Below are 72,089 nucleotides of genomic sequence, written 5' to 3' on the forward strand. Positions count from 1 at the left end.
CAATTATTTTAATAAAAACTTATGTCCACAGTGTTTAAGTCAATAAATATTTTTAGTCTAAATTTCGTAGTCTAAACCAGACCTTTCAAAAGCTTTTGATTTTGTTGACCCATGGCTCCCTTGATCTCTTGGTTTTATTGAATCATAATTCACCTAAAAAAATTGACCAATTCATCTCTATGATAATCAAGACACAGAATATTTCCATAACTCCAAAAAGTTCACTTGTAAACCTTTGCAGTAAATCTTCTCCCCTCCTTTATCCTCCCTGGCCTTGAGCCCCAGAGAAGCATTAAGTGCTTTATTTCATTATTATTTTATCTTTCTCTAGAATATCTCATAGATGGAATAATTCATTGTTTTGTCTCTGCCTTCTTTCATTTAGTACTATGCTTTTGATTTTTACCTATGTTGTTTCATATGTCATTAATACGTCACTTTTTTGCTGAGTGGTATTTTATAATGTGCTTAACTGTTCTCTAGATATTTGGGTGGTTTCTAGATTTTTGGGTAAAACACTGATATGAACATTTTTATACAAGTACTTGCTTAGGCACATGCCTTCTTTTTCTTGGCCAGTTTCTTTTCAAATACTCGTTTTCTTTGCCTTTCATGGCATTACTTTCTGATTTTATTTTTCTCTATTTGCTTTGCTTTCTAATTTCAATGTTTTCTCCTCAGACATTATGTACTAAAAGTCATCATATTTCAACCTTAGTTCTCTTCCTCCTTTCACATTAATTCAATTTTATCTGCATCATGGGTTTAATTATCTCTTATATGCAGTTAACACAAAATATATCCTCAGCCTAGAATTCCTAAGCACAGGTTTATTTTTCTGTCTAACTATGTGACTTCACCCACTGACGTTCTCTGAGGCATCTTCAAATCAATGTGTCCAGAAATTTTAAGATTCTTCATCCCATTAAACCCATTTCTTTCTAATATTTTCCTTAGTTGTACAATTTAGATAACAATAAAGATCTTCACACCATCGTCCTGTGTTTGTTAGAGAGATTGTGCTTTCCCAGTAGTATCTGAAGTCATCTCCCCATTTCCACTGCTTCCTTCCAGTCTTTTATTTTCCGTGCAGCTGAGTAATCTTCAATCAGAGATTCACTGATTGTGTCAATTTCTTATTCTCCATCTTCTGCTTAAAGTAGATTATTGGTTTCAAATAGCTTATATACTAATAACCAGGCTCTTTATTTTGTCTTATAAGGTTTGACATGGAAAAGTCCCTCCTAAAATTATCCAGATTAGTTTTGAAATAGTTTCCAGTCTCATTCTCCACACTGCCATCTATCATTATCTCAAACCTAACACCCACCCCTGGCCACAGAGCCTTTGCATCAGGAATAACATGTGTGATTTATGACACATTTCAAACCTCTCTTTATCTGCTTAAGGCCTATTATTTTTAAAATGTTTAATTGAAAAACAATAATTATATGTATTTATGGAGTTCAACGTGATTTTTTTTTTTTTGAGACAGAGTCTCGCTTTGTTGTCCAGGCTGGAATGCAGTGGTGACTCTGCCTCCCAGGTTCAAGTGATTCTCCTGCCTCAGCCTCCCAAGTAGTTGGGATTACAAGTATGCACCATCATGCCTGGCTAATGTTTGCATTTTTAGTAGGGACGGGGTTTCATCATATTGCCTAAGCTGGTCTTGAACTCCTGATCTCAAGCAGTCCTCCCACCTGGGCCTCCCAAAGTGCTGGGATTACGAGCATGAGCCACTGTGCCCAGTCATGTGATGTTTTAATCCAGGTATACATTGTGGAATAATTCAATAATTTTCTTTAAATTTAAGTATAAGGTACCACTTCATAAGCAGAGTTTCATTATATGCACTAGATGCACAAAAAATTCTCCTTCATATACCTGTTGTATTACTGAACTTTTTCTGTTAGACTATTTGATTAATACTGGTCTCTCAAACTAGTCCATAAGATCTATGTTGTCAGGAATTATGTAGATTTAAGTTATCCTTCCATCTCACCATATATCAAAGTCGATGCCATGTGGTAAGGACTTAATAAGTATTGTCTGAATGAGTACATTTAATTGATTGAATAGGATTTGATGAGTGTATAAACATGGCAAGCCGATCTTGACGAATGTTTCAAGTTTTATGGTTTGAGAAAGAATAAGGAGCCACAAATGGTGACAAGTTATAGAGGACAAATAATAGGTTCAGAGAATTAGAAAATGAATGACATTCCCTTGTATTATATCTTAAATGCTACAATATTATTTGAAATAATGTTTTCTATAAAATAATATTAGGGGGAACTTATATGAATAAATTTTTTTATATAGCAAAGGTGTGTGGGGTGTACTTCCTAAAAGTAGCTTAAAACTGTTCTTATATCTTTTTTCCATTCACTTTTTCCTGTCTCTACTAGTCTTTCTATGATATTAAAAATATATACAACTAGCACAGGAAACTCCTCAAAAGGTCACCGTTAAATGAAGACATAATTAACACATGGGATAAATAACTGACAAGTAAGTCACTGGGGATAAGTGAGACGTCAAAGACAAGACAGTGTTTAAAGACCTATTGAGAAGCCAGTAAACAGTATCAATCATATTGTTGTCAAGAGGGAGGTGATCAGCTGAGACCAATTTTGCAGAAATACAGGAGACCTGTTGCTGAAAAGTCTAAGTGTCTTATGTACGCTTTGAAACATTTAAGGCAGTAGTTCCCAGTGGAGGTTTTCCCTTGCTCAGGTGCAATACAGTTTGAAGAGTTTGTGCTGCTTGTTGAAGCATCACAAATGGCATGCTTTGACAGCTGGGGTACCTGTTGAATAACTTCTGTCAAATATTCAAAATAAAATGGCACAGATGTTAAGGTGCATGCATATGCAGCAAAAATATCCTCCTGAAGGACAACAAAAAGCTCTTTAGAAGTTTGAAAAGATAGAATGCTCTGTTACTTCTCTATAGTCATTTTAATTTTTACCCTTTATTTTTAAATTTCTATTAAAATTGAAAGTCCTGGTGATGTTATAATTTTCAATGAAGAAATAAAATTGGAAGCTTTGCTATATCTTTATTTCTACCTCAAATTCAACAAATACCTTCCTTTGATCGGCTTTCAAAGTGCTGTTTATGTGAATGTAGCAAACCTGCATATGTACTCCCTGAATGTACAATAAAAATGAAAATTATAAAGTGAATAAAATAAAATATATATTCCAAGGGTAGCTATCAAAAAGAAGAAAGACAGGTGCAGGAAATTTCAATTCGGGGTTATAATAACTATGATGGGGTAAAAACTTCTCACTTGGTAGTACAGAAGTGGAACACTCCCTAGACCCGCAAGAGTCCGGGAAAGTATTGATTTACACATGATGTAATACTAAAAATAAACCCTGAGGGAAAATTAGGAGGTTAAAAATAATATTGGCGAAAGAAGTGAAGAAGGGCAGAGAATGTATTATGTAAAGGCCTGAATGTTAAGAAACCAAAACACTAGAAGATCTTTAAATTGTGAAGCATTGTTTAATATAAGAAAATAAACGGAGAGTTGCCTCAAAAAAGGAGGCCTGAGAACAAAGCAGAGTCCAGGTTAAAAAGTGTCCAGTTTGCCACATTAAAACGTTTGGTTCTAGGGTGTGGTGGCTTGTGCCTGTAATTCCAGCTACTCTGGAGGCTGAGGCAAGAGAATCACTTGAACCCGGGAGGTGGAGTTTGCAGTGAGGTGAGATGGCGCCACTGCACTCCGGCCTGGGTAACAGAGTGAGACTCCATCTTAAAAAAATAAAAATAAAAATAAAATAAACTATTTGGCTCTAATCTTACACTAATTAGATGCCTCTTAGAAGTTCTAAAAAGAAGAATGATATGATCAAATTATTTTGGCTTATAACATGTTAAATGAAATTGAATGAATGTAATAATTACTATTTAGTATAGCTATGTGTAAGAGACAAGACCACACTGGCCTAAACCTATGCAAAGGTCTTTTATTGAACAAAAAGCAAATATATTAAATATCTGTTATTTACTATGTATCAGATGTATGATGTATATCATATACAAATATATATTTTCATTTTAAATACTATATGTAAATAATATAATGTATAATTATATAAATGTATATTATATATTTACATTAAAATATGTATTTTAAAATATCTATATATCATTTGAACGTTTGTGTTGCAAAGTTTTTATAGGAATTTTATTAAGAGAGTGAGTTCTAGTCCTGTACATCTCTTCAGTCTAGCATGCTACAAACATGGTTCTTGATGTCCTGATTCAAGACGGTGTTGTAATTCTAGCCACAATATCATCCTTTAAAGAATCAGGGAAGGCCAGGCACGGTGGCTTACGCCTGTAATCCCACCACTTTGGGAGGCCAAGGCAGGCAGATCACTCAGTCAGGAGTTCGAGACCAGCCTGGCCGACATGGTGAAACCCTGTCTGTACTAAAAATACAAAAATTAGCTGGGCATGGTGGCACACACCTGTAGTCCCAGCTACTCGGGAGGCTGAGGCAGGAGAATCGCTTGAACCTGGGAGGTGGAGGCTGCAGTGAGCCAAGATTGAACCACTGTACTCTAGCCTGGGTGACAGAGCGAGACTCTGTCTGAAAAAAAAAAAAAGGAATCACGGGAGAAGAAAAGGACTGAACCACTTATCACCACTTATCAGTAAGAGACTTCCTAGAAGTCTCATACAATGTTTCTTACTTCATATTGGCCAGAAATTTGTTACATGATGTCTCAAGCTTCGTGGGTGAGCAAACAAATTATCATCCTGAGAAAAGGCGAGCTTTTGAAATAAAAGGGGAAGGAGGGGTGGATTTGGGATAGGCACCTGTCCCCTTCTTACAAATTCCTTGGAAGAAGGATTGTCCTTGGTCTATCCTGAAAGACAGAAGATTAACTAAAGGGCTTTTTAATTTTTTTGGTAATGTGGACTGGAGAACATTAATTAGTACAGAGTGAAACATTGGAAAGGAATTGAAAGACACTTAGGAGGTATGATAATGATGGTTTAGTAATTACTTGAGCGTAGGGAAGAAGTGAAAAAGAAGGAAGATGCCAGAATAATTCCTAGGTTTCCATTTTGAATATTTAAGTTAAGGAGTCCATTTTGAATATTTAAGTTAAGGAGTTTCTGGAGGAGCTACTCTGATAAAGATGATTAATTCAGTTTCAATGAGATTTCGTCTGAGGTACCTTGGAACGAATTGCAGATGTTTAACACATGATTACAAATATAGCCATTCCTCAGTGTTTGTAAGGGGGTTGGTTACAGAATCCCTGTGGATATCAAAGTCTGCAAGTGCTCAAGACTCTTTTTTTTTTTTTTTTTGAGACGGAGTCTCGCTCTGTCACCCAGGCTGGAGTGCAGTGGCGTGATCTCGGCTCACTGCAAGCTCCGCCTCCTGGGTTCTCGCCATTCTCCTGCCTCAGCCTCTCCGAGTAGCTGGGACTACAGGCGCCCGCCACCACGCCTGGCTAATTTTTTTTTTTTATATTTTTAGTAGAGATGGGGTTTCACCGTGGTCTCGATCTCCTGACCTCGTGATCCGCCCGCCTCGGCTCAAGACTCTTATATAAAATGATATAATATTTGCACACAACCTATGCATATTCCCTCTCATACTTTAGATCATCTCTAGATTACTACAATATCTAATAATGTAATGTAATGCTATGTAAATACTATAATGTAAATGCTATGTAAATAGTTGTCATATTGTATTGTTTAGGGAATGAGAAGGAAAAAGTCTATACGTGTTCAATATAGATGCAACTGTTGTAGGCCTAACTATATTTTCAGTCACTTGAATATACAGATGTGAAATCTTCAGATATGGAAGGCTGACTGTACAGGTTTAGAAGGGTAATTGGGAGGTCAGGGAATGATACCACAAGTACAGATGTTATGTTTAAAAATTTGAATGCTATTGGTGAAAATAATATAGAACATATCTGGAGGGGAAGCAAGATTTAAATAACTTCCTTATTCTTATATGTCAAATATGTAGTGGTAGGGAGTGGAGAATAATTGAAGACCTGTAAATGTTGACATCACCAACAGAGAGGAAGATACTAAAAATAAAATGAATAATTAGGAGAAGCAGTCTTAAGAAACTGAAAGGTATGTATTTCGTAGCATAATAATTGGACTGTATGAGAGAAACTTCTCTCTTTGTAATGGTAAAGGGCAGAGGCGAGAGAGTAAAAAACATGTGTTTGTAGTTGTAAGAACAGAGAGCACAGAGTTCATTATTATTGGCTTCTATTTTCTCAGTGAAGTATAATTTTCTCAGTGAAGTATAATTACTTGCTGGCAATGATCAGAGAGAGTTTTGGAATATCAGATGTTCTATTTTTGATTATTATTGTTACCCCAAATGGTATAAAATTGAATTCTTTGTACCTAAAGTTAGGAATGAGGCAAGGAAGCCTACTCTTACCACCTTTATTTAATACTATATGAGAAATCCTAGCCATTGCAATCAGGCAAGAAAAATAAGCAAAGAGCATAAAGGTGAGAAAGGAAGAAATAAGTGTCCTCATTTACAAAAGGCATACTTGTTTAATAAAAAATACTGAAATCTTAAAATCAAACTCTAAGACATCAAGTCAGAAAACATAAACTACTCATTTTTAATTGTAGCAGTAATTTAAAAATAATTTTAAAATTTAAACACATGTAAATAAAATTTAATAAAAACTCTATGGCATTTTAAAAAACAAACACTTAGAAATACATTTCATAAAACTCATGTAAAACCTCTACACAGAAAACTATAAAACCTTGCTCAGAAAACTTAATGATTTATAATGAAGACCTTTATCATGTTTATGAATTGGGAGACTTGGTATTTCAATGTAAATTGTTTCCTAGTTGTTTTATGAATTTAATACCATGCAAACTGTAGTCACAGAAGGCTTATCTTTTAATAGAAATTGACAAATTTAAAGTGACTTATAAATGTGTATAATAATGCAAGAGACCAAAGAGTGCCAAAGTAATTTTGAAAAAGAAGACCAACATGGGAAGCCTTACATTACTTGAGTTTAAGAATCACTACAAATAAACAATATTAAAGATATTGTAATATTGGCATAAGAATAAAGAATATCAGTGTAACAGAAAAGATAACTCAGAAATAGCATCACCTTTATGTAGTCATTTGAAATCTGAAAAATGCTGTAGAGCAACCTAATGAGGAAAGCCAAGTGCTTTCAGCAAATGATTTTGGAATAGCTAGTATCCTCATAGTGAAAAGATAAACTTTGATACATACTTCATACCAAACAGAAATGTTAACTTTGGATCATGCATCTAAATATTAATTACAACCACAGTATTAAGAGGTAAACATAAAAATACTTGAAGACTTAAGTGTATGCAAAGAAAGATTTCTCAAATTGGACAGAGGAAAAACCATAGATAAAAGTTTAGACTTGAACCAATTTAAGCACTTCTACTCACCAAAAGACATTGGATTAGTCAGAGGTTTCCAGGAAACAAAATCAATAGGATATCTACATATCAAATACATACATATACATACATATGTGCATGTGCGTATGTATATATACACAGAGGCATACATGTATATGTGGGGGAAAGAGAGATTTATTACAAGGAATTAGCTTACCTGATTATTGGCATTTAAAAATGACAAGTTCAAAATGTGCAGAGCTTATATCCTAGTTGGAGTCCGAAGGCCCACGGCCAGAATTCGCTTTTACTTTGGAAAGGATCAGCCTTTTTATTCTGTTCAGGCCTTCAGCTGATTGGACGAGGTCCAACCATATTAGGAAGGGCCACCTACTTTACTCAGTCTGCTTAATTAATTAAATCAAATTAATTACAATGAATTTGATTAATCAATGAAATTAATAAATTGATTAAATAATATTGAATTATTGATGGCCTGATCAATAGACTGATTGATTTAATTAATAAATTAATTGGGTTAGTTAATTAAATTAATCTTCTTTACTCAGTCTACTTACACTTTATTCAGTCTACTTAGAATCTCATCAGAAAATACCCTCAAAGAAACACTCAAAATAACATTCAACATATGTACATACTATTTTGGAAATAAACACACATGCAACAACAATGATGTATCTCATAGATGCACGCTGACTTAGAGAAGGTAGATTTTAACAGAAAGTTAATGCAATTAACCTAATATAATCTGTACAAAACTAATCTGTGTTGAAAAAACATCAGAACACTGGTTAACTCTGTACAAAAGGAATTAAATGCGAAGGGACATGAGGAAACTTTCTGGTATAAAGTAACCATTCTGTGTATTGAGATGGATGTGCATTGTATGAGTATTTATTCATCAAAATTGAACTGTTAAGATCTGTGCCTTTCAATTTATAGAAATTTCACTTAAAGAAATGAGAATCGGGAAACTACTGCATGTGCAGAGTTTAAATAAAACAAATGGCCGATGCTCAATATTTGTTAAGGGGGATGATAGATACACTGGAGTTCATTATGGTATTTGGGTTACTTTATACACGTTTTGAAATACTCCAGGATGTGAGTTTAAAATAATGTTTAGGAAAATGAGAGTGCAAAATGCCAACGGAACTTGGCAGTTACCATGGAAGCTCAGAGAGGTTGGTTGCCCTGTTTGTAGAATTTCTCTGATCTGCCTAAATGGAGGGTTCATGAAAAGTGACTAGGAAATTCAATCGAACCTCAAAGTTTCTGTTCAGTGATTAGAGAATATGGGATCATGGAATATAGTCTGGAGAAAGAGGAAAATTAGCCTCCCTCAGGCTGATTGATGGAGAGAAAATCCTAAGGTATTTTGGTCTTTGAGGCTAAACCATCCATTTGTGGAGCAAAGCTTGGTGAGACAGCTGGAATGAAATGATATGGTGGTCAGAAAGTGAGAGAATAAATTGTATTATTTCAGATGAAGAGGGTAATCAAGGGTGAGAAAATAAGGTATACATTTAACTCCAAATATAAAACTGTTTTCTAAATTCATACCCAAGTTTTGAAAAAATTGTTTTATTTTTCAAGCACTCTATCCTTTAACATCAACATAAATAAAAAGTCATTAAATAGACTTTAAAACAAAACATAAGAAAAAAATTCCCTTGAGATAAATGCTATAAAAAATTCCAGGGACATATAGCTGTAAAGAAACACTTTTATGGATGATAAGGTATTGGCAGGCCATAAATCATCTACAAATGCTGCTGCCAGTCTGTGAAAAGTTTAACTTATTCTGCTTTTCAGAGTTAAGCTTCAATGCATATCAGATGGCAGAATTTGGCCCCCAGTACCACTCAGAGTCTTTTTCTGTGTGGTCAATAATTCAGATTGTCACAAAGAAAGTGCCCTTGGCAGAGACGGTAAATCACATGAGTATGTAAAATATAAACCAGGCACAAGAATGCTGCTTGATTTGCATTTGTTTAGGAACCATAGGAGATGAAATGGCAAAATTTTAACCAGCACTAATTAATTTCAGTGTAGAGAAGAAAGATTACCAATCCTTATGAAGTGGCTGTGCACAGAAATATCATATATACTTTCTCATTTTACCCTTAAAATAGATTTATTAGGTTGTCTTTATCATCCTTACTTTGATGATGTGTGTTCAATGACTCAGAAAACTTAAGTGATTTTATAAAGGTTAAATTATTAGTAAGATAACAGAAATATAAATCCAAGTTTTTTAGATTCCGAAATCTGTGCACAACATTCCCTTGGAGGGAGGATTAAAATGGAGGTCCTAAATATCTTTGGTGAGAGCAAATCTGTGTACACAGCTAAAAATGAGAAGAGTTCATGTGGAAATTTAAAACTTTATTTGAATTTTATATATTTTACCTTCTTCCACCTGGATATATTTATAATTCTAGTTCCGTGTATTTTTAAACTCTCATTCAAAACAATTCAGTAGTCTCTTCTATCTTCAAATATTTTTTTCAGACCTCTCTTGGTATAAAGGTATGATTAGCAAGTTAAAACTGGGAAGATTCACCTTGACCCAACCTGCTTCATAGTTTAATCAGAAAATGGTAGGCAGACAATTATTTGGGGATTTTGCTGATTATGGCTGATTTAGCAAACAGCATGGAAGAGTTTCAGAGCACAGGCTAGAAATATGAAAAAGTCCTGCAGCTATAAGAAGCATGGAGTTGCCAGTTCCTTCAGCATCATATAGATATGTTTACTTGGCTGAGAATGTAATTGATATATCATGGATTACACTGCAAAAGAGCGACCTCACTCTCTGCCATTCTTTTTATATGTGGGTTTTTTATGTGTTAATAAAACAGTCTTGCAAACTGGAGCAGAAATTCAAGTAGTAATGTCGCTTAGTAAAGACACATTCCCATTTTTGGTATGTCAACTGAAACTATGTAGGTAACTGTGGAAAGGTGAGACCACAGAAACCCTTTGCCTATGGTGGAGAGAAATATTTGATTCCTATTAGTTCACTGCTGGGCAGCCAGGGAGCCACTGAAGCAATTCAGTGGACTATTCTATTTGTCTTTGCAAAAATGATTTGTATAATTCGGTATTCAACTTATGTATGATGCTTGGATGCTGGGTGTTGTGAAGAATACCTATGAATATAATCAACTTTATTTGTGCCAAAAATTGGAGAGCACTTCAGTTCATCTATAAATTTGCAAGAATAATGCATGAATACCAAGTGGCCACTAGAAGAATAAAAGAAAGCAGCAGATGATACAAAAAAAAAAAAAAGAGAGAAAAATCAGTCTTTCTTTTTTTCTTTTTTACCCTCTCATTAAAAAGAACTCTGTTCCTGTTCCTGATAAAAAGATGTAATTGAGAATTGGATAGATTAGAATTTGTTAGACATATGGTCTTATATACAGAGTGGCTTCACTTAGCTTAACTTTTTATGAATGATTACTTCTTTAAGCTGGATTTGGTGCTTTATATTATAGCCTACCATAATGCTGCCCAAAAATGTATCACAAGGTTAAAAGTTTCCTAGATAGCTAGTTGTCTGTATATCTTTATTACAGTCAGTTGTGGAACCAGACAAATTATACCAAGAAAGAATAAACCATGGTTAACATTTTTTTATAGCTAAATTTAGTTACCAGCAAGTCTGGTAATAATTTTGTTTGGGAGACAAACTGACATATTCATGTAGTGTAGTTATAAGTAAGGTTGCTTCTATCAAGCAGAATCTAACTGTATTTTTACTGACTGATTATATAAAGTATGCTTACTGTCTGAATTCCAAGTGTTAACCTGGTATTTGGCTATGGAAGTAAAAATTGCATGGACAAGACAAAGGACTTCTAATAAGAGTGATAATTTGAGACACTTTGAAGTAATTAAGCACAGGAGCATTATACTGAAAATAAATAAACCAGTGAAAGAATAATAGAAAAATAAAGTTTATTTATGATACGTTTTAATTTTTGTTAGACTTAGATTTCACTTTTCTTGTTACTTTACTTTCACAAATCATTTAGTAAAGCAAATAAAAATGTACAGAAATAAAAAAAAAAACAACAGTCCTATTAGTAACTTGTTCTTCCTACATTGAGTGAATAACAAATAAGCACTGAATTCCATTAAATCAATATACTGCTGATGTTCTCTCTGATACATTGTATGGCTCTGAATGACTGTATTCATTTTCTATACCAGTGGAATTAGAATAAGAAAACATTCTCTTTTGTGGTTAAACTGTCTAGAACAATAGAAAGTTAACATAGAAACTATGGTTTTAAGAGTATTATTAATTTAGAAGGAATATATTTTGATTACTTGACTGAAAAAAACAAAGAAATCTTTGCAGTCCTAAATAATGTAAAGATCAATGTCATATTGTTAAATTTTCTCAGGTATCATACTGGCTAGTAGGATTAATGAGATGAATAATGCCTCTAAATTTGATGAGGGCTGAAGATGTAGTGTTGTACTTTGAAAAATATATACCTCTAACACACACATACATGAAATACATCTTAAATATATTTAGTGTATTGTATTAATATACGATAAAAATACTACACCTATTCATCAAAAAGTAAAAATTAAATAGGAAAATGAGTTTAAAATCATTGAGTAATATTTTATGTATTGCTTATGGAACCTTAGATGTTCGTTGTTATTTAAAATATTAAAAATCCTTGTGCTTCAGAATAACTGAATGCATCTATATTTTGATTTGATATTAAGAATATAATAAGAAATAGATGTGATTGATAAGCCTATACACATTTGGTGGTGTAGACATAAAAATACTTTTTAAAACATACGTCTAATCCAGTGAGCCAGAATAAACATAGTCAAAGACATTTTGACCAGCACACCATGCCAGGAGGACACTATTATGAGTTTATCATATGTCTTTAAATTCCTTTATGTTTATATTTCTACTTGCATTAACATAATAAATTCACTAGTATAATAAACATTACTTGTGTCTTTTAAAATGTTGAATTTTTCATATGTCTTGGTAAATTATATTTCTATATTCTGTTTAAAGAATTTTCTGAAACTATATTCTGTTTAAACATAATGTTTCTATATTCTCTTAGAGATATACATATACCTAAATAATTACTTTAAACTATGATGTAGTTTCCTATCCTCCGTTTTGTAATTTACCATTCCACTAGACCTTTGTATTTGCTCCTAAAGAGGATTGTAGTAAACATTTTTGTAAAATGTCTCCTTTTTCACATGTGGAATATCCTCTAGCACACATGCATATGCAGAATTGCTTAGTCTGGTATTTATGCATGGATATGAATTTTACTAGCTGCTAATGTACAGTTGCTCTAACAACTTATACTATAGCAATGGTAGTATTTGAGAGGTCTCACTTGTCCAAATTCTTGCCAACACTTGATATTGCAAGACTATAGTTTAGTACAAATTTGACATTTATGAATTAAAATCTTATTTTTAGTTTAATAGATATTTATTTGAATATATATTAATAATATGTTAATAGATATTTTATGTTTGCAATATTTTTAATGAAAAATCAGAATTCGGAATGGTGCATTGATGAAGCGATTTTGTTCTTTACTCTCAAATGCTTGTAAAACATCCAGGTATGGTTCCTTTTTCCCTATCCCTGGATAAACATAAAACATGCCTTGACCTAGGGCAAGTCCCTTAACTTTCATATAATAATTGTACCTTTGTCTCTTCTAGTTTCGAAAAACTCTTATTTAGGCTGGGCATGATGGCTCACACCTATAATTCCAGCACTTTGGTAGGCCGAAGTGAGTGGATCACCTGAGTTCAGGAGTTTGAGACCAGCCTGGCCAACATGGCTAAACTCCATCTCTACTAAAAAATGCAAACATTAGCCACTGCACTCCAGCCTGGGCAACAGAGTGAGATACCATCACACTGTCTCAAAACATAAACACACAAACACACACACACACACACACTCCTCATTTCAGTAATTAAGGTTTACAGTGGTGGAAAGAAAATAAGAAACAGGAATGGTTGATTTAAATAAAACTTCGTGGATTTGGTAGTTGTCTAGATCAGACTTTCATGGGGACCTCCTGATTTTCTGGAAGGTCTGCTGCTGTTGCTGAGGATCTCTCATCTTCAGTTAATACTGATAATGTTTCCTTTAATCAGCAGCCTATGCCCTAACTTTCAACTCTTCATTTGTGTGGCACTTTTAGCACCAGCTCTTGATGGGTGTCCAGTGCTCCTCTCAGTGACCATTTGTAAACACTGACAAAATTTGGACATGCAGGTTTGCCCCAAAGCAGTCTCCTTTTCTGCATCTGCAATCAGAGCAGCTAGCTAGCTACAGTTGTTCTCTAGCTAGTATTTGTCTGGTTCCATTTAGCTTTGGTACTCTTGAACTATGAAATTGCTCTGAAAGTTTGTATTCCATAGCAAGCAGCATGTTCAGCAAATCAATACTTCTACTAATTTTCACTACCCTTTTATTTTCAATATGAGATACAACTTTGTTGTAAATAATATACTGTCACAAATACAGACTTTCCTTCCCCCTATTTTTAAAATCTGCTTTAGAGTGTCAAATTTGCACATATAGCTTGAGAACCTCGGACAAACTACATAAAAAAAAAAGTTCATTATAAAATTCTGTTAGAGAATTTGAGTTTATTTTTCTGTGAGCTGTCTTTCTTTCAGGATATATATCTCCTATATATATACGATTTCAAATGAATATGTAAAATCTTTACTTATTCTGGAAACAAATGATACTTCTATTATATTTATTGCAAATAGATTCTCCTAGTTTGCAGATTAAATGTTGTTGTTTTTTTGTATCACAAGTTATTTTATCTAGCCAAATCTATCACATTTTTAAAATTTGTATTTTCTCAAGATATCAAATCCTTTCTTACTTTGTTATATGAAAGAAGCACTTATTTCAGAGGCAATCAAAACATTTCAATAAAATGTTTTCAGTATCAATTATAATTATTACTCATAAAAATATTTGTACCTATTACTAAGAGAGTAAATTTCAAATGTTCTCACCACCAAAAAGGATAATTTTTAGGTGATGGATACATTAATTGGTTTGATTTCATTACTGGACATTATGTTTTTAAATTACAACATCACATTGTACCACATAAATATATTCAACTATAATTCTTCAATTTAGAATTTAAAAGTCAGAAAATTATATTATCTGAAAATATATTATCTGAAAAATGAGAAAAAAACATATTATCTTAGTTTCCGCCAAAAGTTTAAAGAAAGAGATATGCTTATCAGGCAAGTAGAACTGATTAGTTAAAATTTTTAAGGATCTACTAAACACACGATTGATTGCTGTGAAGTGTTTTACACTGGAAACCATGCTAATATATTTGTAATATGTTTTATCAAATTATAATATCGTGAGACATATTTTCAATGAGGCAAAAGGCTTAAAAATATAGAAAATCATTCATTTATCACATTGATCTTATAAATTTTACTGAGAAATTTCCAGCATTTCAAAAGCCAAATCACTGTCTAAATATTGACTTCACTAAAGTGAGGATGGTTGTTGAAGAAACGTCCATATATCTTAGTAAAATATAATTTTCTTATTTTTAAACTCTAAATTGAAGAATTATAGTTGAATATATTTATGTGGTACGATGTGATGTTGTAATTTAGAAACACAATGTCCAGTAATGAAATCAAACCAATTAATGTATCCATCACCTAAAAATTATCCTTTTTGGTGGTGAGAACACTTGAAATTTACTCTCTTAGTGATTTGGAGATGTCCAATAGACTATCATTTACTAGGTTCACCATGCTATGCAATATCTTTCAAAGAAAAAATACTTCTTCCTCCTGTCTGAGACTCTTTATCTATTGACCATCATCTACCCATCCCCCCATGACCTCAGCCTCTGGTAATCACCATCTTTGCTCCTTTGAATTTTATCATTTTAGTTTTCACATATAAATGAGAACATACAGTATTTTGTTTTCTGTGCCTGACTTATCTCATTTAGCATAATGTTCTCCAATTCCATCCGTGTTGTTGCAAATGACATTTCTTTCTTTTTTAATGCTAAATATTATCCCATTGTGTATATATGCCTTATTGTCTTTATCTATACATCCAGTAATGGATACTTAGATTGATTCCATAACTTGACAATGGTAAACAGTTCTGCAATAAGCATGGGAAAACAGACATCTCTTCAACATACTGATTTCTGATCTTTGGGGCAGATACCCAGAAGTGGCATTGCTGGATCATAGAGTAATTTAATTTTCAGTTTTTTGAGAAACCTCTGTAAAGTTTTTGTAATGACTGTTCTAATTTACATTCCCAGGAAATTGTGCGAGGGTTCCCTTTTTGCCACATCCTCTTCAGCACTTATCTTTTGTGTTTTTTATAGCAGCCAAACAAGTGTGATATAATAGCTCATTGTGGTTTTGTTTGGCATTTTCTTAATGATCAGTGGCATTGAGGATTTTTTTCACATACCTGTGGCCATTTGTATGTTTTCTTTTAAGAAATATTGATTCATGTCCCTTACCCATTTTTAGCTGAATTATTTGTTTCATTTGTATAGAGTAGTTTAAGTTACTTATATATATACTTTGGATATTAACCCCTTATCAGAAGGATGGCTTGAAAATATTTTCTCCCAATCTGTAGTTTCTTTATTAATTGCTTTGTTTTTGTAGAAGCTTTTTAAAAACTGTAATCCCATTTTTCTATTTTTGCTCTTGTTGCCTGAACTTTTGGGGTCAAATCTAAAAAAACTTTAGCCCAGACCAATGTCTCGTAGTTTTATCTTTATGTTTTCTTTTAATATATTTAGAGTTTCAGATCATATGTGTTAATCTTTAATCTATTTTGAGTTGATTTTTATAACTGATTTGAGATAGGGGTCCAATTTTATTATTCTGCATATGGATATACAGTTATGCAGTATAATTTATTAAAGTGACTGTCCTTTTCCCAGCATGTATACTTGGCACCTCTGTGGAAAATCAATTGATTACATATGTTAGGGTTGAATTCTGGGCTCTGTATTCTATTACATTTATCGATGAGTCTGTTTTTATGACAATATCATGCAATTTAAATTAGCACCACTTTGTAGTATAGTTTGAAATTATGTGGTGTAATGCTTTAAGCTTTGTTCATTTTCCTCATGATGTGCCTTAGCTATTTGGGTTTTATTACAGTTCTATATAATTTTTAGAATCTTTTCTGTTTTTATAAAAAAAAGTGTTGGATCTACAGATTGAATGCAATTCTTATGAACATTCCAATGTCATTTTTCATAGGAATTCATTAAATCTGTGGATTGCTTTGGGTATTACTGACATTTTAACAATATTAATTCTTCCAATTCATGAACATAGAATATCTTCCCATTTATTTATTCTTCTTCAATTTCTTTCAATAAGGTTTTAAAGTTTTTAGTGTACAAGTCTTTCATCTAGTTGGTTAAATTTATCCATAAGTATTTTTTGAAACCATTGTAAATTGTTTTCCTGATTTCCATTTCAGATTGTTTGCTGTTTATGTATAGAAATGCTATTGATTTTTGTGTGCTGATTTTGTATTCTAGCATTTTGATGAATATTTTCATTAGTCCTAACACTTTTATGGCAGGGTCTTCAGGATTTTCTATGTATAAGATCATATCATCTGCAATGACCATTAATTTCACTTCTTTTTTAATTTGGATGTCTTTTTTGTTTCTTTTTCTTTCCCAATTAATCTGGCAAGAACTTCTAATACTATGTTGAATAGAAGTGGTAAGAGTGTGCATACTTGTCTTGTTCCAGATAGTAAAGGAAAGAGTTTCAATTTTTCACCATTGAGTATAATGCTAGCTGTGGATTTATATTATATGGCCTTTATTATGTTGAGCTACATTCTTTTCCTACCTAATGTGTTGAGAGTTTTTATCATAAAAGGATGTTGAATTTTGTAAAATTCATTTTCTTCAGCTTGTGAAATGATTACACAGTTTTTGTCATTCATTCTGTTAATGTGATATATAACACTTGCTGATTTGTGTATGTTGAAACATCCTTGTATCCCAGGGACAAATCACACTTGTTTATGGTGAATTATCCTTGTAATGTGTTGTTGAATTTGATTTGCTAATATTTTGTTGAAGACTTTTGAAACTATGTTCATTGGGAATATTAGACCATAATTTTATTTTTTGTTGTGTCCTTTTCTGTTTTTGCTGTCAGGGTAATGCTGGCTTCATAGAATGAGTTTGGAAATATTCTCTCCTCTTCAATTTTTCTGGAGAGTTTGAAAAGAGTTGCTATTACTTCTTCTTTAAATGTTTAATAGAATTCAGCAGTGGAGCCATTATGTCCCAGATTTTCCTTTGATGGAAGACTTTTTATTACTGATGCAATCTTATTCATTATTAGTCTCTTGAGATTTTCTATTTCTTCATGATTCAGAATTGCTAGGTTTTATGTTTCCAGGAATTTATTCATTTTTTGTATATTATCACATTTATTGGCATTAGTTATTCATTATAGTCTTTATAATCCCTTATATTTCTGTGATATTACTTGCAATGCCTCCTTTTCTACCTCTGATGTTATATCTTTGAGTCTTCGTTTTTAAAATATCTAGCTAAAAGTTTATCTATTTTGTCTATCTTTCAAAACACTCACTTATTTTAATCTTTTATATTGCTTTACCAGTCTATATTTCATTTATTTCTGGTCTAATATTTATTTCTTATTTTCTCTGCTGACCTTCGGATGGGTTTGCTCTTCTTTTACTATTTCTTGAGGTGTAAAATTATTTGTTTATTTTAAACCTTTCTTCTTCTTGGATGAAGGCATTTATTGCCATAAACTTTTCTCTTAAAACTGCTTTTGCTATATCCATAAATTTTGGTATGTTTTGTTTCCATTTTTATTTGTCTCAATTTTTTTTCCTTTTAAATTATTCATTAATCCATGGGTTGTTCAAGAGCTTGTTGTTTACCTTTCACATATTTGTGATTATTCTGGAACTCTTCCTGTTACTTACTTCTGTTTCATACAATTATTGGCAGAAGAGGTATTTTATACCATTTTAGTCTTCTTAAATTTTCTAAGACTTATTTTGTTGCCTCACATATGACCTATCCTAGAAAAGGCTCCATATGTGCTTAAGAAGAATTTGTATTCTGTTGTTGGACAGAATGTTCTCCATTCTGTTACATCCATTTGGTCTAAAGTGTTGTTCAGGTCCAATATTTTCTTACTAACTTTCTATCTGGACGATCTTTCCATTACTGTGGGATAGTGAAGTCATCTATTATTATATTACATTCTAAGTCTCCCTTAGGATCCTTTAATATTTGCTTCATATATTTTGGTGTTCTGAGATTGGGTGCTTACATATTTACAATTATTATAACTCTTAATGAATTGACACTTTCACCATTATAAGATATTCTTCGTCTCTTTCTACAATTTTTTACAGTTTTACAAAACTTAAACTGTGTTGTTTTCTGATATAGCTATCCCTGCTCTCTTATGGTTTCCGTTTACCTGGAATGTATTTTACATTCCTCCACTTTCAGTCAATGTGTGTCTTTAAAAGGAAGGTGAATCTCTTGTATGAAGCACATAGTAAGACCTTGCATTTTAAAAAATCCATTCAGTTATTCTACAACTTTTTATTGGAAAACTTCATTAATTTAAATTTAAAAAAATGTAGAATCAATATTGAGAAAATGGCCATCTGCCCAAGGTAATTTATAGATTCAATGCCATCCCTATCAAGCTACCAATGACTTTCTTCACAGAATTGGAAAAAACTACTTTAAAGTTCATATGGAACCAAAAAAGAGCCCGCATTGCCAAGTCAATCCTAAGCCAAAAGAACAAAGCTGGAGGCATCACGCTACCTGACTTCAAACTATACTACAAGGCTACAGTAACCAAAACAGCATGGTACTGGTACCACAACAGAGACATAGATCAATGGAACAGAACAGAGCCCTCAGAAATGATGCTGCATATCTACAACTATCTGATCTTTGACAAACCTGACAGAAACAAGAAATGGGGAAAGGATTCCCTATTTAATAAATGGTGCTGGGAAAACTGGCTAGCCATATGGAGAAAGCTGAAACTGGATCCTTTCCTTACACTTTATACAAAAATTAATTCAAGATGGATTAAAGACTTACATGTTAGACCTAAAACCATAAAAACCCTAGAAGAAAACCTAGGCAATACCATTCAGGACATAGGCATGGGCAAGGACTTCATGTCTAAAACACCAAAAGCAATGGCAACAAAAGCCAAAATTGACAAATGGGATCTAATTAAACTAAAGAGCTTCTGCACAGCAAAAGAAACTACCATCAGAGTGAACAGGCAACCTACAGAATGGGAGAAAATTTTTGCAACCTACTCATTTGACAAAGGGCTGATATCCAGAATCTACAATGAACTCAAACAAATTTACAAGAAAAGAACAAACGACCCCATCAAAAAGTGGGCGAAGGACATGAACAGACAATTCTCAAAAGAAGACATTTATGCAGCCAAAAAAAATATGAAAAAATGCTTATCATCACTGGCCATCAGAGAAATGCAAATCAAAACTACAATGAGTTACCATCTCACACCAGTTAGAATGGCCATCATTAAAAAGTCAGGAAACAACAGGTGCTGGAGAAGATGTGGAGAAACAGGAACACTTTTACACTGTTGGTGGGACTGTAAACTAGTTCAACCATTGTGGAAGTCAGTGTGGCTATTCCTCAGGGATCTCGAACTAGAAATACCATTTGACCCAGCCATCCCATTACTGGGTATATACCCAAAGGACTATAAATCATGCTGCTATAAAGACACATGCACACGTATGTTTATTGTGGCACTATTCACAATAGAAAAGACTTGGAACCAACCCAAATATCCAACAATGATAGACTGGATAAAGAAAATGTGGCACATATACACCATGGAATACTATGCAGCCATAAAAATGATGAGTTCATGTCCTTTGTAGGGACATGGATGAAACTGGAAACCATCATTCTCAGTAAACTATCACAAGGACAAAAAAGCAAACACCGCATGTTTTCACTCATAGGTGGGAATTGAACAATGAGAACTCATGGACACAGGAAGGGGAACATCACACTCTGGGGACTGTTGTGGGGTGGGGTAGGGGGGAGGGACGGCATTAGGAGATATACCTAATGCTAAATGACGAGTTAATGGGTGTAGCAAACCAACATGGCACATGGATACATATGTAACAAACCTGCACATTGTGCACATGTACCCTAAAACCTAAAGTATAAAAATAAAATAAAATAATTTTTTAAATAATTATTGATAGGTAAGGACTTACTACTGTCAATTTGTTAATTGTTTTCTGGTGCTTTTGCAAATTTTTAAGTTATTTCATCTTATCTTGCTGTCTTTATTTGTGTTTTGATGTTTTTCTTAAAAGTGGTATCTTTTAATCTTTTCTATTTCTACTTTTGGTGAATGTGTCTACTATAGAATTTTGCAGTTACCATGAGACTTACATAAAATTTCTTATACTTATGACATTCTATTTTAAGTTGATAACAACTTAGCTTTGATTACATATCACTCTACACTTTTATCTGCCACACACATTTTGTTTTTGGTGTTGGAACTTACATTACTTTTTAATATATGTCCATTGACAACTTATTTTAACTATAATTGTTACTAATAGTTCATTCTTTTAACTCTCATTATAAGGAAAAAATTGCACCACCATTATAGACCTAGGGCCTTCTGAATATGACTCTATTACTTATGCCATCAAGAGATCAAGCCTGTGAATAACCTATTAAAGAAGGAAAAGAAAGAGAAAATGGCTAGAATATTGAAATAAATAATGGCTGTAAACTTCCCTAATGTGAAGTCAACATACAGGTACAGGAAGTGCAGAGGTCTCCAATCAAATGCAACTCAAAGAGAAGTTGACTAACACACGTAATAATCAAACTATCAAAAATCAAAGGCAAAAAAAATTCTGAGAGCAGCAAAAATAACAAACACAGCACAAAGGGGCCACAATATGCAGGTCAGTGGATTTCTTTGAAAAAAATCTTGCAGACCAGAAGAGTGGAAATATATATTCAAAGTGAAGAAAAAAAAAAAAAACACCTTAAACCAACTGTTAACTAAGAATACTTTACTGAGCAATGCTGTCTTTCAAAAATGAGGGAGAAAAAAAACTTTCCCAGCCAAACAGAAGCTAGGAAATTCACCATTACCAGGCCTGCAATAGAGAAATTGCTAAAGGAACCATTTAAACTAAATCAAAAAGCTGATGATTAATAGTATAAAACATTCAAAGGTATAAGAAATTAAAATTGTTTCTAGAAATACTATATAATATACTCTGTGTATTAATTTTACTTTATTAATTACATGCAATCAAGAATAATAAAGAAATGATAGTAGACCCTTTACATATTGTTTTCTGTGTGTGAAATTATATAAAAGTAAAGATTCAGTGAAAATATGGGATTATAGTGTTAAATGATTAATAACAAAGGTGTATACAAAAGGGATAGGTTGTCACATACTGAGGAAAATAATATTACAAAAGGACCACAAAAGATAAATTTGACTTTTTGAGATATTTGGCTAAGGTAAATGTATATCCCAAGGTAGTGACATTAACACTGAATTAATATTAAAGATTGCTTTCTCTCTCTCTCTCTCTTCACTTGAAATATTGTATGATTACACTTTTAAAGTTGACTAAAATCCTAGATAAAGTATGCACCTGGGGAGATTCTAAGCAAAGCTAGAGAAAGGAGAGGGACAGTAAAACTCATCCTTGTTACTTGTTCTAACTAAGACAAATAATAAACAAGATACTGAAGTCATAGTGGCATAGTATTAACCAGTGGTTCTTTGAGGGGAAAGAAGATGTAAGGCAGGGTAACTCTACCTTTTAAAGATTGCTCTATATTGCTTAAAATAAATGTCAGTCTTTCAAATAGTATTGTGTGTGTATTTATTTTTTGGTGAAACAGTCATGTTTATTTTGTTAGTTTCATATTTTTTCATTGTCATTAGAAGTAATATACAAATATATAATTTCTTTTTTTATTAAATCATTTGTGGTTTAATTCATAATAAATCTAGAACACATGGGTAGAATTTAAACTCAGCTAGCTGAACGCTCTGAGAAGTAATTGTCAGAATTCTACTAGTGTTAATTAAAACACTAGAGCTAATGTATCATACATCAAAATTAGATTAGACTTCATGGTATAAAACTCTGGTGAGATAAACATAAGGTGTTTCTTAAAATTTTGAGATAATATTTGTGAGAGATTATACTTGACGGGAAAATGATATCTATATGGTGAATAATAAAATTATTTACTACCTGAATTCTTGAAAGCTGAATGCCAGGAAAATGCCTCCAACCTCTGGTAAATTTAGGTTTACAATCATCAGAACGGCATGTGAAAAAAAAATTCTATTCAAGGCTGCATATAATCAGTAATTAGTTTTTATATGTAAACACAGCACTTTAAATTCACAAAACTAATTAGCCACTCTATGATTCAATAATATTTTTGTGTTTATTAAGCCCATAGGATTCTCTTTTGATTAGAAATGAATTGCTATTAAAATAGTGCCTAGTCAATGGTTACTACTTTCAGAATAAATTCTATGTACAGATTCATTTTATGGCATATACTAAATCCAAAAGTAAAGTTAATATATCCAAAATATTTTTGCATAAAAATCCAAATGCTTTTTATAGCCCCATTATCTGAAATTTCTGGAGCTTGCAATATGAAAACAATCCTTGTATATCTAATATGCAGAGCAGCTTAACAATCAATGCATTGAGTCAACTGTGCTCCAATTGGGAGTCAGTAGTACTCAATCTCAATCTTCCTGTGGTCAAAGTGAGTGCAGAATTGAGTAAAGACTGAATGAGCATGCATGCATACACAAGGTTAATTTATGTGGTGTGTGTGCGTGAGAAAAAGAGACAGAAAAAGAAGAAAAGAAGAAGACAGAAAGTAAAAAAAAAAAGGAGAATATAATAGTATAGAGTGAAAGAGAGAAGACTTGGTGGTTTGGAAAAAAATTACGTAATATTTTTCAGTTTTCTTCAAGTAGGTGTATTAGTGTTTTCTTGCACTGCTATTAAAAAATACCTGAAACTAGGTAATTTATAAGAAAAGAGGTTTAATTGGCTCACAGTTCTGCAGGCTATACAGCAAGCATAACAGCTTCTGGGGAGGCCTTGGGAAACTTACTAACATGGCTGAAAGTGAAGGGATACTGAGCACTTCACATGACTGAAGTGAGAGGAAGAAAGAGGGCAAGTGCTACATGCTTTTAAAGCGACCAGATCTCACGATAACTCATTTTCATCATAACAACACCAAGGGGGGTGGTGTTAAATCATGAGAAATCCCCCCTATGATGCAAACATCTCCCACCAAGCCCCACTTCCAACACTGGAGATTACAATTCCACATGAGATCCAAACCATATCTGTAGGCTTGGCTAACCATCTCTAATATTCCTGAATCAGTTAGGATGCTTTCAAGTACAATAACAGAACACTCCACTAAAAAGGTTAAATCCGTAGTTTATTTTATCATAACTAGAAACACAAAGAAAAGATTATGGCATGGATAATTTGATGACATAATGATATTGTCAAGGGCTATCTTTTGATATCTTCCATCTTTTGAGTGTTATTTTCTTAGTGTGAATTTCATCCTTATTCAATATAATGCAACATTTCCAGGCATCACCACCTCACACAGTCCCTTTCAGAGTTAGAAAACAGAAGTTCTCCTCATGTTTCTGACTGAATATCTAAAACACTCTTTTTCAGAAGTTCTTCAGTAATCTTTCCTTCGACATTCATTCGCCAAAATTATATCTCACATGTATCCAAACTATAAAATATGTGGAGAACAGAGTTGCCAGAATGGCTTACACTAGTTAACATCCAACCACTTGGTAAAGAAACAGATGACTACGTGGTCAGATAGGAATTATAAAATTATAGTATCTCCCTGGAGATTATGTTGTCATGAGTGACAAGATCTGAACATACGCTTAGTGATGTTTTTTGGCAATACGGGCAACATAATGAAAATAGAGAAAACTACCTTTTGTAGGACAGTAAGTTATAGGTTTGTATACTGTTTAACCATATACAGTTTATATTTAAGTGGTGATTAAGAAAATCACCAGTTCTCTATTGCCCTGTTATTAAGTGACATGCCTATGTATCTTCCCTTTGTATCTGGTAAAACTGTAGTGATTTATTTGTAACCAAAATAATTCAGAAGAATTTATGTTTCATAGCTTCCCAAATTAAGATATAAAAGCTGATGCAGCTTCAGTTTTCTGCTTGGATTGTTTGCACTTGGAGCCTCGAGCCACCAAATATAAAGTCCAAAAACTCTGATGCTGTCACACTATGAGGAGCCTCAGGCTACCTAGAGTGGCCACATGTAGGTGCTCCAGTAAATGGCCCCAACTAAAATTCTAGCTAAGGTTTAGAGTCAACTGCCAGATATGTGAATAAGCCAAAGCAGCTACTACCTGGGAATCAGCCTAGGGCCACAAACTAGAACACCTATATGTGGCCTGTTGTAGTATGCTATAAGATTAATAATAGCCATAATGCCCACTCAAACATCTCACTGGGCCTATACTATATGTCACTTAGCATTATGAAGTAACCTCACCTGGGGACTTCCAGTCCTGGCTGAGAGATTGCTGGGTCTCTATACAACAAACGGGACCTGGAAACCCTGGTTGCCCTAGAGACAAGGCCACCTCAACACAGATGCAACTTACATAAACCTTAAAAGGAAGCTTTACCCTTACAAACATGGCTTAAACTCTTTTTATAAAAGCAACACCTGGTAACCCACCCTAACTGAATACATGTGTTAGAAAGGGGAAAGAGTCTATCAAATGCTGAGAATGTTCTTTCAACCGTGACCTTTGATATGGTTTGGCTGTGTCCCCACCCAAATCTTACCTTGAATTGTAATAATCCCCATATGTCAAGGGCAGGGCCAGGTGGAGATAATTGAATCATGGAGGTGATTTCCCCCATACCTTTCTCATGGTAGTGAATAAGTCTCATGAGATCTGATGGTTTTACAAATAGGAGATCCCCTGCAACAAGCTCTCTTGCCTGCTGCCATGTAAGATGTGCTTTTGCTTCTCCCTTGCCTTCTGCCATGATTGTGAGGCCTCCCCAGCCATGTGGAACTGTGAGTGCATTAAACCTCTTTCCTGTATAAATCACCCAGTCTTGGGTATGTCTTTATTAGCAGCATGAGAACAGACTACTACAATCGTCTTGGTCAAGTGGTCATTTGGCCCCTGACCATATCTGGCCCAGGCCACTAGCCTGCTCCTGCTGCTCATCCTGAAAGAATGCTACCAGAATAAGCTGCTTGAATATTGAATGGTGCCTCAGATTCATCTTTGATGTGAATAGGAGGAAAAGGGAAAAGTTGTCCCTGGGGAAGTGGCTCAATAAGGACCACCCAAGATGCCCAGACACAACACCTGTCTGTGTGGCCTGAGTTTCTTCATAGCATGGTGGCCTCAGGATAGCCAAACTTTTTACATGAAGCTTCAGGACTCCAAAAGAGTGTTCCAGCAATCAAGGTTGCTGAAGAACACTTCAATGATTACAGTCCAGCTGCCAGGTGACTTCACCCACATGAGACATCTCCAAGCAAAAACTTGGAACTTCTCTCAAGAAGACCCTTCCATAACTATCTCCTAACCCACAGAATCCATAGCATAATAAAATAGTTGTTTATGCTAGCAAGTTTCATGGTAGTTTGTTACTCAGCAATGGAAACTAGAATATGAACACTCTCAAATTCATTACCTTGTTTCATTCTAAAAATAAATTTCACAATTAGACATTTAGCAGGCATTTTTAACTATATCTTACAGGTGATAAAGTGAGGATTAGACAGTTCAAGCAGGTTTTCATAGGTCGTGGGCCAAAAATGTGGCCATGCACTAAAAGCCAGAACTTTTAGCATAGCTACATGTTCATATTATGTTGTATCTTATTGTTTCTCTGTGTGTGGAAACAGATCCACAGGTGTTTCAAGCAGCAGTCTTCTATGCAGCAAATATGCCAAGCAATGTGACAGGTATTGCCAAAATAAAATGAAATAAATTGATTATTTTTCCTGAAGGCATTTACAGTCAAGTAGGAAGGGAGAACTTTAATCCAACAAATATAGCACAACTTAATAGGTCTTATAATATTGTTTTGCATAAGGTACAAGATGATTGTGGAAAAATCATAAAGACTGGATTTAAAAGCAAGATAAATGTGTCAGGCTGTAAGGAAAGGTGTTAACTAGAGTCACAGAGAACAGAAAAGAATAGCACATGAAAAAAATCCATTTGAGGCTGCATATAATCAGTAATTAGTTTTCATGTGTAAACACAGCACTTTAAATTCACAAAACTACTTAGCCACACTATGATTCAATAATATTTATGTGTTTATTAAGCCCATAGGATTCTCTTTCTCTCTTTTTTTTTTTTTCTTTTTTTTGAGACAGGGTCTTGTTCTGTCACCCAGGCTGGAGTGCAGTGCAACTTCCACCTCCCAGTTCAAGTGATCCTCTCACCTCAGCCTCCCAACAAGCTGGGACCACAGGTGCATCGCACCATGCCCAGTTAATTTTTGTATTTTTTACTACAGAAAGCATTTTCCTATGTTGGCCAGGCTGGTCTGGAGCTCCTGAGCTCCAGTGATCTGCCTGCCTCCGCGTCCCAAAGTGTTGGGATTACAGGCATGAGCCACTGTGCTAGGCTTTGCCAAGATAATTTAATTAAAGTATCTGAATTAGGACATTGGAAATGGAGGTGGCAAGAAGTTGAGATACATAGGTTTTGTTTACTGTAGTTAGGTAACTGGGTACTGGTGCATAATATCAGTTTCCACATAAGGAAAAGCATAAGAACAACTGAGTTAAAGAATAATAATCTAAAGATAGAAATATTATTTTTGGAAAAATTGAAAGGAATGCACATTTATTAAACACCACGCACTTAACAGATACTAGCTTATGAACATCAGAAATGTTATAGTTCAATTCTAATAACAACCTCAAACAGTCATTCTAGTCTTGCTTTATTTGAAGATAATTAAGGTAAAGCTCAAAAATATAGTTTTAAATGCTAAGATAAAAAGGCAGAGAGGAAGTGGATGAAAATTGTATGTGGGACATAAAGCAAGAGAAAAGACACAGAGGAGGGACTCAGTGAAAACAAAAACAAAAACAAAAACAAAAAAACAGTAGGACGTGGATGTTTAGCTACACATGTTGGGCATGGCCCAGGGATGGGAGGCCTTGAAGATGAATATGAGAACTTGGAAACTTGGATTTGATTTTGCAGAAACAGGGAACCACTATAGACTCTTGGGTCAAGATGTGTGCAAAAGGATGCTTTAGGGTGATGGATATGAGTGGGATGAAATGAGGCTGGGAGAAGCCATGAATCAAGGAAAGAAGCCAAGAGACGCCAAGACATATTAGATCTGAGATAAAATAATAACTAGCTTCTTTCCTAACATCCCTTTCTCACTGACGATAGTGAAAATATTTTGGGTATTTTCACAAGTTCCCATGTTAATCGTTCAAACATGATTTTTCTCTCTTTTCTATCTGTACTTAAGAGTGAACTAAGTAGGCACAAGAAAATGGGAGAAAAAAATTAATTTCAAATCTGTAATTATATGACATTGGCAATACTGAAAATCAAATCCCTTTGTTAATTACAGAAGGTAAGCATCTCAGACCATAGAATCAAGTATCTCAGAAATATACAGTTCCTTAATTTTATTTAAATTAGTTTAATTTGGACCACATACTGCCATCTTGGCTGGCTGATGAGAAGGTACACAAATTTTACAGACTTGCTTGGTGCTTGGAAATGGGTAATGATGTTTAATCTTTGGACCACCGTGGTCAACCACCACTGTCATTTTTAATGTCAAGATTCTAGCGTCCCTTGATCCTGATTCCAAATCACAAGTGCAACCTGAAACTTGTGCTGAAGCTGAAATCTACACTAAGATCCATCCCTACAACACAAAGCCATCTCGACTGAGGTCTCCACATCCTCTATGCAGTCACCCACCATCTACTCATCTTAGTAATCTTCCTTTCTGTTCAGTATCTCTTTCCTTCCTTCTCTCTCTCTCTCCCCTCTCTGTCACCCTCACCATTCTTCTCCCCTTCTTCTCAAAAGCATTATCTCTTCTCTTTCTATAACATCTTGCACAATAACATGAGTAGTTCAAGCTTTAGGAAGAAAAAGCCAAGAGATTTAATTTGTGGGTTCATCCTTCTTGGGGTTCTATAACAAAGTTCTCTCTGAAGGCAATGGGGTATTGCAGCTTTTTGCGAAATTTCTGAAATTAAAGAGAAAAAAATGCATGGGGAAAAAAACACTAAAATTATCATATCTCAATTAAGGAAGAAGATTGTGGATATTTCTTTTGGCAATATGGAAAACGCTTTTTAAATTTAATATACAAGCTTTAAACAGTCAGTGACACAAGCTAATTTTTTCTTGGACTTACACATGTTCCACTGGAAATAAAGATATTCCAGAAGTACATGTGCTTGCGTAAGCATTGTGAGCAACAGGGATAGATTTTCCTTACACTGACTTAATCATGCTCTCTGACAACATTGCCCTAGTTTTCATATTTGGAAAGGTGGTGTGAGTGTTATTTTTTCCGCAAGTATTTGGTTCCCCCTCTGTGTGCAGGGGTCATATTCCCTGTCTCACTGACACAATTCTTGGCTGTGTGACTTCCCTTGGTCAATTGATATGACAGACATAACAAATAAGACTTTGGAAGGGAAGCTTTAATAACCATTTCATGATTTCACTATTGCTCTTTTCCTCCTACCATAGCCCAGTAATACACTGGTAACGCAAAAATGTGACTCATAAAAATAACATTATTTTAATATTAAACAAATGTATCATTCTCAAAGATCTATGAATAAGTTTCTTTATTGGTGCTTGGAAAATAAAATACTAGACCTTCATTATCTCCTTTTCATTTTTTCTCACTCTTATTGAGGCTTGATGGATCCAAAGGATGGTGACGAGATAGGCTGGTTATAGGACTCTCTGACATATGGTGCTGGAGTCATTCTATTAAAAAATGTCAGGCAGCTAGAGAACTGAAGGAGGATTTATTTTTGAGTGGTGTCTTTATAGTGAGCTTTGCCAGAGAGATGCCTCCTCACTAAGGTGAGACAGTAGAAGATGGAGGGTGGAAGGGCAAGATGATCAAATGCCATGGGCAACGTACAGTGGTTAGTGTCTGTGGCCATGTTCTGTTTCTTTTCATTCCTGATTAAGATCAGTCAGTCAAGACACCAGAAGATATTTTATCACCTGGAAGATAAAAATCAATAAAACGAACATTCCCTAAACTGTCTGCTTGGATGGAATGTCACTTACTCACTTACACTATTTCTTTCATTTTTTATTTTTCTTTTCATTTAGGATTGACAAACTTGGAAAGGGAGCCAAGGGTTATTGAGCATGTTCCTTATACTAGTACAGGATGATAGTTAAGGTTATAGGTGATGGAGATATGCTGTTTACATTTAAGTCCGAACTCTGCCACTAAATAGTTGTTCAATACTGGGATACTTGTGCTACTATTTGTCCAATAAGAATAATACTAACTTTCAGAAGATTATCTTAAAGGTTAATATTAAATGAGTCAATATATAGAAAGTGCTTAGAATTGTTCCTGACACACAGTAGGCACATAGTGTTATATATTCATTTTTCATTAAAATCTCTTAAAATTCCAGGTGTTGGTAAGTAGTTTTAGGGAGAAAACTTAAGCACAGAATGGTTAATCAATATTCTCAAGATCATTTAGTTAACAAATTGTTAATTTTAAGATATAAATGTGTCAATCTTACAATGCTTACCTGCATATTAAGTCGGATGGGCAACGGGTGGCTTAAGTAAATGAAAGGGAGAGTGGCGCATTGGCCACTGGTATAATGAACTGTGCTAAATTAAATTGTGGGAAAGAAAATATTTAAGATGATGATTTCAAATAACCAAGTAAAGTAAATTGTGGGAAAAAAAGAGTGATTCAAGCAAAAGAATAACTTTCTTTTGTTTAGTTCCCAATAGATTTTTGTATTATTATTTTGTAACACAAAATGAGAGGTGCATAAGGAATTATCAAAAAATTCACCAAACTGTACTCCTATTCTGGTCCCTCCCATGAGCAACATTGGAGCTACTGCCCTTTAGAAGTCACTAATATTCATATCAAGTGTAGACATCTGGCCTTCTCTATTTGATTTGGCCTAGAAGGCTAATAAGGATTCTGTTTAATTTTAAATGTCTTGCACATTTATTATAAGGGGATTTAGAGAGTACAAAACCATTATCCCCCAAGACTCCATAAGTGACCAGGCATTTCCAGGGATAATCCAGGCTGAACCTGTGAAATGTGCTCAACCTGTACCTGGAGACAATAAAGAAAAATATCATAGCCACTCTAATACATTGAGAATAAAATGGCTGTTATCATAACAGGTAATGCTGTGTTATAATCAGTTCAGGTGTACAGTTGAAATGAAAGAAAGATTATTTAGATGGTTATCTCCTGCTTTTTTACAATAACTCATTGTCTCATACATCTGAGAAAACAATGTTTTGGGGGTTTTACTTGTAAAGACCTAGTATTTTATTCTTGCTAAGAAGCCAGCTAGCAATGTGCTTAAAGATTCAAAAGGACTTAGAGAGCCATTCTTTCTTTCTTGTTCACATTTATCATTTTTTGCTTTTTTAAAAAAATATAGATGGGAATCTCTCTGTCACCCAGGCTCAGGTGCAGTGGTGCAATCATAGCTCACTGAAGCTTCAAAGTCCTGTCTTCAAGTAATCCACCCACCACAGCCTCCCAAAGTGCTGGGATTACAGGCATGAACCACTGCACCTGTGGGATTACAGGCATGAGCCACCACAGCCAGACATATTAATTCTTTATATGCTGGATTTTTATTAAAGCTCCAGTGTGGCAATCAGAATTCTTTCTAGCAGAGTCTTCTATACAATTAAGTACCCAGTAGGTGAAATTTCATTAATAAGAACAACGTCAAGGAAAGATTGTATTTGATGCATCTCAATGTCCTCTCACTCCAGAACCACATCGGACATTTATCCTGGCAGCTATCTAACAATTTTCACACCAGGGTTTGTGGCAATGCTAAAAATCTTATTTATGTTCATACTGAGGGATGTCTTGCATCCCAGCATTTTGTAATTATTCTACTTTACCTCCTGCTTCCTGCAGTCATTTTTGCTGTCCCAGTCTGCTCAGGGCCTTGAATATTGCAAATCTGATGTACTCCATACTATAGACCCCTTGGAATCTAAGTGGATGAGTGATAACTAAAATCTCAGCTTCCAAAAGCTAAGACTGAAGAGGCTAGGTGAGTTAGAACAGTCTGGAGAGCAGAGACCAGATTTTTCCTCTGCTCTTGTTCTGTGGAATGACAGGGGTCATTTGGACAAATCGCACTATGTTGCAGTTTCTTCCTCTATGAAGAAGGTTAGTAAATGTGCCCTCTCTCACTCTCTCTCTCTAAAAAAAAAATAAAATTTTTTACTGGTAGTAATCAATTAGATAATGATTCTGAAGCTTATGAAGCTCTTTATGCTGCCCAGAGAAATTCTTGATGCAAGTAAAAGGCATACGAGAAGTCTGTTCTCTTTACAACTATTAGAAAACTAACATTCATGTGCTATTTCAAGGGAGAATGCCTTCCCAAGGCACTAAAATGCACACTATGTAAGGTGTCAAACTTTTGTGTGACTAAAAGGAAACTTATTAAAATCATGACATAGCAAATTTTGGGGAGGTGTAATATAAAATTATAGTTGAAGGATCAATAACTTTATTTTTTATTATATTTATTATTGTTTTTTGAGACTGAGTCTCACTCTGTCGTCCAGACTGAAGTACAGTGGTGCGATTTCAGCTCACTGCAACCTCTGCCTCCTGAGTTTAAGTGATTCTCTTGCCTCAGCCTCTCGAGTTGCTGGGCACACACCACCATGCCTGGCTAATTTTTTCTGTATTTTTAGTACAGACGGGGTTTCACCATGTTGGCCAGGCTGGTCTTGAACTCTTGACCTCAGTGATCCACTCACCTTGGCCTCCCAAAGTACTGGGATTACAGGTGTGAGCATACCTTTAATTTATAAAAAATTATTTACAGACCAGTAAGAAAACCTCCAAAATATTACAGAAAAATCAGCTTGGAATGTAAATTCATACAAAAAATGAAAAACAAAAAGGGGCCAAACATATGGAAAATATATTTAGACACACTAGTGGCAAGTATCTGAGTCACTGGCAACAAATCTGTATGGGTCTACAGCAACCTCAATTCTTGCCTTCTCAGAAGAAAGAATTGGACTGAGGGGCATAAGGGAGAAAAAGAGACCGAGGGAAGTTTCAGAGCAGAAGTGGACGTTTATTAAAAAGCTTTAGAGCAGAAAAGAAAGGAAAGTATGTTTGGAAGAGCTCTAAATAGGCAACCTGAAGAACAAGTGCTATGTTTAACCTTGATCCTCGGACTTCATAGGCTGGCCCACCTCCACTGTCTTGTGTCCCTTTCCCATGATCCTTCCTTTAGGGTGGACTGCCCACCTGTGCAGTGCCCTGCTTACCCTTGGGAAGTGAGCACACGCAGTGTGTTTAGGAAGTTGAACGCATGCCCATCTGAGGCTTTCTTCCCTTTTCCAGTGGTGTGCCCCCAGTAGGTCATCCTCCGCCATTTAATCTCTTAATGCACATGCTTGGGAGGCTGTATCTCCCTGGCATCTGCATTTAATCTACACTTTAGTTCAACACTTGTGGACCATGAGGAAACGGCTTCTCCCAGCACTGGCCGTGAGTTTATCCGTTCTAGAGAGGCAATGTAGTAATTGCCAGACCATCACCTGACATTCCTAGTGGGTGGGGGAAGAGCCCTCTCCTGCCCCACTCATGCCTGTCTAACTACCAGTAAAATGCCTCTCTCAAGAGCTCAAGACCCTAAATCTCTGGGGGAAAATGGACAAAGGTCAGTCTTCTGTAACTGCTTCCTGCTGACAAAGGGAAACTGGTGGTTCTGTTTGTTGGTCTTGGCCTCTTTCTAGCTGTCAGGGCAGGAGGGTGACTCCACGGGTTGGTGAAAGTGGTATGCAGCCAGGTCCAATAGAGACAGGGGCAGGGTTTTGCCTCTTTCCCGTTTCACTGTTGGGCAGTCTAGGGGTCCCTTGTAGAAGGTACCTCTTGAATATTGAAAGGATGGTACCCCTTACTGGGGATCATCTGGAGTTTGATGGCCTGAAGGTGAGAGGAGACAAATTGGGTTATCAGAATATGAGGAATGTTAATTCAAAATAAGGGGGAGAGGACAGCTCCAAAAATTCTGAGGCTGCCAACACGCCCAGGTAACTGGTAGCTGTAGTCATGCCTGCAAAGACTTGGGTTCAGAGGCTGCCAGCCATTTCCAATATGTGCCCAGAATTAGAATATGGATATTTGCCACCCGAACATTAGTAATAAAATAAATATAACAAAAAGTGATAATCTGATGTTCTTTTCCCCATCTTTCCACTTAATAAAACTTAAAAGGGCTAGTAGTAAATATGTTTTGTGGCTGTATGCAATATGCTAAAAATTTTTGTCATTAGATATCCAAAACTCTTTTTAAAAGCTTTTACTAGAATTTTATTTTTGATTTTTATTGTAAGAAAAAATCAGATAAATTCACCAAAATATTTGTAACAGATGTATATTGCGTCATTTTTATTATATAAGTGTCTTTTGATAGGGATTTACTTATAGTATGATGAACACCTACAAAAAGTTAGTGGGCAACTTCTAAATGGAAATAGCTGAATAAGTAGATAAATAAATATGTAGAGAAATACAGAGGACATTCATGTTAAACTACTTTTTACATATACATACATATACATGCACACAAACACACACTAATTTATCTGTAAACAAAATATACTTCATATTAAGGCATACAAGAGAACAAAAAGACTATGGTTGTCGATAAATGAATATAAGTAAATATTAACATTAAAAATCATGAGCAATACAAATTATATGTTAGTGATTATGATTTTAAGAGTTCGAGCAAAGATTTAGGCAATTTGTTTCTTTTTTGCCCTCTCTTGAATCAAAGCTAAAAGGAACCTTCTAAAACCTGGGAGATAGCCTATAATATAATCAATAACTGATCTTGCCAAATGGATAGGGAAGATATTGATGCATATTCACATACACATTTTGGTATGTGAGGGCAGTTTTAATGCCAAATTGCAAAGCAGCTAACTCCACCTTGCCAGTTACAAACCTTTATTCTCACATCGGTTATACATTGTAACTGAAAAACTGTTCTTAAGAAAAGCTCTAAAATCCATCTGCAGGAAAATATCCATTGTAACCTCACCCAAGAATATTTGTACTTCATCTTTAGGATTATCTACACCAATGTTTTCAGATTTAGGGAGCGTTGGGAGAGGTATTTGGAAATCTCCCTCTTTGCCAAAACACACTGGGTTAATGGTGTCTTCCTCTACCTCCACACCCCACAGGGGCCCTGGCATAAAATGGTATCTACGGAAGTGGCTAGAGGGCTTACAGACCTTGAGCAGAGGCAATTCAAATGATCCTATCAGTCTGGGGGCAATAGGGATGAATTCAGCTTACCTTCCCTCTCTAGAGTGACTGGGGGATTCTGTGACAGAGGGCTATTTTGTAAAACAGCATTAACCAGTCTGGCTTTCAAATTTGCTAGAATCTTTAGGGGTTTCAGATGTAGATAAGATGTCCTGTGCTCTACTCACTCTGTTCCAGTTTACGCTGCATAATAATGCCAGCTAACATCTATGAAGATACTCTGTTCTCTCCACTCTTCTAAATGCTTTGTATATGTTAATTTATTTAAACCTTACAACAACCCTATGAGGCTGAAATTACCACTTTCATCTCCATTTTATGTATATTAAAAAATTATATAAAAAAAAAACTAAGGAAGAGAGAGGAAAATGCTTCTGTAGCTTTTATACAGAAAAAAAACAGAATGTCTATCCAAGCAGTTTGACCCTAGAGTTTGTGATATGGAAACGGGGCAGAGAAGTGCTGGGTGGGGAAGGACGGGATCCCCGGTGAGGGCTCCACCCCTAGGCTTGTGCTCAGGGGCCTAAGTGAGGACAAGCATTTCTGTTTTTGCACCCAAATGTTACATTTTCCAAGACCACTCTGGCCCGCAATGTCCCGCTTCCTGTGCCTATAAAAACCCCGAGACCCTAGAAGGCACACACACAGGCAGCTGGACATCGAGAGTAACACACGGGGAGAAGAACACACTGACAGACGTCGGTAGGCCGTCGATGGCGGAATGACGCAGATGCCAAGGGGAATTCAGCTGAGAGCCCGGCGGCTGAGCAGCCCAACTCCAGAGGAAGGCCACCTTCCCACTCCATCCCCCTGCTGGCTCCCTATCCATCTGCTGAGAGCTACTTCCACCCTTCAATAAAACCTTGCACTTATTCTCAAAGCCCATGTGGCGATCTGATTTTTCCTGTACGCTATTTAAGTGATCTGATTAACACAAGCAGCCTCCAGACGGCTAAGCTGAAAGAGCACACTGTAAAACATGCCCACTAGGGCATTGGGAGCTGTAAACACTCAACCTAGAATCTGTTGCGGTCCTGGGGTCGGAGCCCAAGCTCCCTACGACCTGCCCATCTGCATGCTCCACCTAGGAGTTTGAGCTGCTGGGCACAGAAGAAGCAAGCCACACCCCTGTCACATGCCCTGCCAACCGGGATAAGGGAAAACTCCTCCCGTTTCATCTGCACTCTCAACCATTATACCACTTGTCTTTCCGACTCACAGCTGATGAGACTGCAAACATCTTAGATTCCCAAGATTTGTAATAAGGAAAACCTCATTACAAATAAAAAGAAAATGTTCAGAATGCATAAAGAAAAATGATAACTGCTTTCTTTCTACCCCCATCCTACTGTCCTGATGTAAACATTAACAAATGCCTGCCATGTTATGCTTGCACATTTTTCTTAAGTTCATACACAGATTGATTCATTTATTTAAACTTATTTTGAATTACCAGAATATTATAATTGTGGTTTTTTAAAAATTGGATCATTCGATACATAATATTCTATTATTTATACTTTCTGTATTTTTCACTGATTATATATATATATATATTTACATGTGTATATATACACATAATAGTTGATGGATATCTCTGTTGCTAGAGAATAAGTCCTATCGTTTCTGCATTTGTAACATCATAAGCTAATGATTTTCTCCTTCTGCAATTTTCTGCCTTCATGTCTGATCTCTTTACTTAATGTTTCACTAATCTTTCATTCTTAACCATGAAGTCATTATGTGTTGATTATATCTTCATTAACAAGCATTTGCTAAGCCCCTTATATTGGCTAGGTGCTGAAAGTAGAGAAAAGTATGCAGATATGTATCTACTGTCTTGGAATTTACATTCTTGTTATTGTCAGACCATACTTCCACTTGATCTTTCAGAACATCAATTCAGAGTTTAACAGTGGCATTCTATTTTTCAGTTCATTTAATCTGTTCATCTAAAATGCAGGTTTTTATTTTCTTTTCAATTCAGGAAACATTTTTGCACTGTAATTTTATGTCACTGAAATTTTTTATTACATTTTTAATAAGTTTTTTTTTTCTATTCTTTCCACTGGTTATAATTTAATAGGAACAACTGATTTCATATTTTTAGCTGCATCTTCCTACCTCCATTTACTCATCCTCCTTCAATGAATTGATTCAATAAAATTTTTCTTTAATTATACTTTATCTTGTATACTTTCAACAGCTGTTAGGACAGGTTATGGGATCATTTGGGTAATATCAAACCAGTAGCTAATGGGTGCTGTGGCAGTATCTGCCTGAGGTAAAAACCAGTTGGTAAAGTGTTACCCAGTAGCAGAGATACAGAGAGAAGCTCACTCATCTTCCTTGGGCTTCAGGGTAGGGAATGTGGCCTTCTCCTCCGCTACAATGTCCCGAGCTCTTACCTAATGCCAGCAGATGAATTCCTTCACTTGCACTCTCCTCTGGAGCTCTTGATTAAAATCATGGCCATGAAGCATAGTCTAAGAGTATGCTTCAGTTTTGTTTTTGTTTTTAACTTAGAAAGACAGGGTGAAGTGACAGTATTTCAGGAACGCGAGTTCACTATCTTGCCATATTCCATTTATTGCACCTTTCTTCCCCTGACCCGCAATACTGTTCTTTCTTTCCTGTACATAGAATAAAACATTAAGGCAAAGTGATATGAGCTAGCAAAATAATATGAACATTTTTAAAACCACAGTGCTCTAAAATAAGTGATTTGATTGATATAAATAATTTTCATCAAATGTATCCACTAATTGTGGTTTAGTGTTTTCCCCTGTTGTATATAATTTAAGACTTTTACTTTAAATATTTATTTTAAAAAAAGCATCGAAGAGCAAAGTCAGGAAGCCTAGCTTATTCCCAGGAGCCACATCTTTAATAATATAATTTGTGAAAGCGTATCTCTGCATATTTGTGAGAGCAGCCTTGCATGTGTACAGCTTAAGGCGAGATGCCAACTGATACTTCAATGTATTATTTTCACATTAGCACAGATCACAGCTGGCAGAAATGTATTGGCTTTTTAGACTTTTTTTTGAGGTCTTCGTACCAGTTAGATAATAAAATGTGCAGATTTAAAGAACCAGGTTGGGTTATAAAAACTGAAAGCAAAATGTCATTTCATGATGAATGAGAAAATTCGGCTGAAACTTTCTTCCTTTAGGGGTTTGTTCTAGTAAAAACTGAGCACAACTAAGTGATGGTTGTTGCTCAAAGGAATATTTTCATATACAATAGACAACATCATCCTCCCTGCTTATGTTCTCAATAACCATTGCATTTTATATGACCTAAATATTAAAATATGCTAAAATTTGCTCTAACCTTCAGAGAACAAAATTTCCTATTTTCTGTTTTTAACTTTTGTATCTGTGTGAGCTGCAAGCTATAGGCCCTTTACTCAGAGAAGAAACCTCCTTCCATCAAGAGAATAATGGTAAAATTTTATAATTTAATTCTTATCATCAATTTTAAATAAAGTTCATAACTTATTATATGCACATAAAACATATTTTACACCCTAGTGTGAGTTTGTTCTACATGGAAATAGAAGGCCAGAGACTAATTTATGATTTTAAGGGCAAGAAACAATAGAACTTTTAAACAGTAAACATGCACACTAAGCAATATAACCTACACAATGAGAACATGAGATAAACAGTTAATATTTTGCTTCTAACCTGAGTGTATAGGCAAATCAAAAGAGGAAGTCTGGAGAAAAGTACCAAATGATTGATTCATTCTCCAGTATGTACCTGGAAGAACTTATATTACCTGTAGATGTTTACTTAACATTTGCAACTTGTAGTGATAATAGGCTTGCTACACAGTTTTCGGCAATGCCCACTCTCAATGTATTAAATCGCAAGCAATTAGTAATAGCTGCTGGGTCTTAATTTTATATGAAATAATATTAGTATATTATTTTGAATGGTTATTGTTTAGTTTATAACGTTATTATGATTGTTTACTGTTTAATTCTCTTTTTAAAATCACTTTATTGATATATGATTGACATATAAAACCTGTACATATTTTATGTATACAACTTGATGTGTTTAGAGAAAAGTATACACCCATGAAGCCATCACGATCTGCACCATAAAACTGTTTATTACCGCTAAAACTTTTATATTTACATTTGTTTTTATCTTGTTTTTGTATACTTATATTTATATTTTAGATTTGATTGAATATTCAAATAAACAAAAAAATTAGACACTTCATCCTGAGAGTATAATGAATTACACATTCACATACAAGTACACACACACGCACACAAACATCACAGCAAAATAAACTAAAAATATTAAAAATAACTTTGAAATGTAAATCCCACTTTTCTTCCCATTATTTTCTCATACTCTTTTTGAACTTTTTGATTCATCTAACAAATGGAAAATTATTTACTTCCTCCACATGCTGTAAAAAATACAAAATATTTCACACACCATAAAATACATTTGTAACAAATGCTTTTCACACCCTCTTGAGAGACTACCTGCCTTTAATGGTAGTAATTGAATTACACTGGACTGAACTAATTTTATTGGGGCAGGTGGGAATGATCAGACCAGCCTAAAGCTACAATTGAATAACAAATCTTTCCTAACATTTTAACTTCTGATTTAAAAACTGTGCTGTATCAGTACCATTAGTTTTTCTTCATTTTAGAAACCATGTAATCATTTGAGTTTATGACTGCAACTGTTCCCAGCTGTGTTGTAGAAATACATTAGCTGAGAATGTGAAATGTAAAAACAAATCTCATCTTATTCAGTGCTATCCAATAAACTAATACTAGAATGAAACTGTATCACCGTCAAACATGTGGAAAACAAAGGCTGTGAAAGTGAAAAAATTCAGTCCAAATCTGGACTACCATAATTTCTTTCTTTCTTTCTTTTTTTTTTTTTTTTTAATACAGAGTCTCGCTCTGTTGCCCAGGCTGGAGTGCAATGGCACGATCCCGGCTCACTACAACCTCTGCTTCCCGGGTTCAAGCAATTCTCCTGCCTCAGCCTCCTGAGTAGCTGGGACTACAGGCGCACACTGCCACGCCTGGATAATTTTTTGTATTTTAGTAGACATGGGGTTTCACCATGTTGCCCAGGCTGGTTGTGAACTCCTGAGCTCAGGAAATCCGCCTGCCTCGGCCTCCCAAAATGCTGGGAGTACAGGCGTGAGCCACTGCGCATGGCCCAGGACTACCATAATTTCTATTATTTCACTTAAAATGGGAAGCCAAAGCGGGTGGATTACCTGAGGTAAGGAGTTCGAGGCCAGCCTGACCAACATGGTGAAACCCCCGTCTCTACTAAAAATACAACAAAATTAGCCGGGCGTAGTGGTGGGCGCATGTAATTCCAGCTACTTGGAGGCTAAGACAGGATAATCGCCTGAACCCGGGAGGCAGAGGTTGCAGTGGGCTGAGATCACTCCACTGCACTCCAGTCTGGGTGACAGAGCAAGACAGTGTCTCAAAAATAAATAAATAAATAAATAAGCAAATAAATAAATAAATAAAGTGATAGATTATAGTAGACAACACATTATCTCCTTGCATTAAGAAACTAAATTTTACCTTCATGTTTAGTAGAAATGCAGAAAGATTCTATAGATATATAAAATACGTTTTAATATAATGTAACACCATACATGATCTAGTGTAGTATTATAAAAATGATTAATTTCAATGGAGAAAATAAGATTTCTTTAAGATAACAAGGAGAAAAGATGAATCTATCGATAATTAGTTATTTGTACTAAGCACTTTTCTACAGACACCCAAGTGCAAGACACATGTCTTAAGTGTCTTATTGTTGGAGGGATCAGCAAAGTAGTATAACTCTCATAATGATTGAAATAACTGAGAAAAACAGTTTGGGGCTAGGTTAATAGGCAAAGCATTGACTCGACATAAAGACTTATATTTAAAATTATGTATAGTAGAAAATGTACATTCAATGCAATACTTATATGATCAACTTATTTTGACATGCTTCAACTGCAAATCCTATATTTCCATCCATTAAATTATATGAATAACTAAATATGTGGTTTATTTAAAAAAATCAGGGCCGGGTGCGGTGGCTCACGCCTGTAATCCCAGCACTTTGAGAGGCCAACGTGGGCAGATCACGAAGTCAAGAGATCGAGACCATCCTGGCCAACATGGTGAAACCTTGTCTCTACTGAAAATACAAAATTTTGCTGGGTGTGGTAGTGTGCGCCTTTAGTCCCAGCTACTCGGGAGGCTGAGGCAAGAGAATCACTTGAATCTGGGGGGTGGAGGTTGCAGTGAGTATTATTACTGCTCTTTTGGCTCAGTTGCCAATAAAGAATTTGGGTTTCATCTCTTCTGTGTGTTTTTCATACTTCCTCTGTTCCGTAATACACAGCTAAAAGTGTTCCTTGTATCCTCCCAATCTTGCCTGCTTGCTTCTCCTTGGCTCACATGCTCCTAGTTTGTATTCTCTTTCAGTTTCATAATTTGCCTCTTTCAGATCTCTTTCAGGTCTCTTGGAAATTTTCTCCAGATTTAGTTACTTTCTGCAACTTCCACCCCACATACAACTATTAATCTTGTGCACTTTAAATAAGATTGAAAAAAAATCCAATGCACCATTCATCAGGACATGGCCCTCATCACAGTAAACATAGGTAAAAAGCACAAACTGTCAGAACCTAGGCACTTTGGGCAACCTATATAGCATGTAACATTGATACTTAACCTTCTTAACAGAAAAACTTGGTTTAGATGAATCCTCTGATAGGACATTACAATTTGTCTCAGGCTAATCAATTTGTATAAGGCTGATTAACTGAAGAAAAAAAAACCATCAAATTTCCAGAAGTTCAAAAAGGAAATGCTAAACTATTTGCATTTTAAGAGGTCTCAAAAATATTCAATAGCTCTTCCCCAATCAGCAACATTAAATCTATGTTTATAAAGAGACAGGAAGTTGATCTGAAAAAGCAAGTGAGAATTTCCTTGAAGATAATTGTCTGATTGGTTTATGTATCCCCAGCACTCTTTGGGGAAAGGTAAATCATGCCCTTCAATGGAGTAACCCCTCTTGAAGTGTGAAGATATCTACTAGGAGTGCAGAATAACATCTCAACCCTTGAAGAGATGATTACTGATCTGTAAAATAGCTCAATCCACCATGCATTGCTACAAGAATGAAATGGTTAAAAAAGTTTTCAAACTAAATTGTTCTAGATCTCCTGGACTTAGAAGGCACAAAGTCACCATTTTCGGAATCTTGTTGGAAAAACCAAAGAACCAGAATTGGCTGAAGCCATTTGTGACAGCAGAGAAAAGTAAGAGATACAGTGAGAGCACCTTGCACTGCTAGAATTGGGACAAAGATGTAAGTGTAGGAAATAGATCTATTGGAAATACCCGTTCCAAAGAGAACCACCCATTGGGGTAAAGAGGCTCCAGAAATAGATAGCCTTGTATTCTGCCTATGGCTGAAGGAATCCCATACATTTACTAATCTATTTACGCTTGATCCCTTCAATACAGTGAGTTGTAGGAACCTTAAAGAATCTCACAGGTAAATCCAAATTTTAGTAACAAAAAGCAAAATCAATGGTAAAAAAAATTCCACAAATTAATGGAAAATGTTTAAAGCTTAAAATAATTTGAGATATTATGATATTCATTTCCATTAATAAAAAGTGTGTTTTAAAAAGTGATATGTGCTATACTTGGATCAGAATCATGGGCAGTGGTGGAGGCAAGATATGGATGAAAGGGCCTCTTAAATACATAGGTACCAATGTCACACCACAGGCTTTGAATCAGAATCTCTGTGTGCTGAGCTCAGCAGTTTCACATGTTGCTTAAATGGTGCTTATCCACAAAAATATTAAGAGTCACTGGACCAAATAATAAGGGATAAAAAAATAACATAAAGGGAAAAAAATCAACTTGAGACAAATAAAAGACACATACTGTTCCTCTGAAGTATCTTTACCTAGGTCCTTACGTCTTTTAAATATCTTTCCTTGTATTCATATACTCTGGACAACAGTACCATAATAATTTTCATACTAAAAGGGAACACAGAGGCAAATGTTCGGGATATCTGAAATGATTTTCTGTTTTCAAATTGAGAATTTTGTTTTACTTAATCACTAAAACAGCAGTAGTTTAATTTGCTATTCTTAATTGCATTAAATATTAATAATTTAATTATAAAACAAATGAACTGAAAGTTAGTTTGGCTATTTGAAAAACCACAAAATATGGTAATGCCACAGTTCAGTAATTTTGGCTTTATGTAATTGAATTATATGTCCTATTCTATTTGAAATTAAACACTGTATAAAAACTTAACAGATTTTCCTTGTGTTACAGGTTGAATTAGATCCCCCCTGAGATGGAAGATTTCTCTTGATCCCTTTGTGGGACTTGCTACAGAGGTATAGCTTGCTTACTCTGCCACTGCTTTCAAACCCTTTGTGGGATGGGGAGCATGCAGGCAAGTGAGTGCCGGGGCCAGGGTGAGCACTTTTGGGCTCCAGCCCCAAGGCAGCATCTAGGAGTGTGTTACAATGAATGCTCTTTTAGCAGTTGCTGTCCACGGACGGCTAGGTGTTAACCAGCTCAGTGAAGAATCAGCGTGATGACAGCCTTTTATACCCTACCCTCTTGGTACCCGGCTTCTTGTTTGACATCCAGGAAGAATCAGGTCTTACGAACTGTTTGAAAGGTGATGAATGCAGAGGATTTTATTAAGTGGTGGAAGTAGCTCTCAGTATAAGGAGCTGGAGAGGGGATGGTACTGGAAGAATGTGACCTTTCCCTGAAGCCCAGCAGGACAGGGCTGAGCTCCTCTCTGAAGTTGTGCTATCTGAGGTTAAGCCACGTCTATCCGTGGTCTCCAATGCTCAGTTGCTTCTTCTCCTCTTAATATTCAGGTGCTTCATCTCTTCTCTCCTTCTCTGCTGCAGTGCTCTGCTCCTCTGCCAGGAGCTTGGGGTTTTTTGGGGTATAGGATAGGAGGCGCGGCAGGCCAAAAGGCAACATTCTAGCGGGAAAACAGGAATGTGAAGTTTTCATTCAGGGCCACGGGTTCAGGGGTTCAGGCTTGAGGGTGGAACCCTTGTCAGGGACTCCACCCTCTTCTACCCAGTATTTCCCTGCCTCCTGTTTGTATCACCCCCAAAGATGTTGAAATCCTAACCCCTAGGATTTTCATATTTTGAAATAATATGACCTGATGTGAAAATAGGATTGTTACAGATGTAATTAGTTAAGATGGATCATACTGGAGTAAGATGGACCCTTAATACAAAATGACCAGTGTCCCCTATAAGAAGACAAGAAACACAGACATGGAGATCCAAAGAGAAAATAAGTCCATATGACCATGAGGATGGAGATTAGAATGATGCATCTCCAAAACAAGCAACTCCAAGGATTGCCAGAGAAAAACCAAACAAACAAACCAACAAACAAAAACAGAATCTTGAAGAGGAAGGGAAGCATTCTCTCCCACAGATTTCGGAGAGAACATGGCCTTGCTGTCATCTTGATTTTGAACTTCTAGTCTACAGCACTGTCAGAAGGGAAATTTCTGCTGTTTTATATCACCAGTTTGTAGTACTTTGTTATGGCAGCTCTAAAAAATAAATTCACTTTGTATAATTATATATGGTAATAACTAAAATAAATGAAATATTTTGTTCAAATGGAAACTTACAAATTTATTTTCATAGGAGGAAAAGATGCTAATATTTTAATTTGCATAAATGTTTAACTACTGTAGATATATTAGCACAATCAGTAACAGAGAACTCTATATTGAAAATTTTGGTAAGTTTATTAAATATAACTTTGACCTTCCATAAGTATGCTCAGGATGGTTATATTAGAAAAATAATATATTTTTTCATATTGAAAAGAAGATTTATGGATACAGTTATCAAAGGTAGTTGACAGAAGATACCTTAGAGATTGAAGTGACTTGTCTCAATAGAAATATGTCTGATATGTTCATTGTTTTCTTAAGTTACTCAGGTATTGAGTGTTTTTATTTTCTTTTTGCACATTTTGAAATATTGACTTGAGGAGGGACTTACTTTGATCCCTGAATACAATTTCATAAAAATAACTGTTCAGAAAAAGAAATTCAAAGCAGCATTCATTCTGACTCCTAAGAAAGAATATATTTAGTGTCCCTCAGGGGGCCATAGTTTTCATGAAATTGCTAAGTAAATGATATAGGAATATGGAACGAAGCTGAAGAGGAACAAAATCTTTAGATTTTAAACCACACATATTATGGTACAATTAATGAGAGAAGGCCAAAGGGGGGAAAAACTCTATGATCTACAGAAGAAAAGACTATGCAGTCTACTGTCATGAGAACAGATATAAGAAACTATAACATTTTAAGGTCTGGGAAAACAATGGTGCTGAAACATTAATCCTATATCCAAAAAAAGGTGTCAATCATAAGATAGGACAGTTAAAATAATTTTATATATGGGATATCTTACATTATTTCCTAATCCTGCATTCTGATATAACAACTCTTCACACTTACAAAATTATCTGAGCTATAGAAACAAACAAAATAAGAAAGAAAGAAATGGATTTCGCAGGAAGAACTAACCTGAGAATGTAATAATAAGAAACTAAAGGATTAAGGTGGACATATGACCCAAAAAGCTATCTATCAAAATTAGAACTATAATCAAAGAGCTTCTAAAGCAAATGAATCTACACATAGACAAAAGGAAATTCCAGTCAACAAATATTTGGTTAAGGCCCTAAATGCTTTTGTAATATTATTAAAAATATTTTGAAACAGTTACTATAAATCCCAAGAAAAATATCAATCAAAACAAAAAAGTCACAGTTTAAAAATTTGACACAATTTTGAAAATGTCTTAGGTTGTAAGAATAAAGTCAATTTGATTTTAATGTTTGGGCCATTCTCTCTTTAACATCACACATTTTAGGATCATTAGTATTGACATAATCCAACCACATCATTTTATATTTTACAGTGAGTAACAGTTATGTAATTGAACTTGAAAGCCTCCTAAGAGCTCCCAATGCAGTTGGGACATTATAGGCCAAAGTCCTAATGTAAGAGAGGACAATTACTGTGATTGGCCCAGTATTTTAAGCTGCTTTTCTGTTTACCGGTTTACAAGGAAAATACGGCACATAACTAAAGAGCCAAGAAGAAAATTGCAGAGAATAGGCGTTAAGAAAGATTTTGGTAATTTTATGGGACTGAGAAAATAATTTAGAGTTCTGAGATGGCAAAGTCATCATGACTTGGAGAATAAGAGACCCTAAAATATATGAAGCCCAGAGAAGTAAGCCTTGTACTGTGCTTCTGTCATTGAGCCATTTGCACATACATGACCGATGCTGGGGGAGAGGATCAAAAGACCTGCAGAAACCTTCATGTGCAGAATAGGGAAGTGTCATGTTCCTAGGAATAAAAAATATTTGAATTTAGGACCTTTGGAGGATATAGAGATCTTGTCAACATTCCAGACCCTAACCTGGTCTAGGGATATAACCTAGGATTAAGAGGCTGTGATGAAAATACAGCCTTAATCAGTTTAATTTATGATTGGATTTAAGGCAATCTGCATCAAAATTTATTGACAACCATAACCTGTTATTTCAGATTATGACTAAAATAAAATAATATTTCATCATGATTCCCAGATATAAATAAGATTATTTAAAACCTTTTTAAATTTTTCAAATCAAATATTTGGTATTCAATGAAAAATCACCATACATAAAAATCACCATGCATCAAAATTCTGTTGATTCTGCAGAATAAACAAAAATAAGTTAAAAATAGTCATCCAAATACAAAGTTTAAAAAAGAGCTGTAATTATTATGTTCGGCAAAATATGTGATTCTGGGAAACTAGAGTTCCAGAGAACTAAAATCTGTAAAAAGTGCAATGGCAATTCTGGTGCTGAACAATACAGTAGTTGAAATAAAGAGCTCAGTAGAAGAATTTAACACTAGAGAGGACAGAATTGAAAAAGATAAATAGTAAATTGAAAGACGGGTTACTAGAAAATATGTTTACAGTTGAGTGAATAATTGCAAACCTACTGAAAACATTATCTTCTATGAGAAACACTAAGGCTTACTGTTGACTTTCAAAAGAAAGAAAGAAAGCCAAAAGAAAACATAATGACATATTTATAGGTTGGAAAGAAAATAATCATTAACCCTGAAATTTAAATCTGGTAAATATATGCTTCAAAAATAAACAAAATATATTTTTAGATAGTCAAAAACTGAGAAAATATGTCACCAAAATGGCTTTTGTGTAGGAATAGACAGATCAATGGAAGACAATAGAAAACCTAGAAAGATAATTGCATATCTGTTGACTTGGTTTGTGACAAAGATTAAACTGCAGTGCAGTAAAGAAGAAAAATAAATGATAATGGCTGAAGTAAATATTTATCTTAAAAAATATATATTAATACTATGAAGCCATAAAAATGAAGATCATGTCCTTTGCAAGGACATGGATGGAGCTGAAGGTCATTATCCTTAGCAAACTAATGCAGGAACAGAAAACCAAATACCACATGTTCTTACTTATAAGTGGGAGCTAAATGATGAGAATACATGAATACATAGAGGGGAACAACAAACACTGGGGCATATCAGAGGATGGAGGGTGGGATGAGGGAGAGAAATGGGAAAAATAACTAATGAGTACCAGGCTTAATACTTGGGTGATGAAATAATCTGTCCTGCAAACCCCATGACACAAGTTTACCTACGTAACAAAACTGAACATATATCTCTGAACTTATAAGTTAAAAAGATTCAAGATGCCAAAACTTCTGATAATAAAGTAAACTTGAATTAAAAAGGAAAAAGAAAATCTCATCCCATAATTCATGAAATTAAAAATTCTAAATTCTAAATGCTGGAAAAACTACTTTTAGAAAATAATGCGGAACAACTTCTTGACCTTTTGATAGGCAGAACATTTCTTAAAGAGGATATACAGAGCGTTAACCATAAACGAAACATAATAAATAGGAATATGTTAAATAGTTCTGCTAATTAAAGGACAATATTAAAAAGTTTAATAGAAGGTGAAATATGGATAAAGTATGCTATACATGTAGATTAAAATATGGTATATATTAAGAATTCTTATAAGTCAACAAGAAAAAGATGAAATAATTAAAACACAGTTAAAGCTGTTGAGCCAGGATGTTATATAATGGAAGTGTAATTGGGCCAAAAGAAATTGAAAAGATGTTCAATCTCATATGCAACAGAAAAATTAAACTTAAAGCTATAAGATACCAGTTTAAACAAAATAGAATGAAAAATATATATGGCTAAAATAAAAACTGGTAATATCTCTGGTTGGTATTGATTTGAAGCAAATGACATTCTCATGTGCAGTTATACTGCTGCTGGCACTGTAAATTGGTCTTTGGAAAACTGTTTGGTAATATCTACTAAAGCTGAGCATATCTAAACTTGAGATCCATGTAGATCTAATGAATAGAGACAGAATGCTCTTTATACATCGAAGAAGAAGTTTGTGACTGGAGGAAGAATAAGGGTAGATTTGGGATGCTAATAATTGTCTAATTACTGATTTGGGGTGGTCATGTAGGTATACTCATTTAAAAAAATGTATTAAGCTATATACACTATATACAGTTATGAATTTTGTACCATTCTGGCATTGTCATATTCGGAAGAGTCTACTTTAAAAAGTCAATAACAAGGCCAGGCGCAGTGGCTTACACCTATAATCCCAGCACTTTGGGAGGCCAAGGCGGATGGATCACCTGAGGTCAGGAGTTCAAGGCCGGCCTGGCCAACATGGCAAAACCCCGTCTCTACTAAAAATATAAAAATTAGTCAGGCGTGGTGGTGGGCGCCTGTAATCCCAGCTACTTGGGAGGGTGAGGCAGGAGAATCGCTTGAACCTGGGAGGTAGAGGTTGCAGTGAGCCAGCGTCGTGCCATTGCATTCCAGCCTGGGCAACAAGAGTGAGACACCATCTCAAAAAAAAAAGCCAATAAAAAACTAGAAAATATACTCTCAACATTTATTGTGGAAAAGGGTGATAGGGTATTTAAAACCTGTACTAGTTTGCTAGGGATGCCATAAAAACATACCACAGACTGAGTGGCTTAAACAACAGAAATTTATGTATTCACGGTTCTGGAGGCTAGAAGCACAATATCGAATTGTTGGCAGGATTGGTTTCTTTTATAGCCTTTCTCCTTGGCTTGGAGATGGCCATCCCCCCATTGTGCCCTCATGTGGTCCTCTCTGTTTGTGTTTGTATCTTCATCTCCCTTTCTTATGAGGGCACCAGTAACACTGGATTAAGACCTGCCCTAATGACTGCATTTTAACTTAATTTCCTCTTTAAAGATCTCTAAAGGCAGTCACACTCTGAAGTACTGGGGGTTAAAGTTTCAACATATAAATTTGAGGAGGACAAAATTCGGTTCATAATAACCTTAATAAAAATTATAACACTGTACACTATATAAATCTATTAATTGTTATAAAAATAAACAACTGGGAGAAACACGCCTTTCAAAAATAAAAACTACAAATGGCTGATAATATATAATAATAATTTTAAGTCATAATTTTTAAAGAAAGTAAGTTTATATAATGAGATTATATTGTTCTCATTTTTGCTAAAATAAGAGACAGAGAGGCAGAGATGGAAGAGGAGTGAGAGGAAGGAAAGGAGGAGGAAAATGAAGGAGAAGGAGAAGAATTAGAAAATCAATAATGAGAGTAAAATCAGTGACAATAGTAAAATAAATAAGTCCATTCTGAATAGTTATTTGAGCATGTACAAGGATGCTTCATTCTAGAGTGGAAATTTAAAATATTAATGTATTTCTGTGTACGTGTGTGTGTGTATACACATACACACATAACACACACACACATAACACCCCCACACATATATATGTGCATGTATGTGTGATTCGGTGTGGGTGTATGTAACATAACTCACGGAATTATATAAAAATCTTAAGATATATTAATGTGCTGTATAACATAATTTTAAAAAATTGTTTTATAAGTTTTTATTTCTTTGTACTTTTTAACCACATAATTTTTAATAAAAATATTATAATAAGAAACAGAAACTCAAAAAAGCTTTATAGCATTTCCTCTCATTCCTTTTGAGATTACTGAAATATAACAAATAATTTTTGATCATGACAGGTAGTTAGTAAAATAATTTAGATGTTGAATGAAGTGAAAAACCATGGATTTCTTGAGGGGAAAGCACTAGGGGAGTCTATAAGACCTTTAAAATTTCCTTGAGTATATTGCTGGTTTTGATAACTGTAGTAGGTCTGCTACATTCTTAATAGAAGAACCACCACACAGCGGTGGAGCAAATGGGAAGCAAGCCCCCTGGGGAGTTGAGAAGGAAAGCCCCAAGGAATAAAACTTCAAATGTGGGAGCTGGACTTTTGGGCCAGCAAAAGAATGAAAAATCAAGCTTCCCTGAGGATCAGAGAAGTGGAAAATTATATCTATAATCATTTATTGGTTGAAAGTAATGAGTATAATTGAAATAAAATTGTTTCCAAAGAAAAGAAGACAAACTGAAGACAAATCCATATATGAGGGTCTACAGATAAAGAAGTTTTTAATAACTATTTTTTCCTGAACAATACAGAAATGTGTAGTATAAAATATGTGTTATAGCAAGAAGGTCGCCCAAATTAACCAATGTTAATAATATACTTATGATGATATGTCTAAACCTTATATTGATATAACAATAAAATAAGAAAAATAATTACAATAACTTTTTAGCACTTTTTATGTGCAAGGCATTCTGCAAAATACATTACATATACCATCTCCTGTGATCTTCCTAACAATACTATGTGATAAATACGATTATTTTTCCAATGTTAAAGATGAATGAATCGAACCAGAGATAAGTAACTTTCCTTACATCACTCAACTTCAGAGTGGCTAAATAAGGATTTGAACCCAGGCATTTGGTACCACATGGCTCATTCTTAATTATTAGGACAGGTGGCTAATTCATTTATTGACTAAACAAATGTTAAACATTACTATGTGTCAGGTACAGTTTTAGACCCTGGGAAGATAGTAGGCAAAATTATCTGCCTTCATATAATTCATGAATTAGTGGTGTAATTCATTCCATAAAGAAGACCAAAATCACATATGTTACATCTCGGGAAATCTAAAGAAATGAATCTAATGGTAGATGGGGAGAGAGATAATTGAGGTTAGTGTACACTTGAAATAGGATAACCATCGCATACTTTACTGAGACAATGAAATTTTAATAAAGACATATGAGAATCAAGGCATTCAGGCAAGATGTTATAATGAGAAAGAACATTTCAGTTACAGGGAATAACAAGTGAATGAGCCACTGCTCCCAACCAAGGTCAACTTTTCTGTCTTGTGGCTATCAGCTGTCTTGTGATTTTAAAAACTCAGTACAAACTTTCTAGTATGTATCATGTCTTCAAGAGTATTAGCATGCAAGTCAGAGTGGAAAGGCTCTATCTTTATCGGGGGAAAGATTTTACAAAGAAGACTCTCAAAAGACTTTCCAGTGTGTCTGATTGGCAACGAGTTCATCACAAGCCCACCTCTACAACAAATACTCACAAAAGTCAGTAGAGTAACCTGATTGGGCTAGACCAAGTTTCTCTATTGTGTTAGGCAATCTTCTTCTCAGTCTTTCTAAAGAAACCTACGGCCATTTACTGGAATGTCATGTCCATCCATTAAGAATGAGGACATACTTAGAATTTATGGAAAGGACTGGGTTCTTTCTCTGAATTTACACTAACCTAATATGCAACACATGCTCACCTTTCAAATTAGGAGCTTGCAAAGATTAATTGATAAGTGGAAATTTGACTAGATCTACTCACAATATAGTCATGCGAATACACAACCCTATGTATTTATTTCCCTGGGTTTCAACTACATAGTTGGAATAAACATAACGAACAACCTGGCAGCAAACCACTTCAGCCTCATTACATGGAATAAGGACCATCAATAAAGTGTTAAATGAAACCCCTCAATTGTCCCTTTCTATCACATTAGTATTTTATATGTATTCACATAGCAATTCATGTTCACATGTTCGGAGAAAAGCCTGCAAGCCTACTCCAACATGGTTTTTCATAAGAGAAGAAGGGATGTTTTAAATTTAATAACTATATTACCTAGTATATTGTTTTTGTTGGGGTACACGAGTGCTTTGTAAAATAATGGTAATTATAGTATTAAAATAAAATAAAAGTATAACTTACAAAAATATTTGGTATGCAACTAAAATAGTTCTGAGAATGACATTTATAAGACTACATGTTTACAAAAGAAAAGAAGGTCTCAAACCAATCATCTAAGCTCACACCTTAAGAAAACTGAAAAGAAACAACAAAAATAAACCCAAAATAAGCAGAAGGAAGGAAATAACAGAGATAATGTTATAACTCAGCGAAATTAAGAACAGGAAAATATATACAATAAAACCAAAAACTACTTCTTTGAAATAACAAATACAGTTAATAAACCTCTAGTTATTGTAACAAGAGAGCGAGAGAGAGAGAGAGAGAGAAGGGGAACACAAATAACCAATATCGAAAACAAAGGAAAAGTCACTCCTACTGATAATATACATTAAAATGATGAAATAGACAACTCTATGCCTAGAAATTTGATAATTTACATGAAATGAGCCACTTCTTTCAAAGACACAATCTACCAAAACTCACACAATGAGAAATCTATAATCTGAATTAGTTTACAAATATTAAATGTATTGAATCAATAATTAATAATAATTCAGAAAACGAAGTATAAAGTCCAAATGGTTTTACTAGTAAATTTTATTAATCAGTAATTAATCTTTCAAGAAAGAATGTATGAAGTCCAAAAGCTTTTACTGGTGAACCCTTAAGGAAAATGATACCACATTTCTATAATGTGTTTCAGTAAATAGAAGCAGAGGGAACACTTCCTGACTCATTTTATCAGGCCAGCAGTACCATATATGAAAATAAAGACATTTTGAGAAAGGAAAATTACAAACCAATATCTCTCTCAAACAGGATGCAAAAATTCTCGACCAAATATTAGCAAATCAAATCCAACAATGCAAAAAACTATGCATCATGACCAAATAGGATTCACTGTAGTTATACAAGGCTGGTTCAGCATTCGAAAATTAATCTGTAGAAGCCACTGTATCAATAGGGTAAATAAGAAAAATTATTTGATCATATCAAGAGATGTAGAAGAATATTTGATAAAATCCAACACTCAGTCATGTTTGAAACCTCCTAACAACTAGGAATAGAGGAGAATTTTTTTAACTTGTTAAAAAAATGTCTACAAAAACTTGCAGCAACTTCTTGCTTAATTGTTAAAGACTGAATACTTTTACTCTAGGATTGGGAACAAGGTAACAATATCTGCTCTATCCACGTATCCAACATAGTACTGGAAATTCTAGACAGCACAAAAAGCAACAAAAAGATATAAAAGGCACATAGAATGGAAAGGAAGAAATAAAACTGTTCCTATACACAACATTACAATAGTCTATATAGAAAACCTTAAGTAATATACGAAAGAGTGCCTACAACTAAAAGGGAATTTAGCAAGGTCTTAAGATACAAGATTGACACATATATAAAATCAATCTAATCTCTACATAAAAATAATGAACTTGTGGATAAAGAACAAAATACCATTTACAATTGATTCGACAAAAAGTAACAAAACATATATAGTTTCTATATGTTGATGATTTCTAAATTATGATGAAAGAAATCAAAGAAATCAAAGAAGACACAAATAAATGGAGTCATATATGTTGTTCCTGAACTGGAAAGCTCAATATAGTAAATTATCCATTCTTTTCAAGGTAATCTATAGGTTTAAATGCAATTTCTTCAAAATTTTAGCAAGATCTGTTGTAGATATATTAAGCTTATAAAATTAATACGGACAATCAATCACAGTGTATATTATGGATAAAATAATTTTGAATAAAAGGAATAAAGTGTGATTAATCACTCTGCTCATATTACGGCTTATATAGTCACAGCAAACATGACATATTGGTTCTGGAAAAGAAATAGACAAATAGATCAACGGAACAAAATAGAAAACCCAAAAGTAGTTCCACACAAATATGGCCTACTAATTACTGACAAAAGTACAAAGCAATTCAATGGAGAAAAAAATAACATTTTGAACAAAGGGTGCTGGAACGATTGGCCATTCACAGTCACCAAAGGAAACAAATGATAAAAACAAACTCTTAAGGTGAACCTCATATTTTATATGACAATTAACTCAAAAGTAATCATCAAAATATTTATCATGAAAGTAGAAGAAACTCTAGAGCTAAGCATACAATCCATAGAATTAAAACCAAATGTACTATCTATAAAATGAAAATGAAATGAAAATGAAAGTGATCTATAAAATGAAAATTTATAAATGAAGAATCGAACAATTGAGTCTTTTCAAAATTAAAACTTTTGCTCTGTGAAATACCCTATTAGGAGGTCAAATAGACAAACTATAGACTGGGAGAAAATGTTTGAAACCACATTTCTGACAAAGGACTTGTACCTAGAATATATGAAGAACTCCCAAAATTCAACTGTACAAAAGAAATCCAATTAGAAAATGGACAAAATATATGAACAGTTAGCTGGAAAGGTATACAGGTAGTAAATAAGCATATGAAGAAATGTTCAACATTATTAGCCATTAGGGAGGTGAAAATTAAAATCACAATGAGATATTACTATACATTTACCAGAATGACTAAAATAAAGAAAAGTAACACCAAATGCTGGTGAGAATGGAGAAAAATTGGAGGACTCATGCATTGCTGGTGGAAATCTAAAGGAGTATATCCACTCTGGAAGATTATAACAGTGTTTTAAACAATTCTATAGGCAGTTACCCCACAGCCTTGTAATTTTGATCTTGGACATTTTTTCCCAGAGAAATGTAAGCCTAAATTTACACAAAAATTTGTAAACAATTTTATATAGCAGTTTTATTTGTATTGAACCAAATCTGAAAGTAATCTAAATGTCCTTTGACAGATAAATGGTTAAAGAGTCTGTAGGACCTTCACTCAATGGAATAGTAGTCAGTAATAAAAATGAATAAACTATTGATACATAAAACTGGGTTGGATCTCAAGAACATTATGATGAGTTTTTAAAAATCTCAAAATACAGTATGGTTAAATTTATATAACATCTTCGAAATGGCAAAATTATAGAGTTGAAAAACAAATTAAAAGTTCATAAAACTTAGGAAGGAGAGCAGAAGTAGATGTGACTATAAAATGGTAGCACAAGGAATCCCTGTGTTGAAATTTTTCTTATATTGAATATGATGATGGTCATATGAGTTTACACATGATTAAATTACATAGAAACGAGCACACACACACATGCATCTTAAATTGGTGAAAGACAAATGTGATTAATGGACTACAGCAATATCAATCTCTTGGTTGTGATGTCATACTATAGCTATTCAAGATGTATTATTATCTATTATCTATATTATTTCTTAGAACTCAGTGTGAATCTACAATTATCTGAAAACAGTGTAAAAAATTCCGATAAAAACAAAATAAATTCCTTTATAGTTTAAAAGGTTATATTTAAAAACAAAATGAAAATTACAAAATAATCCAAATTTGAGCATATATATTTATATATTATAGCAATTTATGCTAATCTTTTATCTTTAATAGCGTAATAACTAAACTATTAAGTACACTGTATTTTATTTTGTCATTGAATAATGTAATTTGACTGAGATTTTTTATGTCCAAATTATTTCAAATAATATTCATCCAAAGATAACAAAAATGTGACACTTTTGTTCCTAAGAGGGCCATCTAGTTGTACCATGAAAAATTGCAAGTGTGAAGCTCTAATTGAATTGGCTTATTAGGAATGTATTATGCAAGTATAATTCATGCACAGTGACATTTAATATAATGTATGCGTTCCCATTTGTTAGATTGTTTATCCTCTCCCAACAGTATTTCATAACAAATTTACCAAAAATCATTACTTGAACAGTCTTCTGTTCTTGAGGACCACATTTTTATTTGCCATTTTATATTCACAAGTGTCTTGATGCTTGCCACAGTAATTTTTCATTAGAAAATGTATTTCTTACATAGCCTAATAAATACAACAGTCTGTGGTATATTTAATGTAATTGCTAGCTATATGCAGTTCTTTTATTTTATAAGCAACCAGCATATAACCACATGCAGTTATATTACCAATGGCAATAAAAATTGCACTTAGGATATACATATTAAATATTATCTCCATTATCTTTTGATTCAAAGTCAGAAGAAAAATAACCAAATGTCATTGAAATTTATTTTAATACACTCAGAGTACAAAATAAGTACTAGAATGCTAATACAGATGCTTTTGGTGGTTAAATAATTAAAAGAGCTACGTTTTCAGGATGAATTTGGGATTCAGGAATGCATTATAGATATTGGAAGCTCATTTATTCAATTAAACTTAAGCTCACTTCTCAAGATCTGGTATCAAATGCATGAAGCAGAATAATAATATACATGATCCTTCTCCTGTTTCAGTAGTCCAATGACCACTGAGTCCTGGGAGAGTGAAATATTTAGCTTATAGAATCATAGAATATTTAGTTACATCCAGGTTGTCTTCAGAGCAATAGAAATGAAGCACTTCCCAAGCCAAACCAGACTCATTTGTATTTCATAAATTTGAACTTTCAACAACACCCCAAGTAGTCTTCCAGTATTTCCATCTCTCCCTCCCAATAAAAGCCTTTAAACACGAAGATTGATTGACAGGTATAGAAGATCATTGGACATAATCTTTTCGGGATAATTCAGTTGTGCCAACTTTGGGCTATGTGTTAAGAATTCCCAAATCTGGTCATATTTTCTTGCTTATGTGACTGTGAACTATTTCATCAGTTTGAGTGTTAACACAGAAGAGGCCAGGCTTGTCAATATTTGGTACACTGTTCCAAATATCTAAGCACCTATACAACCATTGTGGAAGTCAGTGTGGCGATTCCTCAGGGATCTAGAACTAGAAATACCATTTGACCCAGCCATCCCATTACTGGGTATATACCCAAAGGACTATAAATCATGCTGCTATAAAGACACATGCACACGTATGTTTATTGCGGCACTATTCACAATAGCAAAGACTTGGAACCAACCCAAATGTCCAACAACGATAGACTGGATTAAGAAAATGTGGCACATATACACCATGGAATACTATGCAGCCATAAAAAATGATGAATTCATGTCCTTTGTAGGGACATGGATGAAACTGGAAAACATCATTCTCAGTAAACTATCGCAAGGACAAAAAACCAAACACCGCATGTTCTCACTCATAGGTGGGAATTGAACAACGAGAACACATGGACACAGGAAGGGGAACATCACACTCCAGGGACTGTTGTGGGTGGGGGGATGGGGGAGGGACAGCATTAGGAGATATACCTAATGCTGAATGACAAGTTAATGGGTGCAGCGCACCAAAATGGCACATGGATACATATGTAACAAACCTGCACATTGTGCACATGTACCCTAAAACGTAAAGTATAAAAGAAAAAAAAATGTAGAAAAAAAAAGCACCTATAGGTATTTATAAGGTAGGGGAAAGAGAAAAACTTCAATTATTGTAGCATTAATTTGAGAGATTCTTTAACAGAATTCAAGTGAATTATACACCCCTAGGAGAAAGTAAGTGGAGAAAAAAACTTTGCAAAATTTCTGGGCTGTCCATGGTAATTCACTTTTAATATTAAACTTTCTTTATTATATCGATACAAATCATTCAGCCCCACATTCTGACTTTAATAGTAGCACTATAGGATGTTATATGGATATCACTCTTCAACAGTATATTCACCTGAAATATAGATTAGAAAATATTTAGTATGGCAATCCTAACACCCCATTATATAATATAGCAAGAAACTAACATTTATGAGTCTATCTAAAATATATTTGCATTTTCCAGAAATCAAAATCTCTTGGGAGATAAGAGTCTCTATGTTTTTACAAAATATGATGTACAATTCTGTGTTATTTTATGTGTTCTAATATATGGCCTAACGTGGCCCAAGGCTAGTCTGTAAGGAAGGTACCTAAGGAAGGGTGGAATGAAGGCATTGAAATAGGGAAAATTCTCATTTTGTGAAAATTTAGAAATGAAAAATTGGGTGTAAAGTTGTGGTTGCTCTTAAAGGTTTTAATTGCATGTTTTTCACATCACCATGTTGCTCCCTGCTCTCTGATATTCTCTATCATCTATCCTTCCTGCTACCCCTATACCTCCTCATTCTTCCTAGGATGCTCCTAGTTTATGCCATTTCCCTTAACTTTGGTTTAATCCATCTTTCTCTCTATAGATGTGTGTGTGCTATGAATGGTCTTCCAACATAAGTCCAATATAATCACTTCTACCTCACAAGGTTTGTGAAATTAGGGATACTTATCCTCTTCTTTTCAAAAATTTTGTCTTGATGGCAACTTACAAGCACTCCTAAATTCCTCCGTTTTATGCCTTATGGGTAATCCAATCTCTGATAATTCCAAAATTATTAGGAAGAAAACTTCAAATGATTTTTACATTTCAAGAAGATATAGTTTCTTTATATATTTGTAACATTAATGGTATACAGAACTAAGGATCCTTTTTATGCCTAATGCCATAATTGTTGCAGGAACATGTTAAAGAGAAAACTGGAACTTTAAATAACCTCTGCAAGTGAAAATACAAACATATTTTAATTTAAACAAAATGAAAAATAATTAATTAAGGAAAATAATACTAACAAGGTGATAATTGCCGTGAGACTCTGGAGAATCCTCTTACAGTGAATGAACTAAAAACATTGAAAAATTAAATAACACAAATATGTTAGTTTACCACAAACTAGTACAGTAATATTTGTGGTACATATTAAAGAAATTATGAATTTTAAGGGTTTAAGCCAAAATTGTTGAAAAATAGTCTTATTTCTAAACTCTTATGATTGTATCAAGAGTATATATCATCGTTCTATGTAAAATGACTTTTAATGACCTTGAGTGGATCATAAATCTATCACTCCGTAATTCAACTTCTTTCCTTCTGCATTTTCTTTCTTTATACTTTGTTGAGAAGGTCAGAACCTCAGGTCGCCATTAAACCCCTGACAGCCATCATGGAGTTCTGATGTCAAGCTGTGAAAACAGTTTTTCTAGCTGTAGCATTTGCCTATTGGCAGACTCCCCAGGAAGCTGTGCTGGCAGATTTTAAATTGCCCTTGGGCCTGTCATACAATTTATCTTCTAGAAGCCTATGTTAACGGCTGTTCTCCTTTCTTTCACTCACTTTCTTTTTACTCTTTATTTTTTTTCTCAAAATTTTCTTCTGTTTATTTAGGGGAAAATGCAAATCACCTTCAATGGCGAGGACCCTTTATCACCAGGAATACACTTAGGTCATGAAACTTTGAAATTGGCTTTACTCTCTGTCCTCCAATGACTCGCATTTCCTTTGAAATACATTTGTGAAGAGGGAAAACTATCATATCATGAAACTCATTTAATTTTTCCTGGTGTTCTGAAATATTTCAGTGTGTCACTTAGGGAAAATAGTTTGTGCCATTTTTTAATATTACTATTAAATGATTTTTGAAGTGGTTTGGAGACATAATTTACTCTTCCAGTTCACTGTGTTTACTTCAAAAAGGGTAAATACACTTGAGTTTGTGATAATCTTTTAATAAAGAATATTGTCTAGGGTAAGGCAAAATAGATTAGTTACATAAATTGTAATAAAGACATTATGTATTTAAAAATTGCATGAAAGTGGCATATTTACTAAAATGAAAGTATGTGAAATTTGACATTAGTAAATTTAATTTGCAATTTTTAAAGAGTTTAAAAGTTTCAATAAATTCGGTCCATGGCTCCAACAGTTTTTAAATTACAAAATTATGTTTTATAAGTTTAAATCTGAAAAGAGAAGTACATCATAGAAATCTGAATGGTTGATATAATTTTCATTCTTTTAACATGTTTAACATTTCATATTGTCCTAAGCTGGATATATATTTTTTTTCATGCTTGCAGTCCCAGACTTGTCTTCAGCACATCCGTGTGCTAGAGAAATCTTGCATCAGGCAAGGATGGCTGCTGCACATGCATCTTCTATTAAACTATAACTTAAAAAAAAACTTTATGCATATGTCTTTTCTCCATTTAGAAGACTATATACATTTTTCTTACATTTTAAACAATAACAAACCTATAAAATATGGTGGTAGAAAAAAACTATGTTATTTCTGAACTATTTGACAGTAAGTTGCTAACTTGATGGCCCTCACTTCTGAATACTTTAGTATGCATTTCCTAAAAAAAGGACAGTCTCTGACCTGACCGCATTAGGATCAATATCATAAGGACATTTACATTGATATATTTTTATTATCTAATCTTTAGACTCCATTCTATGTTACCAGCTGCCCCAGTAACTTTTCTTATAGGGAAAGTATCCACTTCAGAATCCCACGTTAAATTGAAATGTCATATCCCTTTTAATCTCCTTCATTCTGGAACAAGTTCTTAGCCTTTCCTTGATTCTCAAGAGTTAAGGGACTAAATATGAATACTTTTGAAAATTATGTCTTATTTCAAAAAATGCCCCTAAATATTTATTTACCTGATGTTCTCTTATGATTAGGTTCCATATACACCTTTTGACAAGAATATCACAGAAGTGCACTACATGCTTTTCAGGGCATCCTATCAAGTAGCACACAATTTTCATTTGTACAATTATTGATGATGTTCACGTTGATCATTTGATCAAGGTGGTGTCTGGCAGGCTTCTACAATGTAAAACTACTATTCCTCCTTTGTAAATGTGTTTATGAGAGAGGTACTTTGAAAATATATATATATATATATATAGTTACTCATCAAATTTTCAATTAATTTTATTTATTTATTTACCTTTACATCTGTATAACAGGTGACTTACAATCCCAGTTTGCCCAAGATGGAGAGATTTCTCAGCCTTCAGGACTTTAGTACTCAAACTGGAACAGTACTGGGCATATGTACATGTACATATCTTTATGTCAACAAATGTTTCCATTTATATCTAGTAAATATAGAACTGAAATGGGTAGGAATTATGGCAAGTCCATGTTTAATATTTTAGGAGATTCTCAAATATTTTTCCAAAGTAGTTGTGCCATTTTAAATGCCTACCAGCAATGTATTAGAGTTCTAGCAGCATTACATACCATATGCTACAAAACTTGGAACTGGTCATCTTTATAGTTTTAGTCATTCTAATACATGTTTAGTTTTATGGAATGGTGATTTTGATTTGCATTCCCATGATGACAAATGACATTAAGCAACTTTTCATGTGTTTATTTGCCATCCTTGCAATTGTCTGTCCAAATATTTGTACTATTTAAGTGAGTAGTTTACCTTTTTATTAATAAGATTTCTTTATATATTCTGGATATAATTTTTTGTCACATATATGTATTGAAACTATTTTCTCCTGTTTTTGTTTTCATTCTTGTTTTCTTAAATGGTATCTTTTGAGAATAAAATGTTTTTATTGTGATACACTCCAATTTATCATTTTTCAAGTATTATTTGTGTTTTTTTGTATTTTATCTAAAATACATCTTTGCCTACTGTATTAGTCAAGGTCCTCTAGAGGGACAGAACTAATAGGATAGATGTATATACGAGGAGGATTTTATTAAGGAATACTGACTTACATGATCACAAGGTGAAGTCCCACGATAGGCCATCTGCAAGCTGAGGAGCAAGGAAGACAGTCTGAGCCCCTAAACCTCAAAAGTAGGGAAGCCAACAGGGCAGCCTTCAGTCAGCAGCTGATGGCCTGAGGGCCCCTAGCAAACCACTGGTGTAAGTCCAAGAGTCTAAAAGCTGAAGAACTTTGAGCCTTATGTTTGAGGGTGGGAATCATCCAGCATGGGAGAAAGATGAAGACCAGAAGACTCAGCAAGTTGATGTCTCCCACCCACCTCTTTCTACCTGCTCTATTCAAGCTGCGATGGAAGCTGATTGGATGGTGCCCACCCACACTGAGGGTGGGTCTGCCACTCCGAGTCCACTGACTCAAATGTTAATCTTTTTTGGCAACAACCTCACAGACACACCCAAGAACACCCAAGAACAATTCTTTGCATCCTTCAATGCAATGGGACATTAAGTACCCAAAAGGCCTTTGTCTCAGATGTAAGGGCAAACAAGTCATAGACAAAATATTGACAGTATTTACCACATATCTACCCAAAACAATGAAGATGGTCTTTTATATTTTACTATGAAAGTTTTATCATTTTAGCTTTTAAATTCAGGTGTAAATTCAATTTCAAATTAATTTTTGTATATGTTCATTTTTATTTCAAATGGAGAACCAAAGGGTTTCAGCATAATTTTTAGCAAAATTTTTCTTTTTACCATTGAATTGTCTTGACACCATTGGTGAAAATTAACTGAAGATTTATGAGTGGGCCTGCTTTTGGATTCTATTCTGTTCCACCAATCTGTGTCTATTCTTTCACCAATACCATACTGTTTTGATGACTAGATTTATACCATGCCTTGAAATAGGGTGGTGTATGCAGTCAACTGGGTGATTCTTTTCAAAAATTTTCTGGCTCTTCCAGGTCACTTATGTATCTATAAAATTTATAGAGTTAGTTAGTTTTTCAAAAAAATAGCAGCAATAATTTTCATATTTATTGCTTTGAATTTATAAGTCAACATGAAATAATGTTGAATATTAAGGTTATTGATTCTTCCAAACAATAAGCAAGAAATTCTCAATTTTGTTGCTTTTTAATTTGAGCCAGCAATGTTCTGTAGCTTCCTGTGCAGTGGTATTACATGGAATTGATAATTTATTTTAAGTATTTTATGTTTTGATTTTATTATTGAGCAAAACTTTAAATTTTATTCTTCAGTGGTCTTATATTAGTTTAAAAAGAATATACTACATTTTTTTACAAGCAAAATACAGATATAGTAATGGTTTTAATATCCTTTTCTCTTAAGTATTTAATCTGGATCATATCTGGGTACGTTTTGATTTTTTTAATTAATATCATGGGTCATATTATCTGTTTCTTTGCATGCCTGATGGCTTTTAACTAGATAATGATATGCAATGTAGATTTTTTTTATGGGTGCTAGATATTTCTACATGCTATAAATATTCTTGAGTTTGTTGGGATGCTGTTAATTTACTTATAAATAGCTTGATGTTTTCATGTCTTGCTTTTAAGCTTTTAGATGGGACCGGTACATTATTTTGTCTATGACTTGTTTGCCCTTACATCTGAGACAAAGGCCTTTAAGTACTTTAGTCAATGTCCCATGAAATACAAAGTTTTCCACTCTGGCGGTTGGGAAAATACATTATTCTTGGTAACCGGTGAGCTGGGATTTTTTACTCCTTAATCCTTTCAGTTCACTCCTGTTATTCCATTATCTGAAAATGTCTTTACTGTCTTCACTCTTACAAAAAATTTTTCACTGGATATGGAATTCTGAATTGATACTTATTTCTGTTTCTTTAAGCATATTAAAGATACTGTTCCACCATCTTTTTGCCTCCACTATCTCTGATAAAAAGTGATTATTCACAATTATTGTTTGTGTTTACATAATTTATAATTTTTTCTTTAAATGCTTTCATCAGTTTTATGGTGATGTACCTAAACACTGTTTTCCTCAAAATTATCCTCCTTGTGTTTGCTATATTTTGCACCTGTAAATATATGTCTTGATCCATTTGGTTCGTTTTAAAGTCAGAGGATTAATTGGGAAAGAATGAGATCCTATACGTTGAAATGGGTATTTGTGAGAAGACCCTGATAAAACTGGGAGCATTGAGCCTCTAAATTCTGAAGAGTCTTCTTGTCCAATGGAAATGACCTCTGTACCCTCAGCAGAAGTTGCCTCCCTACTCCTATTGGAAGTGGCTACCTCTCCCCCAGTGGTAGTGGACCTCCCACTCCCAGTAATAGCAGTCTCTCCACCCAGAATGATATTGGCTTTTCTACCTCCATCTGAAGGAATTAACTCCGTATTGCCCTGCATTGCCTGGGGAAATGGTAATAGTCTCCACTGAGGCAGTTGCCATGTAAGAAATGCAGATTTTCCTCAGGACTCACCCCTACAATCCCTCTTTGCTGCTAAACCTCTAACTAGACCCAGCAGACCCCGAAAGATGAGTTACACTCCAAATAATGAGTCATACTACACTCCAAAAGAACTATTTGAGTTTTTGGATTGGCACAAGCAAAAATCTAGGAAACGTGTACAATGGATAGAGTATTTGGGGTGAGGGGGCATAGTGTGGGATAATGGTGAAAGGAACATAAACTTGAATAAGCTGCATATGGTGACATGGGCTCCATGAGAAGATTCTGCATTTAATGTTGCAGCTTGAAAAGTTAGTTAATAGTTTGGTTGGTTAGTTGACTGAAACATGGATCAAAGATGAACCATAGCGAGCAAATTGGAAATGCCTAAACTTCCCTGGTTTAATATATAAGAAGAGATTCAAAGGGTTAGAGGAATTCAAGTGTTAGAGTGGACTTATCATTTGAGACTCACTCACCCACACCACACTGAGAGAATTCAGAAGACATACCATTTACCAATACTTTGAAAAATAAGTTGTTGAAGGGAGCCTAGCATTCTTGAAGAATGTCATGATAGTTTTTCTTTGTAGGTCAGACCTTACAGTGGGAATCACAGCCACTCAACTGGAACACAGAAATACAATGAGAATAATTTGATCCTCGGGCAGCAGGTACCAAGTGGTGCCACTCAACCACTGAAAGCAAGATAGGCATAATAATGAACAACAGAATAAAGCAGCAATCAGAATAGCATGACTCTAGCAGATCTCTGGCCTTAGCTAATTGATCATGGTGTTCCTAGAGTGAAAAAAATTAAAATCCTGCTAAATTCTTACTTGATCTGTATAAGCAGAGAGCTCCAGGTCAACCGAGTGAAATTCTAATTCAAATAATTAAAACAGAGAGTCATGGCTCCTCAGTCAAGCCCCAGAGTTGATCCAGTTTACACATCCAAAACCCCTTTAAGTAATAAGATGCTTAGTCCCCTCCAGGAAGGACTGCCAAACATTAACTAAAATTTATGCTGTTAACATTTTTCTATCCTTCTCCAAAGAAATACATGGCCTTTCTACCATGGTAAACGTACATTGGAGAAAAGAAAATAATTAGACCTTTCAGAAACTACTGGACACTGGCTTTAAACTTATATTGATTCCAGAAGACTCAAAGCATCACGGTGACCCTCCAGTCAAATTAGAGCCTTATGGAAGTCAGGTGATCAGTGGGCTTCTAGCTGAGGTTTATCTCACAGTGATTTCAGTGGGTCGCCAAGCTCGTCCTGTAATTTTTTTTTATCCCCAGTTTCAGATTCACAATAGAAAAACACATCTTAGCAGTTGACAGAATCACCACATTAGTTTTCTGTGAGGGTTAGTATGGTGAGAAAAGTGAAGTCAACGTCACTAGAGCTGTTTCCACATATGAACATAAAAATAATCAAGAGCAATACTACATCCCTGGAGGGACTGCAGAGTAGTGCTGTCATCAAGAAATTGAAAGTTGCGGGGATGATTATTCCTACCATATGCCAATTCAATTCTTCTATTGTCCTGTGCAAAAAACAGATGGATCTCAGAGAACAACAGTGGATTATTTTAAGCTTAACCAAGCTGTGACTGCAACTGCTCTACCTGGTGTGGTTTTATTGCTTGGCAAATAAACACATGCATTGGCATGTGGTATACAGTTATTTATCTGAAAAATAATTCTTTCTCCATCCCATTTCATAAGGTGAACTTGAAGCAGTTGCTTTCAACTGGCAAGACAAGCATTATACCTACACTGTCTTACCTCAGGAGCATATCACCTCTCTAGCCCTATGTTATAATTTAGTCTGCAGGAGTCTTGACCTAATTTCCCTTCCATAAGATATCACACTGGTCCATGTTGATGAGATTATGCTGATTGGGCCTGGTGAGCAAAAATGAGCAACTATACTAAATTTATTAGTAAGACATTTATGTGTCAGAGGGTAAGAAATAAATTCAACTAAAATTTGGAAGCTTTCTACCTTAGTAAAATTCCTACAGGTCCAGTGGTGTGAGGATGTGGTGATTTTCCATGTAAGGTAAAATAAAAAAGTCGTTGCAACAGGCCACTTCTGCAACCAAGCAAGAGGCAGAAGGCCTAGTGTGCCCATTTGGATATGGGAGACAACTTATGTTTTATTTGAGTGGATTATTCTGGGCTATCAATGAAGTGACCCAAAAGCTTCTAGTATTTAGAAGGGCCCAGAATAAGAGAAGGATCTGCAACACGTCTAGGCTGCTCTACCACTTGGGCTATATAATCTAACAAATCCAACACTGCTTGGAGTGTTGGTGGTAGATAAGGAGGCTGTTTGGGGCCTTTGTCAACCCCCTACAGCTGAATTGCCGCAAAGGTCTTTAGGATTTTAGGTCAATCATCATGTGCCTCTAACTAGTCTCCTTTTGAAAGGCAGCTTTTGGCCTGCTTCTGGATCTTAGTAGGGTCCAATTGCTTCATCACGGCCCGTCAAATTACCATGCAGCCTGAGCTGCCTATCATGAACTGGGTGTTATCTGACCCATTGGGCCATAAAATTTGTTGTGCACAGCAAAACTCCACCATCAGATGGAAGTGGTGTATCTGTGATTGGGTTCAAGCAGGCCCTAAAAGCACAAGTAAATTACATGAAGAAGTAGCACATATGCTCATGGTCTTCTCTTCGGCTACACAATTTTCTCCCTCTTAGCTTGTACCTGTGGCTTCATGGGGAATTCACTGCAATCAATTGACAGAGGAAGAAAAATCATGAGCCTAGTTTACAGATGGTTGCACATGATTTGTGGCCACCAAGATGAAAGCAGATAGCTGCAGCTACAGCCACAATCTGGAACATCCCTGAAGAATATTTGTCAAAGGACATCCTACCAGAGGGCAGATCTTCAGGCAGTGCACATAGTTGTACATATTGCTTAAAAGAAAAAAATGTCCAGTTTTGTGATTTTGTAATAATCCATGAAGCATACTAAATGTTTTGGCTGGACAGTAAGGAAATTACAAGCAACATGATTGAAAAATTGCTGATAAAGAAATTTGAGGAACAGGTGTGTGGATAGATCTCTCTGAATGGACAAAAAGCATGAAGATATTTGTGTTTCATGTGAATGCTCACCACCGTGTGACCTCAGCAGAAAAGGATTTTAATAACCAAGTGCATACTTTGACTTATTCTGTGAATACCATTCAGCCTCTGTCTCCAGAGACCACTGTCATTACTTAATGAGTTCAGGAACAAAGTGGCCATGGTGGCATGGGTGAAGGTTGCACATTGACTCAGCAACATGGACTTTCACTCACCAAGGCCAATGTCTATAGTCATTGCTGAGTGCCCAATCTGCTAGCATCAGAGACCAACATTGAGTCACCTATAAGACACCATTCCCTGAAGCAGCCAGTCAGCTACCTGGTGGCAGAATGTTTATACTGGACCACTTCTATCATGACAGGGGCAATATTATATCCTTACTGGAATAAATACTTCCGCTGGATACAGATTTGCCTTCCCACGACCCAATGCTTCTGCCAAAACCACCATCCATGGCCTTATAGAATGCTCTAGCCACAATCTGAGTCACGGTTTTCCACACAGCATTGCTCCTGATCCAGGAACTCACTTTACAGTGCAATAATGGGCCCATGATTATAGAATTCACTGGTATTACCAGCCCAAATCAACTGGCTTGATAGAATGGTAAAATGACGTACTGAAGACTCAGTTTTAGCACCATCTAGATGGCAATATCTTGCAGGCATGGGGTGAGTTTCTCTAGAATGTTATATATGCCCTGAATAAGCATCCAATATATGATACTGTTTCTCCCATATCCATAATTCGTGAATCCATAAATCAAGGGGTGAAAATGGAAGTGGCACCTCTCAATACTACTCCTAGTAACCCACTAGAAAAATGTTGCTTTCTATTCCTGTGACTTAATGATATGCCAGATTAAAGGTCTTAGATTCAGAGAGGGGAATGCATCTATGAGAAGACACAACAATAATCCAATTTAACTGGAAGTTAAGGATGCCGCCTGGCCACTTTGAGCTCCCCATGGCTCTAAGTCAACAGATAAAGGGAGTTACAGTGTTGGCTGGGGTGATTGATCTGGACTACCAAGGAGGAAATTGGACTATTACTTCACAAGAGATGTAAGAAAGAGTATATCTGGACTACTGAAAATCACTTGGGTTGTCTCAGTATTAATATGCACTGTGATTAAGGTCAATGGGAAACCACAACAACTTAACCTGGGCAGGACAACTAATGGCCTAGAAGTCTTCAGAAATGAGGTTTAGGTTATTGATCATGTAAAGAACCATGATCAGCTGAGGTGCCTGCTGAAGGTAAAAGGAATATAGTATGGGTATTAGAAGATTGTTTTAAATACCAGCTATGAACATGTGACTAGTTATACAAATAAAGACTATAATTGTCATGAGTAATTTCCCCTTGTTATGAATATGCTTGCATGTGTGTATAAATATATTAAACGAATGTATTATTTTCTTTTATTACCTTAACATATAATGTAAGCTATATTGACATATTATTATTTAATGACTATAAATGTTAGATCATATTATTTAAGCCATAGGATGTCAGGAAAAAGTAAACATTACTCAAGGACTTAATCTCCTCTTTGAGGAAAGGGATTAGTGCATTTTCAGTTGTATACAGGAGAGATGTATCATGTTAGGTGGAATTGTAACCTCGTAATTGGTTTTTGGGGAGATAAAGTATACCGTAAGGAGATGAGTATGGCTTGACAAAGGTTGGCTTCTGATGGTTAATTGTATGTATCAACTTGATTGAGCTTGCAGATGCCCAGATAGCTGCAAAGATTATTTCTGGGTATGTCAGGGCGTTTCCAAAAGAGATTGCCATTTGAATTAGAAGACTAATTAAAGATGATTTCCTTCACCAATATGGGTGGGGAATCGTCCAATCCATTGAGGGCCCCGGAAAAAAACAAAAAAGCAGAGGAAGGTCAAATTTGTTCTCTCTTCTTGAGCTAGGATGCATGCCTTTTCCTTTTATCGGACATTGACACTTTTTCTTCTCAGGCCTTTAAACTTGGACCCAGACTAATGTCATTAGCTCCCCTGGATTTAAGACCTTGGGACTCTCTCTTCTTGAGCTAGGATGCATGCCTTTTCCTTTTATTGGACATTGACACTTTTTCTTCTCAGGCCTTTAAACTTGGACCCAGACTAATGTCATTAGCTCCCCTGGATTTAAGACCTTGGGACTAAGACTGAATTATATTACTGGCTTTCCTACTCCTGCACCTTGCAGATGGCACATGTGGGACTTCCTAGCCTCCATAATTGCATGAATCAATTCTTATAATAAATGTGTGAATCTATACCTATATCTGTATATCCTGTATATCCTATATTTTCTGTTTCTCTGAACTACCTTGAATATACAAAGAGTAATTTGCAAAAAAAAAAAAAAAAAAAGAGTATAATATTATAGCCAGTTCTGGGTTTGTTGTTGTTTTTCACTCCAGTCTTGCTCTGTTGCCCAGGGTGGAGTGCAATGGTACCATCCCTGCTCACTGCAACCTCTGCCTCCCAGGTTCAAGCAATTCTCCTGCTTCAGTCTCCCAAGTAGCTGAGATTACAGGTGCCTGCCACCACACCCAGCTAATCTTTTTTCATATTTTTAGTAGAGAGGGGGTTTCACCACGTTGGCAGGCTGGTTTCGAACTCCTGATCTCAAGTGATCCGTCCCCTTCAGCCTCCCAAAGTGCTAGTATTACAGGTGTGAGCCAACGCACCTGGCCCAGTTCTGTGTTTTTAAGCAGTCAAGATAAAGTACATGTCTATTACTGCAAGAAACTCTCATTATTCACTTTTGTGGCTCTATCCACTTGCCTCCTATCCTCTGTCTTCTCCTCTATTCATAACTTCTGGTGACCATGCATCTGTTTTCTATTTCTGTATTTTTTAATCTAAATAATAACGTATGGAAAGACGTTTAGAATGGTAGAGTAAGAACCACTACAAAAAAAAAAACCGGTCCTCAATAAAAGCAAAAAAATCACACTGTAATTATCAAAATTAACTTTTCCAGACTTCTGGAAACTAAATAATGCTTGCAATATTGTGAGCAGCATTTATGAACCAAAACAGCTGCATCTTTCTAAGAAAAGTGACCTTTGTGATATTTTAACATACCATATTTCACATCTGTATCTTCAGCTCCATAATAGCTTTGAAAACCCAAAAGCACAGGAACTGGGAAAAATAGGAACTTACTCACTGATATGGTTTGGCCTCATGGTCTGTGTCCCCACCAAAATCTCACCTTGAATTATAATAATCCCTATGTGTCAAGGGCGGGATCTGGAGATAATTGAATCATGGGAGGCAGTTTCCCCCATTCTGTTCTTGTGATAGTGAATGAGTTCTCATGAGATCTGATGGTTTTGCAAGGGCTCCCCGCTTCACTCGGCACTCATTCTCTCTCCTGCCGCCCTTTGAATGCTTCCTTCTGCCATGATTGTAAGTTTCCTGAGGCCTCCCCAGCTATGCAGAACTGTGAGTCAATTAAGTCTCTTTTCTTCATAAATTTCCCAGTGTATTAGTCAGGGTTCTCTAATGGGACGGAACAAATAGGATAGATGTATATATAAAGAGGAGTTGTAAGGAATATTGACTCACATGATCACAAAGTAAAGTCCCACGATAGGCTGTCTGCAAGCTGAGGAGCAAGGAACCCAATCAGGGTCCTAAAACCTCAAAAGTAGGGAAGCCAACAGTGCAGCCTTCAGTCTGTGATCAAAGAACGAAAACTCTCAAAGCTGAAGTAATTGGAGTCGGATGTTCAAGGGCAGGAAGCATCCAGCATGGAAGATAAATGTAGGCTGGAAGACTAAGCCAACCTAGTCCCTCCACGTTCCTCTGCCTGCTTTTATCCTAGCTGCCTGGCAGGTGATTCGATGGTACCCACTCACATTGAGGGTGGGTCTGCCTCTCCCTGTCCACTGACTCAAATGTTAATCTCCTTTGGCAACACCCTCACAGACATGCCCAGGATCAATACTTTGCATCCTTCAATCCAATCAAATTGACTATATTAACCATCACACCCAGTCTTGGGTGTTTCTTTACGGCAGCATGAGAGTGACCTAATACAATCACTGGAAGAAGGACAAGTCTGGTGCTCTCAAAAAGTCTCATTCCAAGAGACTGAAACTGTCTTACATAGCTGATAGCTTTCTGAGAAACTCCATTCTCAAGGTTTGTTGTCATTTGACTTGATCAAAGTTTGGTCTTTGTGAATAGCCCTATCCCCACGAAATCTGTCAAAAACATCTGTTGCAATTGTTTACTCTCTCATCAGCCTGAGGTGGAAATATAAGTTAGGGCAACCAGTATGCTGACAAAAGAAGAAAATAAAAGAAAAAAATAAAAGATAAATGAAGAGAAAAAAGTTGTGACATATTTCT

This window comes from Symphalangus syndactylus, chromosome 6 (assembly GCF_028878055.3).
Source record: "Symphalangus syndactylus isolate Jambi chromosome 6, NHGRI_mSymSyn1-v2.1_pri, whole genome shotgun sequence".
Lineage (NCBI taxonomy): Eukaryota > Metazoa > Chordata > Mammalia > Primates > Hylobatidae > Symphalangus > Symphalangus syndactylus.